The sequence below is a fragment of the Coturnix japonica genome, chromosome 28 (genome assembly GCF_054131305.1).
Source record: "Coturnix japonica strain WE chromosome 28, WE-NBRP24, whole genome shotgun sequence".
NCBI classification, from domain to species: Eukaryota; Metazoa; Chordata; class Aves; order Galliformes; family Phasianidae; genus Coturnix; species Coturnix japonica.
Window position 1 is genome coordinate 6,479,448 of NC_140690.1, and position 68,494 is coordinate 6,547,941.

Sequence of the window (68,494 nt, forward strand, 5' to 3'; positions counted from 1 at the left end):
GCCTGAGACGGGCCATAGGGCACCCACAGCCTCTGGGCAGCCTGGGCCAGGGCCTCACTGCCTCTGGGGGAGGAATTTCCTCTACCCATCTACCTCCATTTCCACTCTTGAAGTTTAAAGCCATTCCCACTCGTATGATCGCTGTCTGCCAATGCCAAGTGACATGCAAGGTCTGGTAGTGGGTCAGGTAATGACACGACAACAGTACACGGACAACTGTAGTATAACTATCAATTTATTGGTAGTGTGGGGCCTGGAAAACTCTGGTTGATGACAGCAGTGGTTCTGTGGATGTCAGATGGTGCCCCAAACCAACCCACTGGGGGTGCTCCCACCTCCTGATGGATGGTGGAGAGGAGCAGGAGGGCAGAGGTGGTGCTGGGGAAGGGCTGGGGGCTGCTGGGCCTGGTCTGTTTCCCCCTGGCAGTGGTTTTCCAGGTGTCTGATGCCCCTAAGCTGACACGGTGGGGGGGGGGGCGCTTCTACCTAATAAAAGATGGTGGAGGGGAGGGGGAGGGTGGCGACGGTGCCAGGGGAGGTGGGGGGCTGCTGGGCTGGTTGTGCTTCCCCCAGGCAGTGGTTGTCTGTCTCTTGGACTGTTTCCCCACCTCTGCACTCTGCGTCCCCTGATGGATGCTGGAGGGGAGGAAGAGGGCAGAGTTGGTGCTGGGGGCTGGGGGCTGCCGGGCCTCTCATGCTTCCCCAAGGCAGCAGTTGTCCGGGTGCTGGGTGATGCTCCGGAGCTGAGGGGACTGCTCCCGCCCCCTGAAGGATGGCGGTGGGGGTGGAGAGGGGCGGCGATGATGCCCGGTGGGGCCGGGGGCTGCTGGGCCTGTCGCTCATCTGCCGGTCAGACGTTGTTTCGGTGCTGGCCGATGACCGCAAGCCTCCACCCCGGGTGGGTTCTTTCTGTCCCCCGAAGGATGGTGGTGGGGGACGGGGGGGCGGCGTTGATGCCCGTCGGGACCGGGGGCTGCTGGGCTTGTCAGACATCCAGTCCAGGTAGGAAGCTTGGCAGTGACCTGTAGATGATGGTATTGTCCTGGGTTTGTTTAGCCCATTTTTTAGCTTCCCAGCGGCGCCTGCAAAGAGAGGAACGTGCTGAGGGCACAGGAGAGCCCCTGCTCTGCTTTCTCACAGCGCATGGCAAAGAGCCACCCTCAGCTCCCAGCCTGTCTCTGGCCCAGCAGTAAGGATGGGCTGAAGCCAATGACAACATCTAACTGCGTCAATCACAGACCGTATGAGCCAACAATTAACTGGTCTCTTTACGCTGCTTTAACTAGAAACGCCTCCTGGCCCACAGCAGCCCTACAGTAAAGAGTTGGGCAGGATGGGGATGGGGGTCAACAACTCACTTTCTGTTCCTGTACCAGTAAATAAGAAGCCAGCACAGAAGCATCCCCAGCAATAGGGAACCCAAGGAAGCTCCAGCAAGTATCAGGTAGAACTTCCAACCAACTTTAACTTGCTCGGCGTTTGCACGTCCTGCACCAGGCACACCTGGAGGAACAACATGGTCATTGCTGTGTCTCGTGCTAAGAGTGACGTGGACAAGAGCCACGGTCGTGTTGTGCAGGGAGTGCTGCCCTGAGCTCTCCCCTCCCACTCAGACCCCACTCCTCGGGGGCAGAGTCAGGGCCCCTCAGCAGCACCTGAACCTGTTTCTCCCCTTTTCCTTCCCCCCGGCATGGGCACAACTTGCACGCTCCTAGTTTTCAGGATGTTTCTCCTGCTTATGAACTCCTGCCAGATCGCTGCTTACCTGGATTCCTCAGAAAACGATAGACCCCGTTGTGGTGGGCTTCCCTGGGATTTGACAGCGCTGTGAAGAAGGAGAGAAAGGCAAAGTCTGGGCATGGTGCAGGCACAGAGGAGGCAGAAGGACAAGGAGGCTCCCTCTATGCCATTGCGCCATCTGTGAGTCAGTGCATCTCTCTGGACCTCAGTTTGCAGGATGGACCCCGCTCCGGGCTGCTGGTGTGTCTGGAGCCTCAAGGGAGGCACAGCAAGCTCAGAATGCAGGGACTGTGTGAGGGAGGTACGCTGAAGGGTCCTATTCCCTCCCATCTCTTCTGAATGTGGCTTTGGTGGCCTTGTTCCCAAAAGGACAAAGTTCCTAAGTCCCTGGGAACTGGGTGCAGTGGGAGGGGAGCAATCTCTAACCATGGCCACGGAGCTCTACCAGCGGCCCTTACCTGCAGTGCCAGCTGCTTGCGAGGCCTCTCTTTCTCCCAGAGGGATGGGCAGTGTGCGACGGATGCCTTGCTGAAATGCATCCATGTGAGCAGGCTCGGCGTCAGTCCCTTTAGAAAGGAGGTAAGAGAGTAGGGCTGTAAGTAACTGCTTCTCATCAGGATGGTATCTTTAGGAGGAAGGTGATGCCGCAAGCCAGTGCAGACACAGGGGCATCACCACAGCAAGGCTCTGATCCGTCCTTTCCTGCTGTGCCGGATGGTTGTTTAACTGGAATGACAGCACTGCTGCACAGCACTCTTCTCTCCCTACTACGCTGTGTGGAACTATCTGGAGAAGAGAAGTGGAAGATCTAAAGGCCCTTTCCTGTGGGATTGCCCTGAGGCTTATGGACCATATGATGCGGAGGCTTTGGCAAGGCACTGCTTATAGGCACAGCGGTAATCACACACCCATTGTGCGTTGTGATCTCTCTCTTCCTTAGGGACCTGCAGTGACTGGAAGGGGCTCAGGTGACGATGTGGCACCCAGAGCTGGGTTGAAAGTTGCAGAGGGGCCAGGTGGGCAATTGGCTGGCACTCAGCAGCTTTGCAGATACTCTCTCCAGGCCACGTGAAACAGTCCTCAGAGACAGCATGGAAGAACATTGGGGTTTTCTTACTAGAACGATCTCCGATGAATGGAGAGAAAGCCAATGGGACAGTGGGTGCACACAGCACCCAAGGAACAGTGACTGCCCAAGCTTCTCATGGACGAGAAACCACCAGGCAGCAAAAAGCTGAACCCTTCCTGAACTTCCACAACCAAATATGAGTAAAGATCATGAGGTGAAGACTGGTGACTTACCTCTGGCATCCACCCCAGGCTCATGGACAGGTCTCCATTCTGGTAATCCACCAAGAGGGCCTGCAGGCACAAGTGTGACCAGACACAGGTGAGGAGAGCTTCCACTGCACACTGGGGCCTGGTTTTTCTGCAGTGACCTGCAAAGACTGGCAGCAGGTCGGGGAATGACATGGCCCAAACAGCAAAGGCATCGGTTCTCTTCTCCAAAGAGTGGCAAGGGCTGCCTTCCCACTGAAATGGGACAACTCTCCAAGTAAAGAACTACTCTCAGCTGATCTGTGTACGGCCTTTAAGGCACAAAGAGACTTGAAAGACCTTTGGAGGTTCTTAAGTACCTGAATAAACTATTACAGCGCTCATTTTTCTGTCTTCCAGGAAACAGACACAACTTACCTCTGGGTTTCCCCTGAGGCACAAAATCAGTATCCACCAAAACATCTGGATAAGGAACTCCAACATCATCATCTAAAATCAAGAACAGATGAGAGATGTTCCCATTGCATGTTGCGCCTTCTCCCTTAGTGACTGGGGACTGGTCAGGTAATGGAATGGGAGACTCAGACCGTGATTGCCAAAGCTAGAGAATAACCGGGGTGACCTGGAGCCTGGCACTCGGCAGCTTTTCAAATGCCCTCTCCAGGCCACTTGTAACACACCTCTGGGACCTCATGGAAGGGTATACAGCCCGTCAGGGCTTTCTTACTGGGAGCTCCTTGCTGGATCTCCCACTAAAGCACCAGAGGAAACAATGCCTGTTCCTTCCTCTGGGCTCCAGCTGGGTGTCTCTGTTGGGAACTGGGATTTGCCTGTGGGGAGCACTGGGAAGCCAGAGCAGAAATGCTCACGCTTTTCCCAGCACGCTTCTTCTGAGCTTTCCCACAGGACACCTCCAGGGTGGGCTCAGCCAGCAGCAGAGCCATAGCCTGGCATAGCTGGAGCCAGCCCTGGTGGAGCGCTGCTTCAGCCCACACCTGGCTCCTGGGGTGCTGCTTGGCCCCCTTCCCAATAAACCCTTGCAGAAAGGCAGCCCCAGGGCAGTGTGGCACAGGGACAACAGCCTGGACCTCTGGCCTGTAGTTACACTTGGTCCCATCTTTGCCCACCCACCTGCTGCTGGAGCTCGCCACGGCACAGCACAAGTCTCCTTGGAACACATGGCCATCAGTAGGAGGAGGAGAGCAAGGCGGGCGGGGGACACGGCCCCCCACACTCGTGCCATGCTGCCACCACCACCGCTGCAGCCACAGCAAGTGCTGGGGCCAGCACGGAACAGCTGGGGTACACACACTGAGCACTGTGACCTCATCGAGCACGGCAGGCATTGTGACCTCACATCCCTTCCAGGATGCAGATCTGTTCTGCTGCCATGGCCGGGTTCCCCCTGGGCTTGTGTGCACTGTGTGGTGGGAGAGGATCGGCACTCATCTGGAGCAGCAGGAGACCACAGCTGAGGTTTCCACATTGACATGATGGAAACAGAATCGTGGAAAGGCTTGGGGAGGGGGGGGGAAGGGATGCTGGAGACACAGGTGCTGTGAAAGGAGAAAGAAAATCACTTTAATGTTGCTTTTATTGCTTCATACAGCTCCGGAGATTTAGTTTTGACTTTCAATGGCACCAAAGAAGCCATTTCTTCATTGACACTATATTTGTTATCACAACCTCTAACAAAAACGGCAAATCGAGCGGTATCTGTAGCACCAACAGTTCCATCGATTGCCAGAGCATTTTGATGGATTGAATGATAGATTTTCCTATTTCTTCAGTCTGCCTGGCTCTAGTTTGTTATAACAGAGCAATTTGAGAAAAATCCATTTGTTTTTTCAGGACAAATGATATCTGCCATGCCAATTTTGGTCAAAATATATCATAAACTCAATTTCAGGGTGTGAGTGTGTCACAATTTCTGTTAGAATATGTCATTAGCTCTATTTTGGAGTGTAAGAACATCATATATTGGGCCATAATAGGGGCAAAACCCAACTTCTGAGGGTGAGAACTTCACAACTCATGTCAAAATATGCAATAAATCCAATTTTGGAGTGTGTGAGGGCCACAATTTGGGTCAAAATATATCATTAATCCTATTTCAGAGAATGAGAACGTCACAGTTACTTTTATTCTCCCCAGGGTCTGCAGGTCTTTTTCCACTTGCACACTGCACTTGCTTGTCCAATGCACGACACAAAGCCCAGGTGAAACACCTGCTTGCAAAATAAGCCTTTGCCAAATCAAGATAAACGCCCAAGGTCAGCTCTCTCTACAAAGCAAGTTCTTTGTGACCACAGCCACAAACAGCAGTTCCATTCAAACGATCAGAATTCTTTCTTCCATCCCAGGACTGTTCCTCAATCACAGACCTTCAGGTCCCCGACAAAACTCCCTGAGAATGTCCTTGGGACAAACCCTGCAGGGACAAGGCTGCTTCTTGCCCGTGCTGCCCTCTGGTGCTCAGTGAAGTTCCCGATGATCAGTGACACCCTCTGATGATCAATAAATCCCTCAGCAAAGCTACACGCTGTGTGTCTGTGTCCTTGTTCTGATGCTCAGCAGGGACTGCTGGGATCTGTTCCTGCCTGGCTGTGGCCACCTCAAAGTGCTGGGAGGCTTCCCCAACTCCATGCCATGCACACCATGTCCTGCACCCCTGTGGGCTTCCCCACCCTCTCATCACCTGCTCCAAAGTCCTAAAGGATGGAGCTCCTCATGCTGCCAAGCAGCCCCAATACCCTCCCTCTGCTCTCTCTCAGCTCCTCCATACAATTCCTCCCGAACCCTACACCCTTTGATCCACCTCTGCATGGACACAGTGTGACCACGTCACCCTCCTTTTAGCCCCTCTTACTGCAGCCACTTGTCTCTCCTTTGGGTCTGCTTTAGGCCTCTTGCATCAGTGCCCCAACCCCACCACCCAGATCAAGGTCTGCATATCCCCTCCCATGGACACCTCCAATCCCCGATGACCAACAAAGCCCTCTGATGACCAGTGACACCCCCTGTTGATCAACGAAGCCTTCTGATGGTCAGTGAACATCTCTGACAATCAGTGGAACCCTCCGAATACCAACAAAGCCTTCAGATGACTGCAGTCACCTCCTCTGGACACACTACAGGGCCGTGATGTCTTCTGTGCAGTGAGGGGCCCAAAAGTGGACACAGCACCAGAGCTGAGAACAGGGGGACAATCACTGCCCCGTTCCTGCTGCCAACGCTGTTTCTGATACAAGGCAGGATGCTGTTGTCCTTCTTGGCCTGCTGGGCACACCGCTGGCTCATGTTCCTCTGAGCATCCACCAGTGCCCCCAGGTCCAGTTCCTCTACGCAGCCTTCCAACCACTCTGCCCCACGCCTGGAGCTTTGCCTGGGGTTGCTGTGGCCAAAGTGCGGGACCCGGCTCTTGGTCTTGTGGAATCTCATCCCACTGGCTTCATCCCAGACATCCAGCCTGTCCAGATCCTGATGTGCTTACCATGGTGGAGGCGACCGCTGGGTGGCTTGAAACATACGCAGTACCCCATTTACCCCATTTACCCTCTAAACACCATATTAGGTCTCAAGAAACAAGTCCTGTGTGACATGGCACTCCAGAAAGGACCGAGTCAGAGAATGGGGCTCATTTCAACACTGTCCTTGTAAATACTCGGGCCAAAGATCATGGCAAGGAGTGGATTTATCGCATCCCCTACCATGCACCAGCTTCTGGTGAAACTGAACGCCAAAATGGGTTGTTAAAAGCCATGTTGAAAGCAATGGGTGGCGGGACATTGAAGCACTGGAAGAAGCATTGGGCAGAAGCCACTTGGTTGGCCAACACCCGAGGATCTATCAGTTGCCGTGGTCCTGCCAGCTCCCTACATACTGTCAAGGGAGAGAAGGTCCCTGCAGTGCATGTAAAGAACATGCTGGGAAAAGCAGTTTGGGTCTTGCCAGCTTCTGGAAGGGCAAACCTCTGCGTGGAACTGCTTTTGCTCAGGGAGCTGGGTGCGCTTGTTGGGTGATTGAGTAAAATGGGGCTGTTCAATGTGCACCAGAAGGGAATTTGATGCTGGGGAAGGGCAGTCAGTAATTCCATGCACACATATAGGTTTGTGTGTGCGTGTGTTTAATGCTTGTGAATGACTGCTTCTTGTTGGTTTGTATTAAACATGCTGCAGTGATGTGGAATAAGGGGTGGAATGTCACTGATGATTTTTGGTTATCGGTATCCCACATCACAGCACCATGTATTGCACTGGGAGTTAAAGAGTTAATCCTCAGGGCACTGCAGAAGAAGAACTCCTGCATTGCCCAGCAGGCTGTTGGCTGTGCTGTTCTCATTGCTGCTTAGGGGCAATAATACATGTAGGGCTTCAGTAGCTCATCTGACATCCCTTTTCCTTCGGCTCTCCTCCCTGCTGCTCCACCTGACGGCGTGTCTCCCCTCGGCGTCACGGTGAGGCCTTTCCACCTTTTGGACACTCTCATTCCATTTGATTGATGAGCTTCAATCTTCATCATATGGTATTACAGCGTGCTACCTTGCATTCCCACACCATGTTGAGTAAATCCCTTTGTTTCTCCTCAGATCGTTGCTGCTGTTTGTCATGGTTTTGGTGTCCCCATTGACAGCTCCCCTCCCATCAGTGGTGAAGATGGCGCTTTGTGGCTTTGTTCCCACCAGGGATGGTTTGTTCTATGATTCTGTGTGTCCCCTTGGGCCAACATTACCCCTTTGGCACTGAAATCCAAGCCCATTCCTCTCCATCTCTATTCCCAAGGGATCCTCCTTCCCCACCCTCTCCCCAGTCCCAGATTTCGTCTCCAACCCCCAAAATTGGCATTTCCAGGTTCCAAATTCATCCACCCTTTCACAGCAACACCATGGAAGGCAGCGCTGGAGCTGGGAACTCCTCCCCAGCCAAGCTGTCATGGATTTGTACCTTTTGCTATGGGTTTCCCACCTCATCACATCCTGTGGAGCTCAGAGAAGAACTACACGTTCCAGAGGCCCTCAGGTTCAATTAGACTGTATTATATTGTGTAATCTTGCATCCCAACATCGTAGTTAGTAAAGTAAGTCTTCCTCCTTAGATCGTTGCCACTGCTCTGTTTGTTTCCTTAGCCCAGCTCCCATCTCCCTACCCCTTTCCCTTCCCATTACTGGGGGCTGGGGAGCCTAAAGGCTAACTAGACCCCTGTTATGGACATAGATTGATCCAGATAACTCCATGACGAGGCTGAGCAGTGATAGGACAAGGGGGAATGGTTTGAAACTGAGACGGGGGAGGTTTAGGATGCATCTTAGGAGGAAGTTCTTCCCCCAGAGGGTGGTGACGCACTGGAACAGGTTGCCCAAGGAAGCTGTGGATGCCCCATCCCTGCAGGCATTAAAGGCCAGGCTGGATGTGGCTCTGGGCTGCCTGGGCTGCTGGTTGGCGACCCTGCACACAGCAGGGGGTTGGAACTGGATGATCATTGTGGTCCTTTTCAACCCAGGCCATTCTATGAGTCTGTGACTCTCACAGCCCCCACCAGAAGCACACGGCCTGTCCGTGCCCAGGACGGGAGCAGCTGTGCAATGGCACAGACATCTTTACCAGGGCATCCAAAGGAGCTCCGAGCGCAGGGTATTCCAGCCTTGGGCTGGGGGCAAACCCACAGGGTCTGTCCCTCCTGGGCACACCCTGTGAGCTCATAGAAGGCGTCACTTGGCCCTCACAGCTGTCAGCCATTATGACATCAGAACCTGCCGTCCTGCTGAGGCACGCTGCAGAGCTGTGCAGCACTGCAGTCCTGTGAGGAGTGCAGAGCAGGCGAGTGGAGAAGAGGTGCTTGTGTCCTGGGAGGAGAGCAAGCCATTCTCTGTGTCTGTGCGAGTGAAGGAGCCAAAATGCCAGCCCAGCTGGGCAGGTGGGTGCAACAGGGCCAGAATGTGGGGAGGGGAAGGCAGAACCGCTGCGTGCTGCTGGGCTTTCTCCAGCCAGGCAGCCCAAACTCCATTTCCGTGGGCACAGCCCTGCTCCTGCTCTGGGGAGAGCCGACTGGGGCAAGGCTGCTGCCCCCCATGGCACAGCACAGCACAGCCCTTCACTCTCACGTGTCCCATGGGTGCTGTGGCACTAAGCAGCTCTTGCTAACGGGCCCTCCCTGGACTCACATCTCTGCTGGGCAGAGGAAGCCATGGCAGCCGTCTGCTCCAAGGATCCCAGCAGACCGTGTGTGTCCCTGCGCTGGGCCGTGATAACCACCATCTGATCTCTCCCTTAGGCAACGCGTCAACCAAGAGGAGGGAAGGAGGACTCCCGTCCTGCCTCTAGTGGTCCTTTCTGGTGAGTGTTCCCCACCCAAAGCCATCCCAGCACAGCCCAGGAGCAGGACCGTCCCACATGGCTGGGTTGGGAGGAGGGAAATGGGCTGCAGGGCTCAGAGCAGTCTGGCAAACTAATGGTCTCTCCCGACCGATGTCCCCCACAGCTGGAGCCATCCTCTGGATATTGGGAGTTTGGAGAGAGAACGCCCTGCAGGTCAGTGCTACGCTGTGCGGCAGAGGCCAAAGCTCTGCCCTTCTGCCTCCGTGGGGACAGTTTGGCCATGGGCTCATCGCTGCTGAGACGGAGCTGGGCTGGGGGTTGCCTTGGCAGCAGGACAGGTTTTGGTGTGGCAGCATCTTCCCAGTGCCCAGCACGGAGCTGAAGGCAACAGCGCGTGGGAAGAAGGAGCCTTTGGCCCATCCGTGGGACTGGGGAGTCTGGAGGGGATGGGAAAGCAAACAGAGAAGCAGCAGATTCTCTGACACCCCAAGAGCCCTATAGACACCCCACAGAGACCCCGTAGAGCCCCATAATGCTCTGTAAGACCCCATAGAGCTGCACAAGAGCTCATAGAGAACCAAAGAGCCTCATGGTGCCCACAGGCTGTGGTCCTCTGCAAAGTGCTGGGAAGCAGCAGGAAATTCTGCCAGCGGCTCCCTGGGAAGCTGCTTTGGAAGCTCTGGCCGTGCTCCTCATGCTTCCTCCCATCAATGCCTTTCTCTTCCAGGTGGTGTCTGCAGGACCTGGGCAAGAGCTCCTGTCTATGGGGTAAGGACACTTCCTTGCCATGCACCTGGCTCTGCAGTGTGGCCTCAGCTGGCTGTGTGCTCTATGTGGCCCTTGGCAAAGCAAAGGAACCAAAGGGGCTGGGGGATAAGGAAGAGCACAACCCCCTGGGATCCTTCACTTCATGGCACTGGAACTCTGACCTGCAGGGTGGACATTGCTGAACAAGACTTGCTTTTCCTTTGCCTTCAGGAACCCATTGGTTCAGCTGTCGGCCAGGAAGGAGCTCATTGTCGAGTCACTCTCTGATGTCCTGGAAGAGAACGGGATCCACGGACTCGAGAGAGAGAAAATTCTGCAGCTGACACGGCACGCAATGGAGGCAGCTGTGGAAAAGAGCAACTGGATGCCCAACTGGGCTCTGAAATCCTTGGGTATGTAGACAGCTCTTCACTACCCTCAGCTTTGCGCTCCCCAAAACCTGCCCAGCTCTGCTTTCCATCACAAATATCTCACAGAGCTTTAGGCTGGCTGAGTTCTGAAGGGACCTTAAGACCATCCTGGCCCAACTCCCTGAAATTGACAGGGCTTTGCATCAAGGTGCTCAGGGCTTCATCCAACCTGGTCTCCAACGCCTCCATGGCTCCTCTGGGCAGCACATTGCAGGGCCTCACTGTCCACTGGGGGTCCAGAATTTCCTCCTCACTTCCCATCTAATCCCCCCATCTCTGAGGCTTTACAAACCCTTCCCCTCTGCTCCCAGGGCTGACCGGCTCCTTTCCCCAATCAGCGCTTCAGGCCGGGACTCAGCAGTTCCCATACACAGCAGGAGGGATTCTGCACCCCAGAGCCCCGCCAAGAGCTTTGGGGATTGAGCATTCCCTCCTTCAGCTCATCTCTGGACCATTCCAGTGCACGTCTGTCCATCTTTATTTCAGGTGCCACTGTTGATGCGGAGAGGACAACCAAGAGTTATGGTGGGAAAGGCCGGCTTTCTCCCCTCTTTTCCTCCGCGAAGTCCCCGGAAACCATCTTGCAGGTATGGCAGGAGAAGTGCTGACTGTGGGCTTCCCCCCCTTGCTTTCGCCCCCCTCCCCCCACAGACACCCCACAGAGCCCCATAAGGGCTCCCCCTCCACCCCTTAGTCCTTTCTTCCCCCGGTCCTTCCCCTTCCATCCTTCCCCCCCATCCTCACCCCATTCTGGCTGCACATCCATTTCCTTTGGCCCAGCTGCTCTGCTCAGCCCACACTCTTCCCCACATCGCTGACACCAGCGTTGGGAGGGTGCTGGGCTGACAGATGCTGGGGAGGGCTGCCCCGCCGGCTCTGTGCAAGCAGAGAAAGGCAATTGACTCCAGAGCTGTTGTCCAAACTTCTGCATATTGCCCTCCCGTCCCTTGAGTAGCATTCCATGATGGGCAGCCCCATAGAAGACAAGGTCTGTGCTCCTTGCCCACCATCCAGCTCTGGCGGCTCTTTGCCTCCCCACTGATGGACGCGTCTTTCTCCTTTCAGCCCGATGTTTCTGCTGGGAGCTGCTGGGCTTTTCAAGGATCTCAGGGCCACGCTGTCATCCAGCTGCCAGAGAACATCTGGCCCACAGCTTTCACCCTATGGCACGTGTCCAAGGCAGTGTCTCCCTCTGGGGAGGTCAGCAGTGCCCCCAGAGACTTTGCCATCTTGGTAAGTCTCTGCCTGCTGCTGCTTCTGGAGGGCCCCGAGGAAAAAGCTTTGCCATAGAGCCCCATAAGAGCCCACTGAACCCCTATAGAGCCCCAGAGACAACCAACACAACACCATAACCGCAACATAAGACCCCATAGACCCCCACAGCCACCCCAAAGAGCCCTGTAGAGCCCCCACAGACACCCCATAGAGCCCTATAATGTTCTGTAAGACCCCATAGAGCTGCACAAGAGCTCATAGAAAACTAAAGAGCCTCATGGTGCCCCATAGACACCCAACAGGGCCTCATAAGGGCCCTACAGACACCCAACAGAGCCCCATAATTGCCACATAGAGCCCTGTAAGACCTCATAGAGCCACACAAGAGCTCATAGAGCACCATAGAGCCACACAGTAGACACCCAACATAGCCCCATATGACCCATACTGTTGGGAGCTCCCAGATTTCAGTGGTGGGCTGCTGCAGAGCATCCTGCCTGAGGGCACCGAATCCCTCGGGTGGTTCCATGTCTCCAAAAGCCTCTAGGGCTCTTTGTGGCCGAGCAGCTGGGAGCAATTGCTCCACGTGCCCTGACTCAGGTTCACCCTCCTTTGTGCTCCAATCCTGCCAGAGCACAGGGAGGGTTGGAAGGGCTCCCACCTTTGGCCTCAGTGTGTTCTTTATGGCACGGCCTGCCTAAGTGTGACCGCCGTCATCTCTTCTCTTTGAGGGAGTGGATGAGGACGAAGAGGAAACTCTCCTGGGGTCATTTGTTTACAACGTGGACGGAGAGATCTCCCAGACCTTCCACGTTCAGGTATGGCAAGTGCAAGGGGGGAGGCCGGGCTGCCTGCAAGGCATGCTAAACAACTATTGAATATGAATCTGAATTCCAGGAAATCACTGACTGTGTATTAGGTTCACCCATATCTATGGGGCGAACCGTGGGATCTGTGGGGCACTATGTGGCACTGGTCCCCCTCCGGCCCATAACGAAGCCTCTCCTCTTTGCATTGGCAGGAGAAGCCCCTTCAGTCGTATCGAAAGTTCAAACTGGATGTGCGGAACAACTGGGGAAACGCGGAATACACCTGCGTGTATAGAGTGGAAATCCACGGAAACCCCTAAAAACCCCTAAAAACCCCTAAAAATCCCTAAAAACCCCTAATAAACCCTAAAAACCCCTAAACTCTGATGTCTACCAGAGGGTTTTAATTAGGGACTGATCATTCACTGAAGAGATGTTGATAACTTTCTGCCCACCTCGAGGCTGGTTGGGGGGAGGGAGGAGCTGCGAGGCTGAGTTGGGTGGGTGTTTGGGGGGGGACCGGAGAGGGGGCCGGGGCGAAGGGAGTGGGGGCTGCGGGCCACTCTGCGTTTGCCCTGTGCTGCCTCTGCGGTGCTCAGGGCTTCTGCTTTCTGGGTGAATACAAACTCCACTTGTTTATTGATGAGCTGCAACCAGACTTGGAGCGCCAAGCTGGGCTGCTGCCACGAAGCCGCTGCCTTCTGACGCTCCTCCACTCAGTCTGTCCATTGCAGCTTCTCCGTCTTCATTGTAGAGGACTGAAAAGAAACAAAGCAAGAATCAAGAGGACACCGCTTCCCTCAGCATTCTACAAGCCCCTTCGTGTCTGACAGACAGGGACCCTGAGAACAAAAAGAGCACGTCTGTGCTCGCCAGGGACTCAGCTCTGCATGGGCAGCGGCAGCTCTCAGAGAAGCCTTCTTCATTTCCTCTCTCCTCTCTTTCTGTTGTCATCATCATCTGGCTGTAGAGCAAGGAAAGAGAAATTCATTTTGTCAACAGAAAAACTGCGGAAACATGGGTACCATGAAAACAGGCCAGGAAGCCTCTCAGGGAAGGGGGTTTCTAGTGGGACGTGGAGTTAATGGGAAAAGAGGGGGCCAGGCATTCTGGCATGGTCCTGGTTAAGGACATGGACTGGGTAGCCTTCAACTCTTTTCTCTGTCCAGAGAAGGAAAAGCAAAGCAAACCCTAAGCATACTCCATGCGCTTGATAAAGGAAGTGCCTCACCATGGCTGCTACGACAGCATCTTCTTACCTCTTGGCTTTGAGGCCCAGGACCGCTCAGTCGGCACTGGGGCAGGCCCAGGATGTGCTGCTGGAGCTGGCACACTGCCTCTGCTCTGATGTGGGCTCTAGGCCTTTGCCACACTGCGCTCCACCTTCGAGTGTTTCTTGGCAGGCCACAGCTCTGCTTTTTGCTCCTCTTCCTCCACTCCCTTGTGCTTTCTTGCAGCCACGGTCCTGCAGAAGGAGTGGTTGTCAACTGTGGAGGAAGGTCGTCCCCCTGTCCTGGGACCTGCTGTTCCAGGAAGCCCTCCAGCCTGGAGAGCAGCTTTCACGTAGATCTTGCCATTTGGCTCAGCACCTCTCCCTGTTAGAACCAAGAAAGGGGAAGCTGCAAGATTTAACGAGTCCAGCACTACCTTCAGGCTGCAAACTGGCACAGAATCACAGAATCAGATGGGTTGGAAGGGACATCCAGAGATCATTGTGACCAACCCCCCAGCTGGGCCATCTCATCTCCAGTGTTGACTGCAATGGATCTTAGGCTCTTGGGTGAACTGTGGGTTTGCATTTCCAGTCCTGGACAGGAAAGGTCACTGTCAACTCCTCCAACTGCAAGACCTCAAGCAACATGCAATGACAACAGTCCCAGGAAAGGACAGACAGCAAGCCTAACTAGAAAGACAGGACCCAGAACCCAGATGCCTGCTGTGTGTCTGTAGCTCTCTTCACAGCTGGGCCACACTCCACACCAGTGCCCTGCCTTCCTGCAAGGCCACGCTTCACTGCAAGCCTGTTTGCTTCAGCTTCTGGCAGAAAGGAAACAAGAAAGACGTGAAGAGCATCTCTTGGCAGGAAGATCTGAGCACAGCCAACCACAAACTTCTGCTCCTCAAGCGTACTTTCTGCCATTTGCCTTCCTGCTGCTACAGCGGAGTGCCATTTCTGCAGCCAGCACACATCTGCAGCGTCCTTCCTTCTCTCCTCCAGCACACACACCCCTTCATGCAGCCCTAGATAGAGGCAGCTACCCACATCTAAGCTCACAACAGCTTCTGACCTGGCGAGGCTTTACATTTCAACCCTTGGCAGCTGCGGCCACCTGGCTGTACTTCAGGGGCTCCACCTTCCTGTGGGATGAAAAATGCCACGGACAGAGTTGATGATATGGTTGCTGTTCCACAGCTGCTTCCCTAGAACTGCTTCTAAGGGACATCAATCAGAACGGCCCCACGTTTGGACGGGCTCCTCCGAGGGGGAGGTCTGCTTCTGAGAAGGGAGGTGGTGGCCCTGTTTGCACCATCCATAAAGGCATCAGAGCTTTAATCCCCCCTCCAACCTGGCAAGGACTCCCTGCGGGACTTGAGGTGGTGCAAAGCTATGAGGTTGCTGGCCAGGTGAAACACTGGCCACTGCTGAGTCACGATCCCATTTGCAGTCCTGATTTCTTTGGAGATGATGTCAAAGGAGCCGAAGGTGGGAATTCAGACTCCCTGCAAGTGAAAGAGAAATGAGGTGTGGAAGGGTTATGGGCTGGCTGGAGGAAGAGCTGGAGTTGATCCAGCGTAGGGACAGAGCTTAGGAGCCCTCTCCCACTGTTCAGAGTCACAAGCCAGGGCACAGGAAAGGCTTTGGGAAGGGGCTGCACAGTCATCTCCTTCTTCTCGCTCTCCCAAATGCAGCACAGCAGGCAGGGCAGAAACAGCCCCATGGGATCCAGAGGCTTCCAGAGACTTGGATGGGCCCTGAGATACAACACCACCAGCACAAGTGATCCTGCATTGACAGGAAGCCCGTGGGATGCCCAGAAGAGAAATGTGGGCTGAGTTTCCTGCTTTCTGTGCAAACACTGGAAGGCCAAAAACCGGCTGTCCGGCCTGGGGATTCCTATGCAGCCTGCCCGGGGCTCAGTGCCAGGCAACAAAATGGCTGCCTGACCTGCTGGGCCTGTGAGGCCAAAAGCCGGCCAGGCAGTCGGGGGGGACCTTGCCAGGCCTGAAGCTGGTCATGCGGTTAGGGGGGCCCTGCCAGGCTAAAAGCCAGCTGTCTGCTCTGGGGGGCACTGCCAGCTCCAATGCCTGCAGGCCGGGGAAGCCCTTCCAGGCCAAAAGCCTGCAGGCCGGGGTCCCTGCCAGGCATGGATTTAGGCCCCGGGGCTGGTGATGGCCTCTCAGGCTGTGGCTTGATGCCTTGGGGCTGGTGCCGGCCTGCCTGGCTGTGCTGGGAATGCAACCTTGGTTCTGCATCACAGTTTGAACAGGGCACTTAGTAGCATGTTTTAGAAATACACAAGGTTCCACCCATGCAGTGGTTATTCCTGTGCCTGTGTTCCAAAGCCCAGGCTCCATGAAGGTCAGCACTGTTTTAGTGTTGACCTTGATTGGAACAGAGTTGGATCATAGGAGGCAGTGTGATCCCACAGAGATGGCACTGAGCAGGAGGAGGAAGAAACCTGTTTGTGAATGGCCAGTTTGAGCCAAACACAGCATGTCGTGTTGTGTTGCAGAAGCACGGAATGGTTGATGTTGGAATGGAGATCTGGGCCCATCTGGTCCAGGCCCTGCTGCAACAGGGCCAGCAGAATTGGTGCCCAGGAACACATCCGATGGGTTTGGAGATCTCCCAGAGGAAACCCCACAGCCTCTCTGGGTCTCTGTGCCAGTGCTGCAGCACTTACACAGTGCAGGAGTGCTCCTGACGTTTGGTGGCAACCTCTGGTCATGGCACTTGGCTCCACTGGATGCTCCTCTCAGCCCCTTCTCTCAGGCTTTTGTCATAGAAGAGTTCTCTTTGGGTCCTGTGGGTTCCTGCCCCTGACAGACTGTGGGAACAGACCACCCCCGTGGCCCCACCCTGGCAATTTGTCACTTGCCAAGGACAGAGGGGACAAAGAGGCAGAGGTAGGGGCAGGTGATAAGGAGGGCAGAAACAGCCCCATCCCTGACCCCTTGTCTGTAGCGGCAAGTGCTGGCCGTGGTGTGTAGAGCCCCAGAGGGAACCTTAGAGGCCATAGCTTGTAGGCAAAGCAGAAGCGTATGGTGCATAGCTTACGGGGCAAAGCTGTGGGGGTTATGGGACAGAGCATCAAGGGCAGTGCTGGTTCTATCGGACACAGCCAAAAAAGGAGGGTTAGAGGCCTTAACAGCCCTGTAGAGCCTAAAGTCCTTGAAGCTTAAGGGTAGGCTTGGAGCCGAGGTACTAAAGGGCTGGACTGGAAGCACTGAGGTTTTGAGGGCCTGATGCACAGAGGGAGGCCAAAAAAGAGACCACGAGTCCATGAGCATTGACGGCACAAAGGAAGGCTTAGAGCTGTAATGGAGAACACACCTGGAGGCACAGATGCCTGCAAGCTGTCCTAGAGGCATAGGGGGAGGCCTAAAGGCTTAGAGGTTGCCCAGGATGCTTAGAGGCCTTAAGGTAAAACAGCCTGGAGGGAGGCCCAGAGCCTGGCCAAGAGGCCTTGCAGCTTAGTAGTCTTGAGGCCAAAGGGAGGCATGGAGGCCAAGCAAGAGAAAGCCTAGAAGAGCAGAGGCCAAGAGGAGCTGGGGGTTGTACTTGTACCTCGAGGTCTGGACACCTACAGCCCAAGAAGCCTGAAGGCCTTGAAGCTGGACTAGAGGTCTTGAGACAGAGAGGCCAAGAGAGCCACAGGGTGGCCCAGGGGCACTCAGGCACCAAAGAAGGTGCAGAGGTGTATGGACTTAGACACCTATGGGAGGGCTTAGAGGCATGGAGGTCCAGAGGAAGGCTGAGATGGCTAGAGGACTAGAGGCCTCTCTCCTGGCCTGCAGGCCACGTCTAGTGCTCTCTCTCATTGGCATTCATGGTCTCTCAGCCTCTTGAAAAGCTTCTTGTTCCATAGGTCTCCTTTAACCCCTTGGTTACTAGGCGTAGGCCCTCAGGGACACCACACAGGCCTGTAGGAATTAGGCCTCAAGGCCGCTGATGATCCACTCCTCTTTGATGGCTGACCAGAGGTGACGGCTGATGAGAGGTTTTGCCCAGGAGAAGGGGGCAGGGCGGCCTATCTGGGCCCAGTGCCCAGCAACAGCCTCCTGCTGCAGTTCCCTGCAGGACGCTGGTGACTGTCACAGGCTCTGCTGCAGAACACAGACATCAGGACGCTAAGTGCTGGCTTCAGTTTCACTCTTTATTTCTCTCTCCCTTTGAGCATCCTCTATGACCATAACTGACCGGTCCAGACTGCACAGCACTTCCCATTCACACACACAACTCCATCAGTAAGAAACAAAACAAGAGAGAAAGTACCAATCTGAACAGCCAGCAGGACCTGGCTAAGCTCTGCTGTGTGATCTACCCCTGGATCTGAGGGGTCACTGTCGGGAAGTGCCCGCTGTGACAGAAGCCAGCCACCAGGGACATCCCTACATCCAGCACATCAGCATCAATGGAGCCAAGGATGGGAGCTGGAGATCCTTCCGCAGAAGGCCACCTGATCCCAGAGCAGCCATTGCAATGTGCTCTGCAGCTCTGTCAAATACAGCCAGTGGAGGTCAACAGACACAACTTGAGCATGGGGCCGGGGGGTTGGGGAACACAAGCAGTGCCCTCCAGGCATGCAGCAGGGCTGCTGGCTGCTCATGGCAGTGCCTTGGGGTTTCCAAAGCAGAGTTTCCACACTTTTCCAGGGTTGGACGGGACTTTCAGTCCATTTCCCCATTGGGATTCTCTCCCTTGCAGGTGATGCTGATGAAGCCCCAGGAGCCCAAGGCGGCACGTGGCTCAAACTAGGAGCTGCAGGTGTTGGCAGCGTGAGCTACGACTTCTTCCTGCTTGGGGTGCAAGGCCAAGAAGGCGTGGAGGGCTGCAGGCCAGCCAGGAGATGTCACAGCACGGATGGAATCATCCGGAGCCTGTGTGCTGTCACAATGCGCTGCCATGACATTGCCGGGCCCTCCCCAAGGACAGCCGGCCACTGGTTCCAGGAGCATCATTTGTGAGCTGTGCAGCCCGCAGCCGCTCGCCGTGCCCTGTGCCTGAGAGCAGCCCCAGCAGCAGACCAGCTCAGCCTCATCGCGCTCATCCTCCAAGGCTCAGAGAGGTGAGGGAGAGCTCCTGCACACTTCAGGCTGCAGAGCCCAGCTTGGCTCTGCTGTGTGTGAGGGGCATGTAGCACGAGACTGGCAGGAATGGCAGTGAGCAGGAGAAATTGCTGCCGGCCCTTCCAGCTCAGGAACTCCCGTCAGTAACTGCTCTGCTCTTCCCTTTAGGTTTGGAGCACATGTCTAACAACATGGACGGAGCCTGGGTGGGGACCTGGAGACCCCATCGGCCACGTGGCCTCATCTCGGCCCAGTTCCCCAGCCCCGGGCCCAAATACTCCATCCCGGGGACAACAGGTACAGCGACCATCCCCAGGGCTTGAGGCACATTGGGGACATCACGGGGCAGAGCAGCTCCCCAGCCTTGCCCCGTTCTGGCAGAGCCTCCTGGCTCTCTGGCACAGCTGCAAGCCAGGCCTGGCCGAGGAAGGCCAATGCTGCTGGCGCTGCTCCTTGTGACCCAAGGGGCCAAAGGAGCTGGAAACATGCAGCTGCACAGGGGTGTGCTCTCTTCTGCTTTTCCTCCTAGGTTACGTGGGCCACAGCCCCACTAAAAACCGTGCCCCCGCTTACACCTTTAGAGGGACCAAACGGCCTGCGGCAGGGAGCTGCGGGCCAGGTCCCTGCTACTTTGTGGAGCCGGCCATCACCAGGAATGGCAAGCACGTGGTTCCAGGCGCCCACCTCCAAGGACGACCCACCACCAAGACCACCGTCACCCCCGGACCGAGTGAGTACCACTGCTGCAGTGTCCCCACGTGCTGCAGTGTCCCCGCGTGCTGCCTGTGTCCCCCAGCAATTGTGCAGCTCTTCAGAGGACTCTTTCTGGCTGCAGAAGGAGACCAGCCCTTCACAGCTTTCTTCCTCTTCTCCTCCGCCCCAGGTGACTACTGCACCGAAGCAGCCAACAAGCACGTCTTCAAGTGCCCACCGGTGCAGTCCATGGCCTTCCGGCGGGAGCCCCTCCGCACAGACCGCCCTCCAGGTACGTGACCCTGGCAAAGGCAGAGCCTTCAGCCTGAGCATCCTCCAGGGACGGGCTGCTGCTCAGAGGGGCAACACGTCCCTCCTGCTCCCACCAGCGGGCTGTGCAGGCTGCCCCTCGCTGCTGCTTCCATCTCCTCCATCCCCTCACGCACACACTCTCTGCTGCTCCTCCTGTAGGTCCTGGCACTTACACACTGCCCAGGCTGATGGGGCCCAACACAGCCTACACATCGGCCAGCCCCTGCTACTCCATCAGGGGAAGGAGCCAGCGCGGTCGCTTTGACGAGGACCTTGCCAAGGTGAGCTCTGCTGCTCCTGTCTTCCATGTTAGCGTCCAAAACCAGGCTCCTCTCCCTGTGCCACAGGGGCTTCCAGCCCTGCTGCAGCTTTGCTTAATGCAGCCTTCCAGGGAAAGAGAGAGCTTTGAATGTGACTCCAGCCTCGTGTGGCCATGACTCTCTTGCAGACTCCAGGTCCTGCGGCGCTCCCCAGTGTGGCCGTGGATGTGTACAAGAAAAGGGCGCCCGCATACACCATGGCAGCCCGACCAAAACATGGAGAGGGCAAAGCAGTGAAGCCCGGGCCGGCAGACTACAACGTAGGCCAGGTAAGGCAGCTGCTCAGCTCTTCCCCTCTGCTTCACAAGCACAGCCTTCACGCCTCTCCCCCCTCCCCTGAGGCTTCCCCACATCTCCCTTGCAGAGAGCGAGGGCAGCAAAGAAGGGCCCTTGCTGATCTGCCTTTCCTTTCTGCCCTTCCAGGTGATGCTGATCAAGCCCCAGGCGCCTGCCTCCACTTTTGGGATCCGGCATTCCCTCTACACAACCCCCCTCATCGTGGAATAAGACAGCACAGTCTGGAAGGCCGTTGGGGGGGAGAAGAGAGTAGCCAACATCCAGTCTCCTTCTGATCCCATTTCCCTTCATCCAGTTGGGCTTTTGCCCGTTATACTATTAGATGTTAGTGTTAGGAGTAAGTCATTAATAAATTAATTAAAAACCTTATGTAGGCCTTCTTGTTACTCCTTTTTCCTCACCGCTACACACAGGAATGCGCTGCGGCTCCCTGAAGCCTTTCTAACATCAGCGCATAGGAAAACGCTGATGCTTTATCAGTCATTTGCATTACTGAGGGATTCTGTGTGGTCACTGGGGATCTCTGGGATCCCTATGTGTCTCTATGGGGTCCTTATCGGTCTCTATCAGGTCCCTAGCGTGGCTCTGTGTGGTGATATGGGGTCCCAATGGGCCTCTTTGTGTTGATATGGGTTCTCTAAGGGTATCTTTGGGTTCCATAAGGGTCTCTATGGGGTGATATGGGAACCCTATGGGTCATTATGGGGTTCCTAAGGGGCAATATGGGGTCCCTGTGGAGTCAAACGGGGTTCTATGGGGCTCTATGGGGTCAAGGAAGGCCTTCATGGGTCCCTAAGGGGCTCTTTGGGGTAATATAGTGCTCTACGGAGCTCACTGGGGTCCCTGAGGGGCTCTCTGGAGTCCCTGTGGGTCTCTTTGGAGTGTGCTTGGGGCTCTATGGGATGATATGGGGTGATACGAGGTCCCTATGGGGCTCTTTGTGGTTTCTGAGGGGCTCTTTGGGGATTGTTGGCACCCTATGGGGGTCTGCAAAGTGAGTAAACGCTGATGCTTTATCAGTCATTTGCATTACTGAGGTCTGCCACGTGCTGAAGTAAGGAATGAAGGGAGCAAACAGCAAAGGGAGGCGGCCGTGGGCAATGCAGCCCTTCCAGCACCATCAGGTAGATGTGAGTGAGTTGCCTGGGGCTGAGCAACTTAAAAACCTGCTGGTGATCATCTGCCAGCTTACAGGATGGCCAGCAGCATTTCCTGTACTGTGACAGCTCCTGGCTTGGCCATAAAGACATTCCTGGAACAAAGGTTGAAGGGAAAATAATGAAACACGGAGGCAAAAAGAGAATAAAAAGCAAAGGATGGCTACAAAGATAGAGAAAGCAATGTTTGAGTTGGAAGAGATCTGGAAGATCACACGGTTCCAACCCCCCTGCAGTAGGCAGGGACACCTCCCTCTGCAGCAGGGTGCTCCAAGTCCCACCCAGCCCAGCTTTGTGCACATAAAGACAAGCCATGTCTGCCCCCTGAAACCTGTAACAGCCACTCAAGGGGACACACAGCACCTCTCATCATTTCATTACTCTGCAGACAAGGTTTAACAGCAGAGCACTGACCCGTAACCAGCAAAGTATCTTCCAGGTCTCCAGACCTCCCAGATTTAATGCTGTCTGTTATGTCCTTGATAGAAATGCCTCTGTACACATCCAAAACTAGGAGGAAGAGTCCACGGTAGAGAGTCAGAGAGATCCAAAGGGCCATTGGGCAAGAACAAGCTCCTCACATGCTGCAAGAACATTCTATCGTTCCTGCAGCACTGCCAGATATATCAGGACCGTCCCACTAAAATAATTCATTTCCATTGCTAACAGTCCTGCTAATTGGCCTACCACAGCTGTTACCATTTTCAAGACCTTCTACTTCATGCTGGCAGATGAATTTCTCAGCTCCTCTCCCCCCTGTCCCAATGGTGGTCACACTCCACGATCTCTGCTTTCCATGCTAGAGCAGCAGCAAATTGTACTTAGGTTTCTGAAGTCCCTTCCAGTCTCAGAAGGGAATGAAACAGACCGAAGGGAATGGATTCAATGGGGCTCTTTCTAAGACACCTGTTGACCCAGAAGGGCTTGCACTTACTCAGCACCCATGAAGCTCCTATAAAAGCATCACACACAAATAAGGAAGTGAAGAAAAACCCAGGACGCTGTGGAGGGGTCCTACCTCTGAGCAGGTGATGCCTGTTCCATGTACAGAGGACGGACATAAATTGTACCTCATCTATTCCCCACTTCCTCTCCCCTGCTTCGTACAGGCACTTACAGACATTATGGATGGCAAAGTAAGGCTCGTGGAGAAGCCTGGGTATACACAAGGTCTTTAATTCATTGGTGGTAGAGAACTGCTGGCCTGTACGTGTCCAGATCATGGATATTTTCCAACAAGCACCTTTCAGGCATGGCAACTCACAGCTGAAATGTCATTGCCCCTGCCAAGTAACTTGCCTGCCTAGAGACGTCTCACTAGAGACTCGCAAACAAGAGCAGAACCCATTTATTCCCATTTCACAGGTTGGCTTCTCTTCACCACACATCACATGCACAAGAACACATTGCTCTTGCAAGGAAGCACGTTCCTACACACCACAGCATCCTGCTGAGCAAGGGCATCATCCACATACATTCCCTCATCTCTGTTACCCTGCAAAGGTTCAAGGACACAAGACACCGCTCAGCCCAGCATCTACTGGAAGCAACCCTTGAGAATTCCCCACTCAGAAACAGCTGCTGGAGATGGCTATTGGAGTCCTTCAAAGGGAATACTAGCTCACAAACACAGTGACGCATCTCAAATGTGCTTTGGGCTTCCTTCGGAAATTAGCAGCAACCCACTTTACTGGGACATTGAGAAAAGAGCCCATGGCATTCATGCACACCCAGAGTCAGAATCCCCTCCCTGCAGAAGATGGGTTTGAGGAGCAGGCCATGAGACACATCGGGTGAGAAAAAGCCAGCCTGGAGCTCCTCACCGCTGAGCACAGAGCTGCACCCACAAGAAGATTCAACCCCTTCTCCCCTCGCCTTGGCTCACTTGGCCAGAACTTCAGCAATTACAAAAGGAAGATTTGCAAACCTTCACAGCCCTCCTCACTTTGTGCACATCAGACATGGCGGTGGGAGTCATCATCCCCACCGTCACCCTCTCAAAATTCCCACTCAGCAACGTCAAGTCACCAATCAAATCCTAGAAAGCCAAGAGAGGAGGAAGGAGGTGGCAGAAGGTGCAGCCTTCCAGGACAGACAGAACTGAGCTGTTCCCCACTTCTCTTTAGGCTCTAGCCCTCCTTGCATCAACAACTGCTCTGAACTGAACAAGAACAAAACAACCTTGGTCAAGGAAATTCTCCTCTGACCTTTCTCTCACGGAGATTGGGTCCTTTTTCACTTTTCACCCCAGTGACACAACCGCCTTCACACATCTCTGTAGACCTTTTAGGTGATCGGAACTTGCTGACGTTGGGAAGCATTTAGTTTGGTCAAGATGTCAATGATGATCTCTTCATCCGTGTCTGCAAGAAACAAATGGAAGCCAGTCAGGCTGCTTGCACAAGAATCAGAAGTGCCCTCTGGTCTTGTGCCGCCTCCAGTCCCCTGCACAGCCAGTTCTCAACAGCCCCAGGACTACATCCATGCACACAAAGCTGCCATGACACACTCCACCAGAGGAGCTGTATTTCAGGACATAGGAAAGGCAGTTGTCTTCCCACTTCCCAACTATTTTAGGGCAGCTGTGCAGCAGAGCAATGCAAGCAGCTGCGCTTCCCTGGAACGAACCACCAGAGCAGCCATTCCCAGTGCTGGGGAAAAAAACAAGAAATAAAGTTGACCCGTAGAGGGAGATCAACTTAGCAGAGCCCTTCATGGCCTTCCTGAGTGCTGTGCTTCTTGCTCAGCGCTGAAGCTCGAGATCCCCTTGATTGTTGCCTAAGGCCACAAGAAAAGGATTTAGCAAAGGCAGACTTGCGCCCATGCACACAGAGAGTTGAATTGAAACAAAACAAAGCACATAACAGATGTAGAATGTAGAAATCCATAGTTTACGTGGATAAAACCTCAGGATAACATCCATTTACTTACACGCTACTATTGTTAAATAATCCAAATCAAGTCTACTTTGCAAGGAAGTGTGCAACAAGCAGAACATCACGTTGAGTTCACATTCCTCAAGGTGCAAATCGCAGCTATTCCTGCCCAAAACCTTCTGTTTCTTCAATTGCAAATAACAGCTTTTCCTTCAGCTGCTCATAATTCTTATAGGGTGGGAGGTCCAAGCGACTGAAACTGAAAACAAAGAGAAACCTTCAGTATTGAACAACAGTTTAAACCACCAAAAAATCCATTAGGAACACAGGCATATAAACTGTCCTGTTCAGAGGGATAACTGCATTTGTGCAACTGGATTTGTCTAAAACAGCTGTATCTTGACGTGCATTTATCTGTGAAAGTGAGAGTTAAAGCACAACAAGCACCCGAGCAGCGATAACTTTCCAGAACTGGCAGCGTATTTAGTAACAAGTCTCACCTTATCTCTTCTGTATCTGAGAGTTAAAATCTGAGCATCTTCACAAAGCACCAGCATAACTGAGAAACTGAGCAGAAGCTACATTTTAACCAGCCAAGAGGGTGCGTGAATGTGGCTATTTATTTGCATTGCCAAGATCGGGTGTGGTGATAATGAAAGATCAATCCCAAAGTCTTTAGAAAAAAGTACTGTTTATTACTTCATGTTTTAGTGGTGTGCAAATCCATGGCATTTACAATGGAATCAGCTCCACAACAAAACTGCTTTTCAGAAGTTCAGCTATTACTCAGCAGAGCTTACTGCCATAACCCAGTGCTTTGCTTTCACACAGTCTCAGACACTTCCATATCACACCCACTTCCTAAAACCTCAAAGTAGATTGCCATCCGTAAGAACAGAACCACAGCAGAGTTTGATCCTTCGTACTTACCAGGTGGGACTTCCAGGTAACCAGTTTTCCTTTCCAACTTTCTCAATGCAAAATTTCTGGGGTCCGTTGCTCCCTGTACAAAAATCAAACAAGGAATTCTTAGGTCTAACTGCCCGTGTAGACCAGTAGGTAATAGATGACAACAGAGCGTGAAAGGCTTGAAGAGAAAACAAGACTATAACTACTTGCAGAGCACAGAGACATCTGTCTCTCACTACATCCCTCTGAAGAAATCCACGTAGTGAAATGCATAAATATGAAGCGGTTTTCAAAGAAATTCAACCACTGAATGACATCGTTGGTTTGGTACTGGAAGGAATCTCTGGAGTTTACCTAGTCCTGCCACTCTGATCAAGCAGGGATACCCAGAGCAGGCTGCCCTGCCTGTTAAAGCAAGGCTCCGGGATGGAGGCTTCAATGAAACGCCACGTGCTCCTGACTGCCCGCACTGTTCAAAGCTCCCTCCCTCTCCCTCCGCCCTATTGTTACAGTGTGCTTTAAATAATAGGAGCAGTAGTCATGCTAAGGCTCGTAGTTAGGCCTAGTCTGTGTTTCTCACGTATCTAGGAATGCAAGTTGTGTTTCTTATGAACCCGAGCATGGATCTAAGTAATAAATCTTGCTTAGGAACAAAGCACAGTGTATGTAAAAATCAGGTTTAGATTTATGGTGTGATGGTAGAGCGGTAAAGCGTTTTAGAGAAAATGAATAGTAAACAGAAAGGGGACCTCCGCACCGAGGCCCGACCCCGTTGGCAGCACAGAGCCCGCTCCTCCCGGCCCCGCTCACCGGCCCCGCTCATGGCCGCCATGGCCCGGAACTGCTCAGGCCGGGCTGGGGCCTGTTGGGGGGGAGCTGAGGTGAAGTGGGCGGGCGCAGCCGTGAGGGAGCAGAAGCCGCGATGGCGGCGGTGGTGGGAGGAGCGCGGCGCTGCCGGGCGCTGCAAGGCCGCTAGAGGGGAAACAAATCCCTTCCGGGGGGGGCAGCAGCCTTCAGGAGGGGCCGGCACTGCGGCCTTTCCCTGTCACAGCAGCCTGCGCCCATCCTGCCGCCCCTCCCCTCCTCTTCCCGGCTTCTGCCCTCCCGGCCCGGCTCGCCCTTTCCTGTCCCCCCCCATGAGGGGAAATCGCTGCTGGGTGACCCGGCCAGAGCCGGGCAGAAGACAAAGGGAGGCTCGTCCTGTTCCAGGAGGGGCCGTGGGGAGCGCTGAGCTGCGTGTGGGGCACGGCACGGTAAGGGGTGGGGATGGGGGGTAACGGGGGCCTATGGGGTGTATAGGGGGTGAGGTGTGGGGCGGGGGGCGGGTAATGGGGTCCTATGGGGTGAATAGGGGGTGAGACGTGGGGCTGGGGGGGCAACGAGGTCCTATGGGGCGAATAGGGGGCAAGGTGTAGGGCTGGGGTGGGTAATGGGGTCCTATGGGGTGAATAGGGGGCGAGACATGGGGCTGGAGGGGGTAACGTGGTCCTATGCGTTGAATAGGGGCAAGGTGTGGGGCTGGGGGGGGGCAACGTGATCCTATGGGGTGAATAGGGGGCGAGGTGTGGGGCGGGGGGAGGTAATGGGGTCCTATGGGGTGAATAGGGGTCGAGGTGTGGAGCTGAGGGGTGTAATATGGTCCTGTGGGGTGAATAGGGGGCGAGGTGTGCGGCTGGGAGTGGTAATATGGTCATATGGGGTTCAATAGGGGGCAAGGTGTGGGGCTGGGTGGGGTAATGGTGTCCTATGGGGTGAATAGGGGGCGAGGTGTTGGGTGGGGTGGGGGGAGTAATGGGGTCCTATGGGGTGAATAGGGGGCAAGACGTGGGGCTGGGGTGGTAACGTGGTCCTATGGGGTGAATAGGGGGCAGGGTGTGGGGCGGGGGGGGGGTAATGGGGTCCTATGAGTTGAATAGGGGGCGAGGTGTGGAGCTGGGGGTGGTAATATGGTCCTATGGGGTGAATAGGGGGTGAGATGTGGGTCTGCGGGGGATAACGTGGTCCTATGGGGTGAATAGGGGGCAAGGTGTGGAGCTGGGAGTGGTAATATGGTCCTATGGGGTGAATAGGGGGCAAGGTGTGGGGCGGGGGGAGGTAATGGTGTCCTGTGGGTTGAATAGGGGGCAAGGTGTGGAGCTGGGGGGTGTAATATGGTCCTATGGGGTGAATAGGGGGCGAGGTGTGGGGCTGGGTGGGGTAATGGGGTCCTATGGGGTGAATAGGGGGCGAGACGTGGAGCTGGAGGGGGTAACGTGGTCCTATGCGTTGAATAGGGGCAAGGTGTGGGGCTGGGGGGGGGCAACGTGGTCCTATGGGGTGAATAGGGGGCGAGGTGTGGGGCGGGGGGAGGTAATGGGGTTCTATGGGGTGAATAGGGGTCGAGGTGTGGAGCTGGGGTGTGTAATATGGTCCTATGGGGTGAATAGAGGGTGAGATGTGGGGCTGGGTGGGGTAATGAGGTCCTATGGGTTGAACAGGGGACGAGGTGTGGAGCTGGGGGGTGTAATATGGTCCTATGGGGGTTGGAACTACATGATCCTTGAGGTCCCTTCCAACCCGGGTAATTCTGTGATTCTGTGAATAGGGGGCGAGGTGTGGGGCGGGGGGGAGTAATGGGGTCCTATGCGGTGAATAGGGGGTGAGGTGTGGGGCTGGGGGTGGTAATATGGTCCTATGGGGTGAATACGGTCTAGGTGTGGGGCTGGGGGGGGGCAACGTGGTCCTATGGGGTGAATAGGGGGCAAGGTGTGGGGCTAGGTGGGGTAATGGGGTCCTATGGGGTGAATATGGTGCGAGGTGTGGGGCGGGGGTGGGGTAATGTGGTCCTATGGGTTGAATAGGGGTCGAGGTGTGGAGCTGGGGGCTGTAATATGGTCCTATGGGGTGAATAGGGGGCGAGGTGTGGGGCTGGGGGGGGCAACGTGGTCCTATGGGGTGAATAGGGGGCAAGGTGTGGGGCTAGGTGGGGTAATGGGGTCCTATGGGGTGAATATGGTGCGAGGTGTGGGGCGGGGGTGGGGTAATGTGGTCCTATGGGTTGAATAGGGGTCGAGGTGTGGAGCTGAGGGGTGTAATATGGTCCTGTGGGGTGAATAGGGGGCGAGGTGTGCGGCTGGGAGTGGTAATATGGTCATATGGGGTTCAATAGGGGGCAAGGTGTGGGGCTGGGTGGGGTAATGGGGTCCTATGGGGTGAATAGGGGGCGAGGTGTTGGGTGGGGTGGGGGAGTAATGGGGTCCTATGGGGTGAATAGGGGGCGAGACGTGGGGCTGGGGTGGTAACGTGGTCCTATGGGGTGAATAGGGGGCAGGGTGTGGGGCGGGGGGGGGTAATGGGGTCCTATGAGTTGAATAGGGGGCGAGGTGTGGAGCTGGGGGTGGTAATATGGTCCTATGGGGTGAATAGGGGGTGAGATGTGGGTCTGCGGGGGATAACGTGGTCCTATGGGGTGAATAGGGGGCAAGGTGTGGAGCTGGGAGTGGTAATATGGTCCTATGGGGTGAATAGGGGGCAAGGTGTGGGGCGGGGGGAGGTAATGGTGTCCTGTGGGTTGAATAGGGGGCAAGGTGTGGAGCTGGGGGGTGTAATATGGTCCTATGGGGTGAATAGGGGGCGAGGTGTGGGGCTGGGTGGGGTAATGGGGTTATAAGGGGTGAATAGGGGGTGGAACGTGGGGCTGGGGGGGTAACGTGATCCTATGGGGTGAATAGGGGACAAGGTGTGGGGCATGGAGAGGTAATGGGGTCCTGTGGGTTGAACAGGGGGCGAGGTGTGGGGCTGGGTGGGGTAATGGGGTCCTATGGGGTGAATAGAGGGTGAGGTTAGGGGCTGGGTGGGGTAATGGGGTCCTGTGGGGTGAATAGGGGGCGAGACGTGGAGCTGGGGGGGTAGTGTGGTCCCTATGGGGTGGGTGATGAAGGTGATGTGACCCTATGGGGTAGTTTGGGATGGTAATGTGACCCTATGGGGGTAGGTTGAGAAGGTCTCGTGACCATGTGGGGTAGATTGGGATGGTCACTTGACCCTTTGGAGGTAGGTTGGGGTGGTCATGTGACCCCATAGGGGTAGGTTGGGGAGGTCACATGACCCTGTGGGGTAGGTTGAGAAGGTCATGTGACCCTATTGGGGTAGATTGGGTAGGTCATGTGAGTGTATGGGGTGAGCTATGAAGGTCATGTGACCATATGGGGGGTGGGGGTGGGGTAGGTTGGGGTGGTCACGTGACCCTGTGGGGTAGGTTGGGGTTGTCACGTGACCCTGTGTGGTGCATTGTGGCCCTGTGTCTGAGCTGTGGGTGCCACGTGATCCCACCCGGTGCCCCCATGTCCCCCATCTCCCCCTGCTGCAGCCGCCATGTTTGCGGAGGAGCGCAAGGAAGGCAGCCCCCGCTTTGCCAAGCTGCACTTCCCGGTGGGGCTGTGGGTCAACAACCTCCGCAAGCTCCTGGCCCAGATCCGGCACCGCTGGCCCAGCGCCGCCTCGGTGCTGCTCCAACTGCGCCAACACGGCAAGGCCCAAGCGGGCCAGCACAAGCGCCTCTCCAGCCTCTTCCACCGCAACTACGGCGCCCCAATCAGAAACGTCACTGCTGCCCCACATGGGAACGCTGCTGCTGCTGCCCCACATGGTGCTGGACAGCACTGGGTGAGTGCGGGGAAATGGGGCACCATAGAGCCTGTCAGCAACACATAGAGACCCAGAGACCATAGAGCCCCGTCAGTACCCCATCATCACCCCATAGACCATAGGTGCCCATCAGCACCCCATGGAGCCCCATAACCCATAGAGCCCCATCATTGCCCCATGGAGCCCCACAGACGGTAGGTTCCCATCATCACCCCACAGAGCCCCCCCATGGACACTCATGTTGTGCCTCCCCACAGAGCCCCACAACCACCCCACAGAGCCCCATCATCACCTCATATAGCCCCATAACCCCATGGCACCCCATAACCTCCCCATTGACCCCCATGTTGTCCCTCCCCCCAGAGCCCGATCATCACCCCCCAGGCCCCCATAACCCCCATATTATCCCTCCCTGCAGACCCCTGCTGGCGCCTCGAGCTCAGCCAGGTGCTGGGTGAGCAAGAAGAAGCTGTGCTCACCAGCAGAGGCCTCTGCACCAGTACATGCACCAGGGTGTATGTGCATCACTCATTACAGAATCACAGAATTATCAAGGTTGGAAAAGACCTAGAAGATCATCTAGTCCAACCATTCCCAATACTTCCCGGCTAAATCATATTCATCAACACAACATCCAGACGTTTCTTGAACACTCCCATGGTCAGTGACTCCACCACCTCCCTGGGCAGTGCATTCCAATGCCTAACTACCCTTTCTAAGAAGTAATACTTCCTAATGTTCAGCCTGAATCTCGCCTGGAGCAGCATAAAACCATTCCCTCTAGTTCTATAATCGATTACATGAGAGAATAGGCCAACCCCCAGCTCACTACAACCTCCCTTCAGGAAGTTATAGAGAGCAGTAATGTCTCCCCTGAGCCTCCTCTTCTCTAGGCTGAAGCATCCCCCAAATGCAGCACAGCAGGCAGGGCAGAAACAGCCCCATGGGATCCGGAGGCTTCCAGAGACTTGGATGGGCCCTGAGATACGACACCACCAGCACAAGTGATCCTGCATTGTCAGGAAGCCCGTGGGATGCCCAGAAGAGAAATGTGGGCTGAGTTTCCTGCTTTCTGTGCAAACACTGGAAGGCCAAAAACCGGCTGTCCGGCCTGGGGATTCCTATGCAGCCTGCCCGGGGCTCAGTGCCAGGCAACAAAATGGCTGCCTGACCTGCTGGGCCTGTGAGGCCAAAAGCCGGCCAGGCAGTCGGGGGGGACCTTGCCAGGCCTGAAGCTGGTCATGTGGTTAGGGGGGCCCTGCCAGGCTAAAAGCCAGCTGTCTGCTCTGGGGGGCACTGCCAGCTCCAATGCCTGCAGGCCGGGGAAGCCCTTCCAGGCCAAAAGCCTGCAGGCCGGGGTCCCTGCCAGGCATGGATTTAGGCCCCGGGGCTGGTGATGGCCTCTCAGGCTGTGGCTTGATGCCTTGGGGCTGGTGCCGGCCTGCCTGGCTGTGCTGGGAATGCAACCTTGGTTCTGCATCACAGTTTGAACAGGGCAGTTAGGAGCATGTTTTAGAAATACACAAGGTTACACCCATGCAGTGCTTATTCCTGTGCCTGTGTTCCAAAGCCCAGGCTCCATGAAGGTCAGCACTGTTTTGGTGTTGACCTTGATTGGAACAGAGTTGGATCATAGGAGGCAGTGTGATCCCACAGAGATGGCACTGAGCAGGAGGAGGAAGAAAACTGTTTGTGAATGGCCAGTTTGAGCCAAACACAGCATGTCGTGTTGTGTTGCAGAAGCACGGAATGGCTGATGTTGGAATGGAGATCTGGGCCCATCTGGTCCAGGCCCTGCTGCAACAGGGCCAGCAGAATTGGTGCCCAGGAACACATCCGATGGGTTTGGAGATCTCCCAGAGGAAACCCCACAGCCTCTCTGGGTCTCTGTGCCAGTGCTGCAGCACTTACACAGTGCAGGAGTGCTCCTGATGTTTGGTGGCAACCTCTGGTCATGGCACTTGGCTCCACTGGATGCTCCTCTCAGCCCCTTCTCTCAGGCTTTTGTCATAGAAGAGTTCTCTTTGGGTCCTGTGGGTTCCTGCCCCTGACAGACTGTGGGAACAGACCACCCCCGTGGCCCCACCCTGGCAATTTGTCACTTGCCAAGGACAGAGGGGACAAAGAGGCAGAGGTAGGGGCAGGTGATAAGGAGGGCAGAAACAGCCCCATCCTTGTCCCCTTGTCTGTAGCGGGAAGTGCTGGCCGTGGTGTGTAGAGCCCCAGAGGGAATCTTAGAGGCCATAGCTTGTAGGCAAAGCAGAAGCGTATGGTGCATAGCTTACGGGGCAAAGCTGTGGGGGTTATGGGACAGAGCATCAAGGGCAGTGGTGGTTCTAACGGACACAGCCAAAAAAGGAGGCTTAGAGGCCTTAAGGTAAAACAGCCTGGAGGGAGGCCCAGAGCCTGGCCAAGAGGCCTTGCAGCTTAGTAGTCTTGAGGCCAAAGGGAGGCATGGAGGCCAAGCAAGAGAAAGCCTAGAAGAGCAGAGGCCAAGAGGAGCTGGGGGTTGTACTTGTACCTCGAGGTCTGGACACCTACAGCCCAAGAAGCCTAAAGGCCTTGAAGCTGGACTAGAGGTCTTGAGACAGAGAGGCCAAGAGAGCCACAGGGTGGCCCAGGGGCACTCAGGCACCAAAGAAGGTGCAGAGGTGTATGGACTTAGACAACTATGGGAGGGCTTAGAGACATGGAGGTCCAGAGGAAGGCTGAGATGGCTAGAGGACTAGAGGCCTCTCTCCTGGCCTGCAGGCCAGGTCTAGTGCTCTCTCTCATTGGCATTCACGGTCTCTCAGCCCCTTGAAAAGCTTCTTGTTCCATAGGTCTCCTTTAACCCCTTGGTTACTAGGCGTAGGCCCTCAGGGCCACCACACAGGCCTGTAGGAATTAGGCCTCAAGGCCGCTGATGATCCACTCCTCTTTGATGGCTGACCAGAGGTGACGGCTGATGAGAGGTTTTGCCCAGGAGAAGGGAGCAGGGCAGCCTATCTGGGCCCAGTGCCCAGCAACAGCCTCCTGCTGCAGTTCCCTGCAGGACGCTGGTGACTGTCACAGGCTCTGCTGCAGAACACAGACATCAGGACGCTAAGTGCTGGCTTCAGTTTAACTCTTTATTTCCTCTCTCCCTTTGAGCATCCTCTATGACCATAACTGACCGGTCCTGACTGCACAGCACTTCCCATTCACACACACAACTCCATCAGTAAGAAACAAAACAAGAGAGAAAGTACCAATCTGAACAGCCAGCAGGACCTGGCTAAGCTCTGCTGTGTGATCTACCCCTGGATCTGAGGGGTCACTGTCGGGAAGTGCCCGCTGTGACAGAAGCCAGCCACCAGGGACATCCCTACATCCAGCACATCAGCATCAATGGAGCCAAGGATGGGAGCTGGAGATGCTTCCGCAGAAGGCCACCTGATCCCAGAGCAGCCATTGCAATGTGCTCTGCAGCTCTGTCAAATACAGCCAGTGGAGGTCAACAGACACAACTTGAGCATGGGGCCGGGGAGTTGGGGAACACAAACAGTGCCCTCCAGGCATGCAGCAGGGCTGCTGGCTGCTCATGGCAGTGCAATGGGGTTTCCAAAGCACAGTTTCCACACTTTTACATGGTTGGACGGGACTTTCAGTCCATTTCCCCATTGGGATTCTCTCCCTTGCAGGTGATGCTGATGAAGCCCCAGGAGCCCCGGGCGGCACGTGGCTCAGACCAAGAGCTGCAGGTGTCGGCAGCGTGAGCTACGACTTCTTCCTGCTTGGGGTGCAAGGCCAAGAAGGCGTGGAGGGCTGCAGGCCAGCCAGGAGATGTCACAGCACGGATGGAATCATCCAGAGCCTGTGTGCTGTCACAATGCGCTGCCATGACATCGCCGGGCCCTCCCCAAGGACAGCCGGCCACTGGTTCCAGGAGCATCATTTGTGAGCTGTGCAGCCCGCAGCCGCTCGCCGTGCCCTGTGCCTGAGAGCAGCCCCAGCAGCAGACCAGCTCAGTCTCATCGCGCTCGTCCTCCAAGGCTCAGAGAGGTGAGGGAGAGCTCCTGCACACTTCAGGCTGCAGAGCCCAGCTTGGCTCTGCTGTGTGTGAGGGGCATGTAGCACGAGACTGGCAGGACTGGCAGTGAGCAGGAGAAATTGCTGCCGGCCCTTCCAGCTCAGGAACTCCCGTCAGTAACTGCTCTGCTCTTGCCTTTAGGTTTGGAGACACATGTCTAACAGCATGGACGGAGCCTGGGTGGGGACCTGGAGACCCCATCGGCCACGTGGCCTCATCTCGGCCCAGTTCCCCAGCCCTGGGCCCAAATACTCCATCCCAGGGACAACAGGTACAGCGACCATCCCCAGGGCTTGAGGCACATTGGGGACATCACGGGGCAGAGCAGCTCCCCAGCCTTGCCCCGTTCTGGCAGAGCCTCCTGGCTCTCTGGCACAGCTGCAAGCCAGGCCTGGCTGAGGAAGGCCAATGCTGCTGGCGCTGCTCCTTGTGACCCAAGGGGCCAAAGGAGCTGGAAACATGCAGCTGCACAGGGGTGTGCTCTCTTCTGCTTTTCCTCCTAGGTTACGTGGGCCACAGCCCCACTAAAAACCGTGCCCCCGCTTACACCTTTAGAGGGACCAAACGGCCTGCAGCAGGGAGCTGCGGGCCAGGTCCCTGCTACTTTGTGGAGCCGGCCATCACCAGGAATGGCAAGCACGTGGTTCCAGGCGCCCACCTCCAAGGACGACCCACCACCAAGACCACCGTCACCCCCGGACCGAGTGAGTACCACTGCTGCAGTGTCCCCACGTGCTGCAGTGTCCCCGCGTGCTGCCTGTGTCCCCCAGCAATTGTGCAGCTCTTCAGAGGACTCTTTCTGGCTGCAGAAGGAGACCAGCCCTTCACAGCTTTCTTCCTCTTCTCCTCCGCCCCAGGTGACTACCGCACCGAAGCAGCCAACAAGCACGTCTTCAAGTGCCCACCGGTGCAGTCCATGGCCTTCCGGCGGGAGCCCCTCCGCACAGACCGCCCTCCAGGTACGTGACCCTGGCAAAGGCAGAGCCTTCAGCCTGAGCATCCTCCAGGGACGGGCTGCTGCTCAGAGGGGCAACACGTCCCTCCTGCTCCCACCAGCGGGCTGTGCAGGCTGCCCCTCGCTGCTGCTTCCATCTCCTCCATCCCCTCACGCACACACTCTCTGCTGCTCCTCCTGCAGGTCCTGGCACTTACACACTGCCCAGGCTGATGGGGCCCAACACAGCCTACACATCGGCCAGCCCCTGCTACTCCATCAGGGGAAGGAGCCAGCGCGGTCGCTTTGACGAGGACCTTGCCAAGGTGAGCTCTGCTGCTCCTCTCTTCCATGTTAGCGGCCAAAACCAGGCTCCTCTCCCTGTGCCACAGGGGCTTCCAGCCCTGCTGCAGCTTTGCTTAATGCAGCCTTCCAGGGAAAGAGAGAGCCTTGAATGTGACCCCAGCCCCGTGTGGCCATGACTCTCTTGCAGACTCCAGGTCCTGCAGCGCTCCCCAGAGTGGCCGTGGATGTGTACAAGAAAAGGGCGCCCGCATACACCATGGCAGCCCGACCAAAACATGGAGAGGGCAAAGCAGTGAAGCCCGGGCCGGCAGACTACAACGTAGGCCAAGTAAGGCAGCTGCTCAGCTCTTCCCCTCTGCTTCACAAGCACAGCCTTCACGCCTCTCCCCCCTCCCCTGAGGCTACCCCACATCTCCCTTGCAGGGAGCGAGGGCAGCAAAGAAGGGCCCTTGCTGATCTGCCTTTCCTTTCTGCCCTTCCAGGTGACGCTGATCAAGCCCCAGGCGCCTGCCTCCACTTTTGGGATCCGGCATTCCCTCTACACAACCCCCCTCATTGTGGAATAAGACAGCACAGTCTGGAAGGTTGTGGGGAGGGAAAAGGGAGAGTAACCAACATCTGGCTGTCTTCTGTTTCCATTTCCCTTCATCCAGTTGGGCTTTGGCCCGTTATACTATTAGATGTTAGTGTTAGGATAAGTCATTAATAAATTAATTAAAAACCTTATGTAGACCTTCTTGTTACTCCTTTTTCCTCACCGCTACACACAGGAATGCGCTGCCGCTCCCTGAAGCCTTTCTAACATCAGCGCATAGGAAAACGCTGGTGCTTTATCAGTCATTTGCATTACTGGGGGGTTCTGTGTGGTCACTGTGGATCTCTGGGATCCCTATGCGTCTCTATGGGGTCCTTATCGGTCTCTATCAGGTCCCTAGCGTGGCTCTGTGTGGTGATATGGGGCCCCTTTGGGTTGATATGGGTTCTCTAAGGGTATCTTTGGGTTCCATAAGGGTCTCTATGGGGTGATATGGGAACCCTATGTGTCATTATAAGGTTTTTAACGGGCAATATGGGGTCCCTGTGGGGTCACTGGGGATCTATGGGGCTCTATGGGGTCACAAGAGGTCTTCATGGGTCCCTAAGGGGCTCTTTGGGGTAATATAGTGCTCTACGGAGCTCACTGGTGTCCCTGAGGGGCTCTCTGGAGTCCCTGTGGGCCTCTTTGGAGTCTGCTTGGGGCTCTATGGGATGATACGGGGTGATAAGAGGTCCCTATGGGGCTCTTTGCGGTTTCTGAGGGGCATTCCTTGAACAAAGGTTGAAGGGAAAATAATGAAACACGGAGGCAAAAAGAGAATAAAAAGCAAAGGATGGCTACAAAGATAGAGAAAGCAATGTTTGGGTTGGAAGAGATCTGGAAGATCACACGGTTCCAACCCCCCTGCAGTAGGCAGGGACACCTCCCTCTGCAGCAGGGTGCTCCAAGTCCCACCCAGCCCAGCTTTGTGCACATAAAGACAAACCATGTCTGCCCCCTGAAACCTGTAACAGCTACTCAAGGGGACACACAGCACCTCTCATCATTTCATTACTCTGCAGACAAGGTTTAACAGCAGAGCACTGACCCGTAACCAGCAAAGCATCTTCCAGGTCTCCAGACCTCCCAGATTTAATGCTGTCTGTTATGTCCTTGATAGAAATGGCCCTGTACACATCAAAAACTAGGAGGAAGAGTCCACGGTAGAGAGTCAGAGAGATCCAAAGGGCCATTGGGCAAGAACAAGCTCCTCACATGCTGCAAGAACATTCTATCATTCCTGCAGCACTGCCAGATATATCAGGACCGTCCCACTAAAATAATTCATTTCCATTGCTAACAGTCCTGCTAATTGGCCTACCACAGCTGTTACCATTTTCAAGACCTTCTACTTCATGCTGGCAGGTGAATTTCTCAGCTCCTCTCCCCCCTGTCCCAATGGTGGTCACACTCCACGATCTCTGCTTTCCATGCTAGAGCAGCAGCAAATTGTACTTAGGTTTCTGAAGTCCCTTCCAGTCTCAGAAGGGAATGAAACAGACCGAAGGGAATGGATTCAATGGGGCTCTCGCTAAGACACCTGCTGACCCAGAAGAGCTTGCACTTACTCAGCACCTATAAAGCTCCTATAAAAGCATCACACACAAATAAGGAAGGGAAGAAAAACCCAGGACGCTGTGGAGGGGTCCAGCCTCTGAGCAGGTGATGCCTGTTCCATGTACAGAGGATGGACATAAATTGTACCTCATCTATTCCCCACTTCCTCTCCCCCGCTTCGTACAGGCACTTATAGACATTATGGATGGCAAAGTAAGGCTTGTGGAGAAGCCTGGGTATACACAAGATCTTTAATTCATTGGTGGTAGAGAACTGCTGGCCTGTACGTGTCCAGATCATGGATATTTTCCAACAAGCACCATCCAGGCATGGCAACTCACAGCTGAAATGTCATTGCCCCTGCCAAGTAACTTGCCTGCCTAGAGACGTCTCATTAGAGACTCGCAAACAAGAGCAGAACCCATTTATTCCCATTTCACAGGTTGGCTTCTCTTCACCACACATCACATGCACAAGAACACATTGCTCTTGCAAGGAAGCACGTTCCTACACACCACAGCATCCTGCTGAGCAAGGGCATCATCCACATACATTCCCTCATCTCTGTTACCCTGCAAAGGTTCAAGGACAGAAGACACAGCTCAGCACAGCATCTCCTGGAAGCAACCCTTGAGAATTCCCCACTCAGAAACAGCTGCTGGAGATGGCTATTGGAGTCCTTCAAAGGGAATACTAGCTCACAAACACAGTGACGCATCTCAAATGTGCTTTGGGCTTCCTTCGGAAATTAGCAGCAACCCACTTTACTGGGACATTGAGAAAAGAGCCCATGGCATTCATGCACACCCAGAGTCAGAATCCCCTCCCTGCACAAGATGGGTTTGAGGAGCAGGCCATGAGACACATCGGGTGAGAAAAAGCCAGCCTGGAGCTCCTCACCGCTGAGCACAGAGCTGCACCCACAAGAAGATTCAACCCCTTCTCCCCTCGCCTTGGCTCACTTGGCCAGAACTTCAGCAATTACAAAAGGAAGATTTGCAAACCTTCACAGCCCTCCTCACTTTGTGCACATCAGACATGGCGGTGGGAGTCATCATCCCCACCGTCACCCTCTCAAAATTCCCACTCAGCAGCGTCAAGTCACCAATCAAATCCTAGAAAGCCAAGAGAGGAGGAAGGAGGTGGCAGAAGGTGCAGCCTTCCAGGACAGACAGAACTGAGCTGTTCCCCACTTCTCTTTAGGCTCTAGCCCTCCTTGCATCAACAACTGCTCTGAACTGAACAAGAACAAAACAACCTTGGTCAAGGAAATTCTCCTCTGACCTTTCTCTCACGGAGATTGGGTCCTTTTTCACTTTTCACCCCAGTGACACAACCGCCTTCACACATCTCTGTAGACCTTTTAGGTGATCGGAACTTGCTGACGTTGGGAAGCATTTAGTTTGGTCAAGATGTCAATGATGATCTCTTCATCCGTGCCTGCAAGAAACAAATGGAAGCCAGTCAGGCTGCTTGCACAAGAATCAGAAGTGCCCTCTGGTCTTGTGCCGCCTCCAGTCCCCTGCACAGCCAGTTCTCAACAGCCCCAGGACTACATCCATGCACACAAAGCTGCCAGGACACACTCCACCAGAGGAGCTGTATTTCAGGACATAGGAAAGGCAGTTGTCTTCCCACTTCCCAACTATTTTTAGGGCAGCTGTGCAGCAGAGCAATGCAAGCAGCTGCGCTTCCCTGGAACGAACCACCAGAGCAGCCATTCCCAGTGCTGGGGAAAAAAACAAGAAATAAAGTTGACCCGTAGAGGGAGATCAACTTAGCAGAGCCCTTCATGGCCTTCCTGAGTGCTGTGCTTCTTGCTCAGCGCTGAAGCTCGAGATCCCCTTGATTGTTGCCTAAGGCCACAAGAAAAGGATTTAGCAAAGGCAGACTTGCGCCCATGCACACAGAGAGTTGAATTGAAACAAAACAAAGCACATAATAGACGTGAACACGGAGATAGTAAAACTCCACCCACACAAGTGATGTTGTATCAGACTTCTGTCTCACGCTTCAGTCTATTCTAAGGGGACTTCCCAGGCACATCAGAAAGAAGCCACAGGGGCACAACTATATCGAGTACATAACTCCATGCAGCTGTCCACAGAGTCTGCAGTGAAACAAAAGCTGGACCACCTTGCATCTGTGTTCAGTCCCACCAGGCCTTCTTCCTAGCAGATCTCCGTGTCAGCCATAAAGCAGTGTGCTCCCATCACAGCCCTAGCTCCTTCTCTTGGAGCAGGTAAGGACCATTACTCAGCACCATTCCTTTTGCTCTACTCGGCACTGGTGAGGCTGCACCTGGAGAACAGTGTCCGGGTCTGGGCTCCCAGTACAAGAGACAGCTGGACACACTAAAAAGAGTCCAATGGAGGGCTACCATGATGGTGAAGGGACGGAACACCTCTTCTGTGACAACAGCCTGAGAGAAGTGACTGCTCAGCCTGGACAAGGGGAGCTCAAGAGGATTCCACCCATGGCCATCAATCCCTGCAGGGAGGAACGTTGCGGCAGCATTGCAGCTACTAATGAACTTCCCAGTACATCAGTAGCAAAATATGCTACTAAAAAGGAAAGACAAAACTATTGTAAAAAATCTCTTAGTCGTTAAGGACACATTCTAAGTAATGAAAGGAAAAACAAAGCAGAGCCCAAAGCTGTATTAAATCTCTACTCGGGTCAGAATTCTCCTGAATTCTGCCTGACAAGTGCCACTTCCTGCCCCACAAGTTCAACCTCCTGCCCCACAATTGCCACCTCCCGCCCAACAAGTGCCACCTCCCGCACCACAAGTGCCACCTCCTGCCCCACAAGTGCCCACTCCTACCCACATGTGCCACCTCCTGCCCCACAAGTGCAACTTCCCGCCCCACAAGTACGACCTACTGCCCTACAAGTTCCACCTCCCACCCCACAATTTTCACCACCTGCCCCACAAGTGCCACGTCCTGCACCACAAGTGCCACCTCCTGCCCTACAACTTCCACCTCCTACCCCACAGCTTCCACCTCCTGCCCCATAGGTGCCACCTCCTGCCACAGAATTGCCACCTCCCGACCCACAAGTACCACCTCCTGCCCCACAATTGCCAGCTTTTGCCTCACAATTTCCACCTCCAGTCCCACAAGTGCCACCTCCCGCCCCACAACTTCCACCTCCTTCCCTACAACTTCCACCTCCCTCCCCACAAGTGCCAGCTCCTGCCTCACAAGTTCCACATCCCACCCAACAAGGTCATTGAGGGGAAATGGGTGACTTCGGGGGGCTATGGAGGCCTCCAATGGCCAATGGAGTGAGATGGGGTCAATGGGTGGCAATGAGGGGCAATGGGGGGTACTGGGTGAAATAGGGGGCAATGGGGGCAATGGGGGGCAATGGGGACAATGAGGGGCAATGAGGTGCAATGGGGGGCAATAACGGGCTGTAAGGGGGGCAATGGGAGGGAATGGGGGGCAATGGTGGGTAATGGGGGGCAATAAGGTGTAATAGAAAGCACCAGGGGGGCTGCAAAGGCCAACATGTATGAATGGGGGTCAATGCGGGGCTGTAATGTCCAATGGGGGGGCAATAGGGCAATGGGGAGCTGGCAGAGGGTCATTGAGGGGCAATGGGGGGGCAATGAGATACAATGGAGGGCATGGGGGGCTGGTAGGGGGGTAATGGGGGGTAATGAGGGGGTAATAAGGGGCATTGAGGGGCAATGGGGGCAATGAGGGGCAACACAGGGACACAGGGGGGAGTCAGGGGAGCAATGGGGGGTAATGGGAAGGAATGGGGAGCAATAGGGGGCAGGCAGGGGGGAAATAAGGGGCAATGGGGTGCAATGGGGGGCAATAAGGGGCTGTAAGGGGAGCAATGAAGGGCAATGGGGGGCAATAAGTGGCTGTTGGGGGGCAATAAGGGGCTCTTATGGGGCATTAAGGGGCTTTTTGGGGGCAATGAGGGGCAATGGTGAGCAATGGGAAGGAATGGAGAGCAATGGGGGCAATGGGGGGTAATGGGGGGCAATAAGGGGTTGTTGGGGGGCAATGAGGCGCAGTAGTGGGGAATGGGATGTAATGGGGGGTAATGAGGGGCAATGAGATACAGTGGGGGGCAATATGGGGCAATGTGGGGTAATAAGGGGCTGTAAGGGGGGCAATAACGGGTTGTTAGGGGGTAATGGGAGGCAACAAGGGGCAATAAGGGGCTGTAAGGGGGGCAGTGAGGGGCAGGGGGGTGCAATGGGAGGGAATGGGGGGCAATATGGGGCAATGGGGGGCAATGGGAGGGAATGGGGGGCAAGAAGGAGCTATGGGGGGGATGAGGGGCAATGGGGGTCAATGGGTGGTAATGGGGGGCAATATGGGGCAATGGGGGGCAATGGGAGGGAATGGGGGGCAAGAAGGAGCTATGGGGGGGATGAGGGGCAATGGGGGCCAATGGGTGGTAATGGGGGGCAATGAGATACAATGGGGGGCAATAAGGGGCTGTTAGGGGGGCAATGAGGGGCAATGGAGGGCAATGGGAGAGAATGGTGGGTAATGGGGGGCAATATGGGGCAATGAGGGGCAATGGGGGGCAATGGGGGGCTAAGGGGCGCCTCCAGTGGCCAATGGGGGGGAGATGGGGGGCAGTGGGATGGAATGGGGGCAATGAGGGGTAACGGGGGGCAATGGGTTGCAATAAGGAGCAGTAAAGGGTGCAATAAGGGGCTATGGGGGGGATGAGCCGTAATGGGGGATACTGGGGGTCAATGGGGGGCTGTTATGAGACAATAGGGGCAATGGGAGGGAATGGGGGGCAATGGGGGGTAATAAGGGGTTGTTATGGGGTAATGGGGGGCAATGGGGGGTAATGGGGGGATGTGGGGGGCAATAAGGGGTTGTTGGGGGGCAATGAGGGGCAGTGGTGGGGAATGGGGTGTAATGGGGGGTAATGAGGGGCAATGAGATACAATGGGGGGCAATATGGGGCAATGGAGGGCAATGGGAGGGAATGGGGGGCAATAGGGGGCAAGAAGGGGCTATGGGGGGGATGAGGGGCAATGGGGGGCAATGGGGGGCGATGGGGGGCAATGAGATACAATGGGGGGCAATATGGGGCAATGGAGGGCAATGGGAGGGAATGGGGGGCAATAGGGGGCAAGAAGGGGCTATGGGGGGGATGAGGGGCAATGGGGGGCAATGGGGGGCGATGGGGGGCAATGAGATACAATGGGGGGCTATGGAGGGGAATGGGGGGGTAATGGTGGGCAATGAGATACAGTGGAAGCAGTGGGGGACAATGTGGGGCAATGGGGGGTAATAAGGGGCTGTAAGGGGGGCAATGAGGGGCAATGGGAGGGAATGGGGGGTAATGGGGGGCTATATGGGGCAATGGGGGGCAATGGGGGGCAATGGGAGGGAATGGGGGGGTAATGGGGAGCAATATGGGGCAATGGGGGTCAATGGGGGGCAATAAGGAGTTGTTGGGGGGCAATGAGGGGCAGTGGTGGGGAATGGGATGGAATGGGGGGTAATGAGGGGCAATGAGATACAATGGGGGGCAATATGAGGCAATGGGAGGGAATGGGGGCAATGGGGGCAAGAAGGGGCTTTGGGGGGGATGAGGGGCAATGGGGGGCAATGGGGGGTAGTGGTGGGGTAATGGGGAGCAATGAGATACAATGACGGGGCTATGAGGGGGAGTGGGGCTCTGTTAGGGGGCAATGGAAAGGAATGGGGGGCTGGTAAGGGGCTGGTAAGGGACTGTAAAGGGGCAATAAGGGGCTGTAAGGAGGGCAATGAGGGGCAATGGGAGGGAATGGGGGGTAATGGGGGGCAATATGGGGTAATGTTGGGATGTGGGGGGCAATAAGGAGTTGTTGAGGGGCAATGAGGGGCAGTGGTGGGGAACGGGGTATAATGGGGGATAATGAGAAGCAATGAGATACAATATGGGGCAATGGGGGGGAATGGGGGGCAATGGGGGTAATAAGGGGCTGTAAGGGGAGCAATAACGGGTTGTTAGGGGGTAATGGGGGGCAACAAGGGGCAATAAGGGGCTGTAAGGGGGGCAATAAGGGGCAATGGGGGGCAATGGGAGGGAATGGGGGGTAATAGGGGGCAATATGGGGCAATGGGGGGTAATGGGGGGCAATAAGGTGTTGTTGGGGGGCAATGAGGGGCAGTAGTGGGGAATGGGATGTAATGGGGGGTAATGAGGGGCAATGAGATCCAATGGGGGGCAATATGGGGCAATGGAGGGCAATGGGAGGGAATGGGGGGCAATGGGGGGCAAGAAGGGGCTATGGGGGGGATGAGGGGCAATGGGGGGCAATGGGGGGTAATGGGGGGCAATGGGAGGGTAATGGTGGGCAATGAGATACAATGGGGGGCTATGGGGGGGATTGGGGGGGGTAATGGGGGGCAATGAGATATAATGGGGGGCTATGGGAGGGAATGGGGTTCTGTTAGGGGGCAAGGAAAGGGAATGGGGGGCTGTTAAGGGGATGATAATGGGCAATAAGGGGCTGTTGGGTGGCATTGGGGGGCAATGGGAGGGAATAGGGAGCAATAAGGGGCTGTAAGGGGGGCAATGGGGGGCAATGGGAGGGTAATAAGGGGTAATGGGGAGAAATAAGGGGCTGTTAGGGGGCAATAAGGGGTTGTAAGGGGAGCAATGTGGGGCAATGGGAGGCAATGGGGGGACAGTGGGGGCAATAAGGGGCTCTTGGGGGGCGACAGAGGGACACAGGGTGGCGTCAGGGGGGCAATGGGGGTATTAGGGGGTAATAAGGGGCTATGGGGGGGGATGAGGGGTAATGGGGGGCAATGGGGACCTCCAATGGCCGATGGGGGGCTGGCAGGGGGGCAATGGGGGGCTGGTAGGGAGGGACAGAGGGACAGGGGGAGTCAGGGGGGCAATGGGGGGGAATGGGGGGTAATGGGGGGAATGAGGGGGAATGCGGGGGATGGGGGGTAATGGGGGGCAGTGGGGGCAAGGTGGGGGACACGGGGGTCTCTGACACACCTGGGGCAGCAATGGGACTGCAGTGCTGCTGGAGATGGAGCTCTGGTTACTGCACGGTGTGGCAGAGCAGCCCCAGCCCAGCCCTGGGGGGTGGGCACACAGTGCTGGGGAGCCCCCCGTGGTGATAGACTCCAACCAAGCCTTGTTCAACACAGGCAGCAGCATCACATGGAGCTGGAGGTGGAGCGTGAGCCTGGGGCTGTGCTGCCGGAGCTGGTGGAGGCACAGCTGGTAAGGGGCAGAACACACAGCACCCTCACCCCATCCAACAGGGGTCTCCCCATCCAACACTGGTCTCCCCATGCAATGGGGTCTCCTTGAGGACAGGGCTCCTTCCAGCACTGTTGTGCTGCTGGGCTCCCGAGTCCTGCATGATCCCCCTGCTGTGCAGCAGACCCTGACCTCCATCTCTGCCCCATCTTCACCTACAGGAGAAGAAGGAGCGGGCGAGGAGACGTGGCTTCTCCTTCTGGATGCAGTGAGTATCCCCTCATTGCTCTTTGCCAACAGCAGCCGGGTTCCCATCAATGTGCTGATGGCCTGGACCCCTCTGCAGCCCCTTTGGCACCGTATGGGGCTGTGCTGCCATGGGGCACAGACGCCTCATTCCCGACCCTCTTGCACTCCACAGGACCATCTGCCTCATCTTCGTCTGCCTCCAGCTGCTGCTCATTGCTGTGCTGGGCTCTGCCCTATTTTACGCCCAGCACTATGACCAGGAGCTGCTCTATCGGCTCCTGCTGCGGGTGCTGCCCCAGCCAATGTACGCTTCCGTGGCGTACTTTGCAAGCAGGACCCTGCGTGTGGTCTGTGATGGGCTGCTGCCCATCTGACCACCCAGCTCAGTAACCCCTCCCAGCTCGGGGCTGCGTGCTGGGGCACGGGACAGGACTCTGTCCCCACGGAAGGGGCCTCTCCTGTGCTCCTGCCCCCAGGCACAGCAGTGGGGCAGTGCTGGCAGGCGGCTGAGTGCCACCACGTTGGACTTGTTGGAAATCAGTCTGGACTGTCATCGGGAGTCGCTGTCAAACAACAAACCTCTGATGGCCCATCAGACTGAAGATCCGCACCCAGCAGCAGAACGTGAATGGATCTACCAGCGCTGAACCGCCTCGCTTTGCTGCCTCTCTGTCCCTCCTTCCCTTTCTTCTGTCTTTACTCTTGGTCGTCTTTCATTCTATGGCTCATCAGAGCAGCCATGGCCTATAAGAACGGCCTCTAATTGTAATTAGCCCATATTAACCCATTAGCCAATGTTACCCCCAATTGGTTGTTGTTAGTTGTTAAGAAAGCCCTCAATAAAATCCATATCTATTATTCCCCCCACTTTGGAGTTTGGGACCCTTTGCATTGGAGATGGGGAAAGATTCCCCCCTTGAAAAGCACAGAGTGAGAGCAGACGTAGATAGGAAGAGAGATGGGATGGGCAGCATCCATTCTGCACTCAGATGCTGCTTGGTCTGCATGCTTCTCTTCTGCTTTTATATGAAGTTCATACATGAAATTTATATATGAAGGCTGCAGCAAAGTGTCTCTGCTATGGAGCCCTGGAGGGGCATAGAGATGGAAAACGGGAGAGAAAGGGCAACTAAAAGCAGAACCGTGATGCCAAATGGGTCAGAAAAGTGTATAACCCCAAGGAATCAAAGGGTGAACCCCTCTCAAAGGCCTGAACCCAAGAACCAAAAATTGAAGCCCTTTTAGATGCACTCCAATGCCCAATGATGCATCCCTGTCACCAAACCCTGAGCCCCAGGGCTGGTCGTTGTGGCTTTAAGGCTCCTTCCAGCAGTGTATGGGGAGAGCAGCTTCAGGGAAGCGAAGGCTGCAGTGGGTAAGGGATGTGAAGGGAAAATGGGGGACAAAAAGGCTCTTGATGGGTTCTCTGCTCTCTGACTTGGTTGTCTGGGATGGGGAGCAGAGCAAACCCCCACGATTCAAGAGGAAACAGAGTCCTGCTGTTCCACCTGGAGCACCACGAGTCCATGGGGCCGGATGGGATCCATCCATGAGTGCTGGGGGAGGTGACAGCTGAGGCTGTTGGTGTCTGTTGGTCTGCACTGACTTCAGCAAAACTTCCACACCATCCGCCATGGGTTTCTCCTGCGGAAGCTGCAGCCCATTTGGGGGCACTTACGGGATCATTTTAGGGTCACTTCGGGGGATTTCGGGTCATTTGGGGTCATTTGGGGGCACTTCTGGGGTCATTGGCATGCATTGGTGCACTCTGTGCTGGGTGAGGAACTGACTGGAGGATGGGTCCAGACAGTGGTGGTTGAATGGAGCAACAGCCCGCCAGCAAACAGCCATCAGATAACACCAAGTGGGGGCATGGATTGATCTGCTATGGGGTAGTGAGGGTCTTATTGCTCCCTATAACCCCCAAAGGGAGGCTGTGGTGAGCTGGGGGTTGGTCATTGGGAGGACACTGGGGTGATGTCGGGAGTGATGCTGTTGGGGTGACATTGGGGTGACATTGGGGTGGTATTGGGGCTGTGTTGGGGTGACGTGGTGACATTGGGGCTGTGTTGGGGTGACGCTGGGGTGATGGTGTTGGGGTGACATTGGGGTGACACTGGTGTGATGCTGTTGGTATAACGTTGGAGTAATGTTGGGGAGCGATGTTAGGAGTGATGTTGGGGTATCACTGGGGTTGCTATCAGGGAGGGAGGGATGTTTTTGTTGCTGAGAGGCGACGCTGGGGGGTCATGTTGGGGTTATGTTGGAGTTATGTTGGGGTATCCCTTCGGGGGCGACATCGCTGGGGTGGCGATGGGAGGGTCAGTTTGGGGTGACACCAGGGTGCAGTTCCACGCTTTGGCCACGCGGTGGCAGCAGAGAGCTCTCCGCTCTCTTTACGACAACGAAACGAAGTCGGGTCAGCAGAACCGGACCGGAATCGCGCATCCGAATCCTCACGGAACACAAAACTCATCACTCCAATCTGCATCGTTCCCATTTACAGAGAAAACCTTATGAGAAACACCCCTACTTTCCCACCCCCCAGAACCAACCCAGACCCATAGATACCTTCCCGAACCACCCGTGTGCTGCCCTCAAGCCTCCCCCTTCAATAGGCGACCCAAAGGGACCAGAGCCCCCCAGCGCTGACACCGCACGTCCACTCTCCCCTCCCTCCCCCAGATTAGGGCCAGACCGCGGGGGGGCAACGAGGCGGCCGCCACCCACCCCCATCTCCATCCCCTTCATCCAACACGAAGGGGGTGACGGCGGCGGGGGTCGAGCCCCTTTCCACACCAACTGGCTTTCAGGTCCCCCCCCCAGCGTTTCCCACATGGCGTCGAACATGCAGCGTCACCTGGAGGCGTCCCAAGGGGGGGGGATGGCTGACGGTCGCAATTGAGCCGCTACGGGTAAAGGAAGGGGGAGCAAAGAGGAGGCGGAGACACCCCCCCCCCCCGAGGAGCTGAATACGGCATTGACCGGGAGGGGAGGGGGGTGAGCGAGAGGGGCGCAGGGTGAGCCTTAATTCTTCTCCCCTCGATCCCAACCGCACCAAGCGGTCCTGAGCCTTAAGTTGTGCATGATTCACAACCCTAACCCTGACCCAAATGCCATCCCAACTGCTACATCAAACCCGAACCCTAATCCAATGCCGAAGCCAAACCCAAACCCAACCCTAACCCTAATCCAGAGCCAAAGCCTAACCATAAACCAACATAGACACAAACCCAAACCCAACATAGACACAAACCCAAACCCCAAAGCTAAAACCAACCCTACCCTAAACCCAAACCCCAAACCTAAAACCAACTGTGCCCCAAACCCAACATAGACACAAAACCAAACCCCAAAGCTAAAACCAACCCTACCTCAAACCCAAACACCAAACCTAAAACCAACCCTACCCCAAACCCAAACCCCAATCCTAAAACCAACACTACCCTAAACCCAAACCAAACACAGACACAAACCCAAACCCCAAAGCTAAAACCAACCCTACCCCAAACCCAGACCCAACTGAGACTCAAACCCAAACCCCAAAGCTATAACCAACCCTACCCTAACACAAACCACAAACCTAAAACCAACCATACACCAAACTCAAACCTCAAAGCTAAAACCACCCCTAGCCCAAACCCAGTCCCCAAAGCTAAAACCAACCCTACTCCAAACCCAAACCCCAAACCTAAAACCCCCCACAAACCCTTCTGTACTTCTATCATCATTAAGGAACACCCAAACCTTCCAGGACCCTTCCAACACAAGCCGATCCACGGTTCTTTGATCATCAAGGAGCCTCCCAAGGAGATCATGCCATCCCAAACCATTCCCTGGTTCTTAATGACCTTCAAGGACTATTGATGAGAGGTTGACCTCTCGTCTTTGACCCAGCTCCTTCACTTAGTCTGGTCAAAACCAGTTTCTTTGGCTACTCTTCCCTTATGTATACCCAGCTGTATTCTCTTAACTATAGACCCAGCTGTATTGTAACTATAGCAATGTCTACATGTCCCACTGATCCTTTTCTTCTGACATTCCCCAAAGCCAAGGATACTTCATCTTCAAAGAAGAGCCCTATTTTCCTGATTCCTACTTTCATACTGATTAAGGGTCAAGGAAATAAAGTGGATGTCACTGTGGGAGTCTACTAGAAGCCACTCAGCCTGGACAACAATACAAATTATTCTTAATTCTTTAAAGGAGTATCTCAAGAAGAGCCTCACTTGTCCTAATGTTTCACTGGCTTCCTAGAAGCTGACATGGTGTAGCACATAGCCAGTGGGCTCCATGGTTTTCATGGCCAACTGCCTGTATATGAAAAACTGCAAAATGAGAATTTATTTCAGGAGAGTCTGGTGTCCCTAATTACCCTCCATCAATAGTGGCAGTAGAAAGAGCGAAAGTCTGACAGTAACAAACTTCTCTTTGTGCTTTGCCAACTGAGAAGAGAGAATAGCCAATACCATCTGAGTCAAACCAGGTGTGATTGTCAGGCTACCATCTCTTGGTGTTGTGCTCATCGTCTGGAACTGAAGTTTGTAGCCCACTTTGCCATAGTAGTGGTGCTAAGCAAAAAGATGAAGGCCTGCCTGTAATGACAGCCTCCAGTTATCTGCTCAAACACAGCTGTGGGGAGACTTTGTTGGCAATGGCCCCACAGGGACCAATTACAGGTCCAACTTTCTTGAACATTTCTGGACAGCATTTTGTCTGTACCTCCATCGTTTGCTTACAGCAGTCTTCTCTCAGTCCCCAAAGTTCATGTACACCACATACGCTGTGGGGCTCATTACAGTGCAGAAAGACCTAACAAGCCATTTCCCTCAAGTCTTCAAGGCCTGAACTGCTCCTTAGGGAGGTCTCAGTGTTGTAGATGAAGGTTTCAAGGATCACTGCCCAAAAAAGGTGATGTCCTATTTAAGGGTATTTTGTCTTACAGCAGGCACCGAGGTTTCACCGAGTGCACCACAATCTGTGTGACACAGATGGCAGAATCACCAGGGAGAGGGAGGTACAGCCAGCATGGGGGTAGCATTGGGATCCAAGAGGGAAATGTAGTCAGTGAGAGCTGATATCTGGAGTGTGACTGCAACAGGCAAAGATGGGAATGAATGGCGATGGAGGAGAAAGAAGGATGTGCAAGAGGAGGGATGCAGGGGGCCAGATGCTTGTGGCCAGATGTGTGGTCAGTGCTGGTCCGGCTGGGTGTGTGGGAGGCATGGGAGGGAGCTGAGTCCCCTCCAGGAGCCAGGACTACAACCTCAGGATAAGATGCCTGAATGGATTCAGTTGAATCCCGTCCCTATGGAAGTGTAAATGTGTCCTGCAGAGCCAAAATCCCTGCATCCCAAGGCACTGTGCTGGGGCAGGGACTCAGCTGCCCGCCAGGCTCAGCACTCAGCCTGCCCGAGGAGCTGAACAGGTATCTGCAGGGAGACGTGGGGGGGGGGAAGGAGACCTCCAGCAGCACTGGGGCCTTTTGCTGCTCGGGGTGCTGCATGAGGCTGGAGGCTCACAGCTGCACTGCGTGCTCGGGGCATTGCAGAAGGGACTTAAAAAAAAAAAAAAAAAAGAGGACCAAACATGGGAATTCCTGCCTTTTGTTCATTTTCCTACCGTTAGGGTAGGGATGACCGGAGAAATGAGAGACAAGCTGTATATATTAACACAGCACTGAGACTGCTGTGCTGTAGCTTTGGAGATGAGTGGGTTTGTGAGCAGCATCCTCGTGCTCCATCAGCCTTTTCTGGCTCGATGGACACAATGAGCATCAGCTTTGAACCGCCTCCTCAGCAGCCAGAGCTCCAGCAGAGCAGAGCTTCATCTCTCCAGGCGTGAGTGCATTTCTTACTCCAGCACATGGGCTGAGAGCAGCTGCTCAGGGCTGTGGAGAACACATTCTGTGCAGCTGGGAAACAAGCTGTATTTCTTTTAATGAGACTCCATCATTAGGACACTTGGTTCTCTCTATAAGACAGAGGTCCTTCCAAGCTGTGAACTGCCCTGGAGGATGCAAGTATTTGCCTTAGCATCTCTCTGTTACCAGAAAGCCCAGGGAGATTATGTGGAGAGATGCTAAGAAAGACGTCACATTCTACAAGTAAAACTGAGCACTCCTGTCACTTTCCAGTGTACCAGTCTGGGTGGTTCAGGGTCGCCTCCTCCAGAGCTGACCAGCAGAGGCCTCTTCTCCTCTCCTCCTCCATCCACATTCCAACACATGTCAACAATCTTAGGCCGTGGATCTGAACCAACATTTCCATCGGAAAATGAAAAAGGATTGGATGATACAGCAGGAGGAAGGTCACCAAGGAACAGTACAGGTTTGTGCCAAGAGAAATCTCATCTAACTTTCTTTTATTTTCTTCTGGGATGATTCCCCATGTCCAGGAACAGCAGATGCCCAACAGCAGCTCTATCAGTGAGTTCCTCCTGCTGCCGTTGGCAGACACGCGGCAGCTGCAGCTCCTGCACTTCTGGCTCTTCCTGGGCATCTACCTGGCTGCCCTCCTGGGCAACGGCCTCATCAGCACAGCCGTAGCCTGCGACCGCCGCCTGCACACCCCCATGTACTTCTTCCTCCTCAACCTGGCCCTCCTCGACCTGGGCAGCATCTCCACCACTCTCCCCAAAGCCATGGCCAATGTCCTCTGGGACACCAGGGCCATCTCCTACACAGGATGTGCTGCACAGCTCTTTTTCTTTTCCTTCTTCATGTCAGCAGAGTGTTCCCTTCTCACCATCATGTCCTATGACCGCTACGTTGCCATCTGCAAGCCCCTGCACTACGGGACCCTCCTGGACAGCAGAGCTTGTGCCACCATGGCAGCAGCTGCCTGGGGCTCTGGGGTTCTCAATTCCCTGCTGCACACTGCCAGTACGTTTTCACTGCCTCTCTGCCAAGGCAATGTTGTCAACCAGTTTTTCTGTGAAATCCCCCAGATCCTCAAGCTCTCCTGCTCAGAATCAAATCTCAGGGAAGTTGTGTTTATCTTTTTAGGTGTCAGTTTAGTATTTGGGTGCTTTGTTTTCATTGTTGTGTCCTATGTGCAGATCTTCCTTGCTGTGCTGAGGATGCCCTCTGAGCAGGGACGGCACAAAGCCTTCTCCACGTGCCTCCCTCACCTGGCTGTGATCTCCCTATTTGTCAGCACTGCCATTTTTGCCTACCTGAAGCCCCCCTCCATTTCCTCCCCACTCCTGGATCTGACAATGGCACTTCTGTACTCAGTGGTTCCTCCAACACTGAACCCTATTATCTACAGCATGAGGAACAGGGAGATCAAGCACGCTCTCAGGAAGGTGTTGCAATACGCACTATTCCAGCTTCCATAAAATGCACAACTTCCTCATAGGATTCCCAGTGATGGTTCTTCATCCTTTATGCATCTTTGATTGTTTGATTATGTGAGATATAGCAACGTGCAAATATATATATATTATTGAACTTATAAATAAAAATGTATTACACTTTTTTCCTACCTAATTTCCTTTTTTTCACTCCAAGAGCTCATGTAAACATGTATCCAGATTCCCTGAATATGTTAAAAGATACCTAAAAATGTTTCAAAATAGACTTTTACTTAGCTTTTCTTTTTTCCTACTTTGTCTGGATTTGGGGAGGTACAGCCACGGACAGCAGCTCAACATGCTCTTCACTTCTGATCTCTTTACACCACCACAGTGCTCTCAAGTCCTCTCATTTGTGCAGTCCTGAAGGTCTTGTGTGTCTCACGACCATCCTGTTGTCTCTACAGCAGCAATCCAGGGCTGCAGACAGTAGCCAGCAATATGAACAGGTCTGTCAGAGCTGGTCTCCTTGCTGGCACTGCCATAACAAGAGGGCCCCTTTAGAGCAGGACCAGAGAACTGGAGGGAGGCCTCTTCCAAAGCTGGTGTAAGGAATATACCTCAGGAGCTGCTCCCTGAGAAAACCTTGAGATCTTCAGGTGCTCTTCACTGTGTGACCAGATCAGATTGAATAGTCCCAAGGAGATCCGTAAGCATCTCAAGGCAGTGCTGTGGTTTAAGGTTTATGGGTTGAGACAAAGAGAAAAAGAAAAGGATAATAATTATGACAAATGTATTTATACATATATAATATATTTAGTGTATTTTCACACATATACAACATATGCAGTTGGAGAGGAAAAGGCCTAAAAGATCATCCAGTCCAACCGTTCACCTATTACCTATAGCTCCCACTAAACCATGTCCCTCAACACAATATCCAGTACACCCCCGGACTCACAGAGGCGACAATGTAAATTGTGTAATTCCTAATCATATGGACAATATTACTTCCAAAACCCAAAGATGACCGCAGAGCTGAATGTGCACAAAACTTCACTTTGTCAGCTGCCAATTTTATCGTGGTACAAACTGAGGTCAAACAGCAGAGCAAAATAAATACCCTAATGCAGCATCCAAGCACCAAGTAAGGAGCTGTGCAGTGAAGCTTCATGAGAAGACTCAACAAGCTCCACACATAGGGAGCACATCCACACATATCAGCACCATGGCCTGCACTTCTCCAGCTCCCACAAAGCCCTGAGTTATCTCGCTCTGGACAGATGTGCTGCTATCTCAATCCTTGGAGTCTCACATCAGGCACCAAAATGATGGTGGTTGTTGAACCCAACGTTTGGCTCAGCAGCTCACAGTGCTTTGTGCACTGCCCAATTCCCAGTGGGATGGGGATGAGAACTGGGAAAAAAAGTACAACTTCTGGGTTGTAACAAAGCAGTTTACTAAGAGAGATAAAAGAAGAGGAGTAATAGTTATCACTATATATCCGTTGATATGGAATTGTATGTAACAACTGATGCACAAGCACTTGCTCAGCACCACCAGACTGATGCTCAGCTGGACCCTGGGCAGTGAAGAGATTGAGATGAACTCCCACCCCTTTCAATACAATTTCTGCTTGCTGTCAGCTGATAGAGAACGTCCCTTTGGCCACTATCAGTCAGCTGTCCTCACTCTGTTCCCTCCCAGCTCCATGTGCCTTCCACTGACCATGGCCTTGGCTCTGTACAACACTGCTTAGCAGCAGCTGTAAACATCAGAGTGTTATCAATGATTTTCTCCTAGAACCAAAACACTGCACCATAGATGGCAGTCTGAAGAAAAAAAATTCATCTGAGCTGTAACTCAGATTCCTGCCTGTCCCCTCTTCTTGTTCTTCCTGATCAGGAAGCAAGGAACAGAATCTGCTGCTCTCCTCTCTGAGCCCTTCCCATCAGTTCTCAGCTGGCTCCTCTGCCATCCCCAGGCAGAGCTCAGTGCACTCTCACAGATGGCAGCAGCCTTTCTTCATCTTCATTGCCTTATCGTAATGAAGAGTCTGTACCTACGTTGCTACAGTTCAGAGGTGGGAACCATCCCACCATGTCTCTGTGAGACAAACAAGACCCTAGGCCTGCAAAGGCACAGAGATTTGGAGTTCGCTGAGTGAATGTTTGTGGTCCTCTCATTAGTGTAAGGATTCTTCAGAAAGCATCCCCTTCCAGAAGCATGTTTTGATTTAGCCTGTCTGGGTCTTGCATCTACACTGTGGTACTGATGTTCAGGGCCTTGCTCAGAAGCAGCAGCCTGCATGAAAGGAAATGCTCTGTGGTTTTCTCTTGATTTGTCCCGTTTATTTCCCATGCTACCCGCACTGGTCTACAGGCACTTTAGGGCAGCAGTAGGTTGGGGTTACCCCCAGAGGGTTCACAATAAGATTTAGGACGGGGTATTGGCAACAAGACTTTCTCTGAGCAATCCTCACACAATCCTATAGAACAACTCAGAGGCTTTCCATTCAATCTCCAACAGCAACAACATCCCTCAGCCCATCTCTGTCACATCCAATTCCCCACCCTTCCCCATTTGGACCTGGTTTAAAGCCCTTTAATCAATCAGTGCAGGAGCATTTCAGATGGGGTCATGGAGGAGGCAGACTGCCATTCTTGGGGTGGCCATTTTCCCAGGAGGGCATGGTGGGAGGGCTTTGTCCCATCGGTTCAACCAACACTTGTATCCACCCAGCAGAAGGCTGTGCCCTCTGTGTCCCACTTGAACTCTGCATGGAGCTTACAGTTGGCAGTGACATGGCTGAGAAGCTCTGGGCATGGATTAAGCGACAGGGAAGTAATGTGCCTTCCTAACTTCCTCCCTGCATGCCTTAGCAACTTCCTTGTAATCTCCCCAAGTACCCAGCCCCTTCTTCCAGAGGACGGAGATTCTCTTTTTCTTCCTGAGTCTCAATAGTTTTTCCCAGTTCATCTGCACTGGTCTTCTTCCCCTATGGCTCACCTTATGGCATTCAGGGACAGCCTGATCTCGTGCCTTTAAGATTTCCATCTTGAGGAGTGTCCAGGCTTCCTGGACCCCTTTACCCATAAGGAGCGACTCCCAAGGGACCTGTGCTACAAGTGTCCTGAACAGGTCAAAGTCCGCCCTCTAGAAGTTCAGGATAGTAGTTTTGCTAGTCACCCTTCTGACATCTCCAAGAATAGAGAATTCTACCATTTCATGGTTGCTCTGCCCAAGACAGTCCCCAACCTTCTCAACTCCTACCAGTCCTTCACTGTTAGTGAAGAGCAGGTCTAGCAAGGAACCACCCCTGGTAGGCCTTCATACCAGCTGCGTAAGGAAGCTGTCTTGCATGCAATCTATAAACTTCTTGGACTGATTCCTCTGCTATTTATTATATTCCCAGCATATATCAGAGAAGTTGTAGTCTCCCAAGAAAATGTGTGCTGGCAATCTTGCGACTTCAGTAAGCTGCTCATAGAATGCCTCACCCATCAATTCATCTTCTTTAGTCAGTCTATAATAGACCATTAGCAAGATGTCACACCTACAGGCCTTTCCCCTGATCCTTACCCACATGCACTTGTCTCGATGGTTCTGAATCCCAAGCTCTTCAACATCAAAACTCTCTTTAATATAAGGGGCCACACCACCACCCTTCCTTCCTCATCTATCCCTTCTGAAGAGCTTGTAACCATCCATCACAGCACTCCAGTCATGGCAGTGGTCCCACCATGGGTTGGTAATAGCAACTAGGTCATGGTTTGTCAGATGCACAGTTGATTCCAGCTCCTCCTGCTTGTTGACCAAGCTGTGTGTGTTGGTGTAGATGCACTTCAGCTGAGGCATCTGCCTCTCTCCCAACTCAAGCAGCATTTCCGTAGGTTCATCTCTGGTGAGCCTTGTTTTGTCCCCTCCCCCATCGTAGCTAGTTTAAAGCTCTTTCCATAAGCCCCACTACCTTCTGTGGTAGGATTCATTTCCCTCATTGAGACAGTTGGGTTCCATTCATGGATAACAGACCATGGGCCAGGTAAACTGCCCTGTGATCAAAGAAACCAAAGTTTCTGGCTCAATACCAGTCTCTGAGACAACTGTTCATTGCTTTGCTTTCCAAGCCTGCTCCGTGTCCCTCACTGCCCCTGAAGGTATAGAACAAAAAATCACTTGATCTCCCACTCTGTGAACTAAATGGCCTAAAGTCCTGAAATCTCTTTTCATAGTTTGTAGTCTTATCTAAGAAATTTCATTACTGCCCACATAAACTATGAGTAGTGGAAAATAATCAGTGGACCTAACCAGCATGGGGAGTTTCCTCGTAATGTCCCTGACCTGAAACCAAGAAGGTTTACTGACAACTGGGGTCCAGTCTGCAAATGGGGCCCTCTATTCCTCTGAGAAGGGAGTCACCCACCACGGCCACCCTTCTTTCTTTCATGGCAGAGAAAGTCACAAGGCTTGGTAGTGACTGCCTTGCATTAGGCTCCCTCCTAGGCAGATCATCCATTGACTCCCCATTCTTATCTCCTTCAGATTTCAGAGTGTCAAACCTGTAGCTTAGAGGGAGCAGGGGTTGAGGGCTAGGCAGGCATGGGGGGGCTCCTGTGACGTTGAGTTGGGACTCTCTTCCAACCCTCCTCATCAGTCAGGTCTGTCCGACTGTGACAGGGCAGGGAGTCAACCACTTTTCTGGGGGTATCTGCCTGGCAGCCTTCCCTCGGGGATGCCAGCAAGTCACTCCACCAGCCCATCTCCCGATCACACACCCTGATGGTAAATTGTGAGTAAAACCTTGAGTAAAGTGAGAGTTCACCGAGACAAAAGTATGAGTAGAAACATGGACTGACGTGAGGGTAAACCCAGAGTAAACCCAGGATCCCATCCATTGGGCATGCACAGCCTCTGAGGGCAACTTTTTCCAGTGTTGCTGTGTAAAAAAATAGGTTCCTCACATCTAACCTATGTCTCCCCTTTTTAATTTAAATCCGTTTCCATTTGTCCTGTTATCATCAGACCATCCCATCCTTATTCTAGTGTTAGGCATCTCATCCTCAGATGGAAACCCTGGGGCTGAATTGGGATCAGTTTTTCAAAGAACCACGGGGGCTGCAAGTTCACCTAGCTGAGTTCAGATGTGCACAGTGAGGTGTCTGTGTGTGAGTCCCTCATCTGAATCCTTGGTTTTTATTCCACAGTGACTGCACTGCTTATACACAGACTCTCAGTGATGCCCAAGGTGCCTTGGGTGATCCTAGTTTTGTGCTAGTGCTTGTAAACTGTGACGGAAAATCTATGAGATAGACACCTCCTTCTGGAGCATCAGCTGAGGGCCAGAATGGAGGAATTCTTGGCCATCCTAAATACCACCTCTGCCACATGCTTAGGGCACCCATTGTGTCTTTTGCACCTGTCCCCATGGAGTATGTAGTGATATTCAGCTTACTGAAAGGATGAGCTCACAACAGAAGAGGCAGATCTTCCTCTCTGCTCCATCTGTGGCATAGTCTGGATTTCAAGGCATTGCAAAGCTATGGCACATCTACGTTCTTGCACTGATGACACTTTAGCATGCTCTGGGCTCGCATTTCAATGGCATCTCATAAATCTAGGGTCATACCAGTTGACAGGAAGCTGGCAAATGTTGTCTTATCGTAAGGAAGAGCAAGAAAGATTACAAGGGGTACTATGGACCTCTCAGTCTCACTCCAGTGCTTGATAAAATTACGGAGAAAATGATGGTGGGAGTTATGGAAAAACACCTGAAGTACAATTACAGAATCAGAATCACAGAATCACAGAATTACCCGGGTTGGAAGGGACCTCAAGGATCATGTAGTTCCAATCCCCCTGCCTAGCAGGGCCACCAAACATACACATTTACTAGATCAGGTTGCCCAGGGCCCCGTCCAACCTGGTCTTGAACACCTCCAAGGACGGGGCATCCACAACCTCACTGGGCAGCCTATTCCAGGACCTAACCACCCTTCTAGTAAAAAACTTTCCCTTAACATCCAACCTAAATCTTCCCTCCTTCAACTTAAAACCATTTCCCCTAGTCCTGCTATTATCAACCCTTTCGAAGAGTTTACTCCCCTCCTGGGAGTAAGTTCCCTTCAGGTACTGAAAGGCTGCAATGAGGTCACCCCGCAACCTTCTCTTCTCCAGGCTGAACAAACCCAACTCCCTCAGCCTGTCCTCATAGGGGAGGTGCTCCAGCCCCCTGATCATCTTTGTGGCCCTCCTCTGGACCCTTTCCAAAATCTCCATATCTTTTTTGTACTGAGGGCTCCACACCTGGACACAGTACAACAGGTGGGGCCTCACAAGAGCAGAGTAGAGAGGGACGATCACCTCCCTATCCCTGCTGACCACCCCTCTCCTGATGGAGCCCAGGATCCCATTTGCTTTCCGGGCTGCCAGAGCGCACTGCTGGCTCATGTTAAGTTTCTCATCTATCAGGACCCCTAGGTCTTTTTCTGCCGAGCTGCTCTCAAGGACCACTCCTCCCAGCCTGTACAGGTGCCTGGGGTTCTTCCGGCCCAAGTGCAAAACCTTGCACTTTGCTGTGTTGAACCTCATTAGGTTCACCCAAGCCCAGCTTTCCAGCCTGTCAAGGTCCCTCTGAATGGCATCCGTTCCCTCCACCGTATCGACCACACCACTCAGCTTGGTGTCATCAGCAAACTTGCTGAGGGTGCACTCCATTCCCTCATCGATGTCATTAATAAAGATGTTAAAGAGCACCGGTCCCAAGACAGACCCTTGAGGGACACCGCTCGTTACCGGCCTCCACCTGGACATAGAGCCATTGACCACCACCCTCTGTCTGCGGCCTTTCAACCAATTGCTTATCCATCTAGTTGTCCACCCATCAAATCCACCTCCCTCCAATTTGGAGATGAGGATGTGATGGGGGACCATGTCAAAGGCCTTGCTCAGGTCCAGGTAAATGACATTGGTCGTCTTCCCTTCTTCCAATTCTGTGATTGGTCACCGACAACACAGTATCCCGAGGGGATGGTCCTATTTAATTTCAAGTCTTTTTATGACACCTTTATCCATTGAGCTGAACAAGGGAAGGCAGTTGATGCAATCCTTGAGGATTTCAGTAGAGCTTTTGATACTATTTCTTCAGCACCCTTCTGAACAGAAATTCCTGCATACAGCTAGACAGAAACAGAACGTGGTGTGTTGTAATACAAGAAGAATTTTACAGAGCAGCAGCCATGGATTGAGATAAGGAGTTCACAGAGCAGCAGCTGCGGAGCAGGATAAACAGCATGAGAACAAAGGACATCTCTAGGAAAAGAATGAATGGCTCGTGGCTTTGAAGGGGGGTTATAGGGTTGTTATTGCAGTAGCTTTCCTCCAATTAGCGTGTGTGATTTTTGGACGCCCTTGTCTGTCTCCTATAAAATCATGGCTTTTCGGGCAATAAATTGACGCAGCTATATGTAACCATATTGGTGTTTCTCTGTTTGACCCAGCACGCTGACATTTTGCCTTTCAGGTTCACCAGCAGTGGTGGGTGAGCAGTTGGCCAGCAGTTCTGTCCCAAAGGATTATAGTCAGTGGGTTCCATTGGGCTGGTAGATGGTCACTGTCAGAGTTCCCCAGGGTTCCATTTTAGGGCCACTTTCCTTTCATGTTTATGCAGATGACTTGCATGCAGGACTAGAAGATGTTCTGAGCAAGTTTGCTGATGAGACCAGATGAGGAGGTGTTGTTGCCTCCACTGAGGGTGGAGAGGACTTGCAGAGAGATGTGGACAAGTCAGAGAATTGGGTACCAGTTGGTACTAAGCACCAAGTGCATAAAGTATAACAAGAACAAGTGCCTGATTGTGCACCTGGGTATGGGCAACCCTGGACATAAACACTGTCTGTATATTGGACACACGAGAGACGTCTGACTGAAAAGGATTGGGGGTCCTGCTCAACATAAAATTTTAAGTGAGTCAGCAGTGTGCCCAGCCAGCCAAGAAGGCCAACAGTCCCCTAAAGTGCATCAAGCAATTTATTGCCAGCTGTGTGGGAGAAAGGTTTGTCCCTCTTTGCTCTGCATTGCTGCAGCCTCACCTGGAGCACTGGGTGCACTTCTGGGCAATGCAGAACATAAAGAACATCAAACTATGGGAGAGTGTGCACAGGAGGGCACTGGAACTGAGAGATCTGAAGTTCAGAGTTTCACTGGGATTGACTGCTTGTTCAGACTGGGCCCTTCTCACACCCCACATCCTGTGATGAGACACAGGGCACATGTGGGATATGAACTTTAACAGCATCCTTGCACCACATGCAAATGCTTTTCCCAGTGCTTCAGTGTTCCACCACCCATTGCTTTCAACATAGTTTTCAACACCCCATTGTATCTTTTAATTTTACCAGAAGCTGGTGCATGGTAGGGGATATGATAAATCCACTCAATGCCATGAACTTTGCCCCAAGTATTTATTAAGGGAATTTTTGAAATGTGTCCCATTATGAGACTCAGTTCTTTCTGAGGTGTCATGTCTCTATAGGACTTGTTTCTAACAACCCAATATTGTGTTTCTGGCAGTAGCATGGGGTACTGTGTATGTTTCAAGCCACCCAGTGGTTGCTTCCACCATGGTAAGCACAAAACGCTTATCATTATGAGATCCTGGCAAGGTGACATCATTCACCTGTCACTCCTCCCCATATTTATACTTTTGCCTTGGCCTTCCCCCCAGAGAGGCTTCATATTCTTGGCTTGTTTAATTATGGCACATGATTCACAGTCATGAATAACCAGTGCAATAGCATCCATAGTTAAGTCCACCCCTCAGTCTCTAGCCCAATTATATGTTATGTCCATTCCTTGATGGCCTGAGGCCTCATGGAACCATCAAGCTTGAAATAATTCACTCTTGTTCTGCCAGTCCAAGTCTATTTGAGCCACCTCAATTCTGGCAGCTCGACCTACCTGATGGTTGTTTTGTTGTTCTGCAATAGCCCAACTCTTGGGCAAGTGTGCATCCACGTGACACACCTTTACAATCATATCTTTTTTTTGAGCAGTTATGTTTTTCTACAGTTCAGCAGCCCAAATAGGTTTACACCTCCATTGCCAGTTATTTTGTTCCCACTGCTGTAACAACCCCCATAAGGCATTTGCCACCATCCATGAGTCAGTATAAAGATACAGCATTGGCCACCTCTCCCATTCAGCCACATCTAAGGTCAGCTGGACAGCTTTTACCTCTGCAAACTGACTTGATTCTCCTTTACCTTCAGTGGCCTCTGCGACCTGTTGTGTGGGGCTCCAAACAGCAGCTTTCCATCTCTGATGCTTCCCTACAATATGAAATGATCCATCAGTGAAAAGAGCATATTTCTTTTCATTTTCTGGTAGTTCAATGTATGGTGGGGCCGCTTTAGCACATGACACCTCTTCTCCTGGTGATGTTCCAAACTTTTTATCTTCAGGCCAGTTCATGATCACTTCTAAAATTCCTGGATGATTGAGGTTCCCCATCCGCGCTTGTTGTCTAATCAGTGCAATCCACTTGCTCCAGGTGGCATCGGTAGCATGATGAGTGGAGGGAACCTCCCCTTTCAACATCCGGTTCATCATTGACAGTCGAGGTGCCAGAAAGAGCTGCATTTCAGTACCAGCTACTTCGGAAGCAGCCCGAGCCCCCTCATACGCGGCTAAGATCTCCTTCTCAGTTGGAGTGTAGCACTCTTCAGACCCCTTGTACGCTCAGCTCCAGAATCCCAGGGGTCGGCCTTGGGCCCCTCCTGAGGCTCTTTGCCACAAACTCCAAGTGGGACCTTTCTCTCCAGCAGCAGTATAGAGGATGTTCTTTACATCCTGTCCAGTCCGTACTGGCCCCAGGTCCACGGCACAGGCTATCTCCTGTTTAATCTGTTCACAAGACTGCTGCTGCTCTGGGCCCTATGCAAAAACATTCTTCTTCTGCATCACCTGATAAAGGGGGCTTACAATGAGGCTGTAGTTTGGAATGTGCATCCTCCAAAAGCCCACTGCACCCAGGAAAGATTGTGTCTCTTTCTTGCTAGTTGGTGGAGACATGGCAGTGATTTTGTCAATCACTGTTGGGATGTGATGGCGCAGTGGTTAAAGACGCCGCCTTGCAACACTGGGGCCCGGAGTTCGAATCCCCCCTGTGGCGCAAGTGGTAGAAGTGCCGCTCTGCTACACAGAGGCTCGAATCCCGGGGGCTGGACTCGATGATCTCTAAGGTCCCTTCCAACCCGCACGAAACTATGAAACTATGAAACTTTATACCTAAGAACTGAATTTCCTGGGCAGGCCCTTTTACTTTGCTTCACTTAATAGCAAAACTGGCTCATAGAAGAATTTGAATTATTTGCTCTCCAGCACAGCAGCACTCAGTGGGGGTGTGACCTCATTCAGGCCACGGTAGTCTACTGTCAGCCTCCATTCTCCACTGGCCTTACGCACTGGCCATATGGGACTGTTAAAAGGTGAGTGAGTTTTACTGATCACTCCCTGATTCTCCAACTGGCGAATCAAATCATGAATGGGGAGCAAGGAATCCCTGTTGGTGCGATACTGCCGTCTGTGCACTGTCTTTGTAGCAACCGGTACCTGCTGCTCTTTTATTTTTACTCGTAGCAGCCTCACAACAGACGGGTCCTCTGACAGGCCAGGTAAAACAGACAGCTGCTTAATGTTGTCCATATCTACAGCAGCGATTCCAAAGGCCCAGTGATACCCCTTAGTATCCTTGAAATGCCCTCTTCTGAGGTAATCAATACCAAGTATGAACGGAAACCCTGGACCACTCACATAGGATGTTTTTTCCAGTCTTTACCAGTGAGGCTTATTTCAGCCTCCAACACAGTCAATTCTTGAGAGATATCCAGAAATATGGATTGATTCTGTCCCTTCATGACTGGAGGGCATTAGGGTGCACTGTGCACCAGTATCCACCAGTGCCTTATATTTCTGTGGTTCTGATGTGCCAGGCCATCAAATCCACACAGTCCAATAAACTCTATTATCCCTTCCACTCCCTTGTCTGAGGGCAGGGCCCCTCTATTGGTTACCTGTGATAACTGGAGCAGCTGTACTCGTGGTTGATCTGTTTTGTAGTTCTCTCACCCGTGCTCATAGTACAGGAGTAGGCTGGTCATGCCACTTCCTCGTGTCTTCTCTGTGGTCACGTAGGTAACACCACAAGGAAACACGCAGTGCAATTTACTGTTGTTCCTTGCTCGATCTGGAAAGCGCTTGTGTCTAATAGCTGAGATTTTTAATGATACACATGAAGGCTTTATGGTCGTTAATTTCTTTATGATCTCTCGCCTTCAACTGAAGCAGCAGCTAGGCCAATTACCAAGTGACACCAAGGAGATGAAGTGGCAAAATGGCGATTTATTGAAACAGACACATCCTTATATAACCTACGCCTTTTTGTCTACACCCAGTGTATTACACTAAGATTCTTCCAGAATATGGGGAAGGGCTTGTCACATCACAACAAGCTACCGTCCCAGCTGTCCCAACAGCGAAGCAACCAGGTAACAAGAGATTCATTCTGGTGCCGTGTGTACTCCTTTCTTACGCCTTCGATTTCAGTCATCTTCAGGGGTCGACAAACAGTAACAGAGATTTCCTCCTCGTCACTCTCTTCTTCATGCCACTTTTCCTTTTTCCTTTCTCGGTGCTGATCCAAACCTGTCACCTGGATCTTCTGTTGACTCCTCCTCCACTTCTTTTTTCCGTTCTAGACGTGCGGACATCCATTTCCATTTCTTGCCTTCCACAAGGGCAACTGATATTGTTACTGGTGCCTCCTGTGACTGATCAAAATTGACTTGGGGATTTCCCTTTTTGGCTTGAACCTCAGCTCGGAAACTCTCTCTTTTCAGAACAGTGTTCTATAGAGCACGGTAAGCACAAGCCAAGCCCCAAATAAGTCGTACCCCCTTAGATCTATCTAGGCTGCACCATCCCTGACTCAAATACTGGCTTAGTTTCTCGGGATCCCACAGGTGTTCAAGAGTTAAATCCCATGACATTGCGGGCCCCCATGTGTTGGTAAACCTGAAGGCAAAAGTCAGCGTTCTAGGGCAAACAACCACACACCAATATAGTTAATTATAGCTGTGTCCATCTATTGCCTGAAAAGCCGTACTTTTATAGCAAACAAACAAGGGTGTTCAAAAATCACACGTACTAATTGGAAGAAAGCTTCTGCAATAAGAACCCTAAAACCCCACTTCAAAGCCACGAGCCTTTCACTCTTTTGCTAGAGGTGTCCTTGGTTCTCATGCTGTTTATCCTGCTCCGCAGCTGCTGCTCTGTAAAGTGCTTATCTTGATCCATGGCTGCTGCTCTGTAAAATTCTTCTTGTATTACAACAGAATGGCAGTTCCCTGGGGTCTCCAACACACCTCCAGCCAGCTGGCAAATGCTGCTGAGGACCTTCAGGAAAGAAATGCCCTGGGTAGTGACAATGTCCACTGGACAACTGTGAGCCCCACAATGGGTCTCGTACCTTGTGCCATCTTCTGAACACCAGTAGCACGGTGTAGATGCAAGGCCCAGCCAGGCAAAATCAAAACATGCTTCTGGAAGGGGATGCTTTCTGAAGAGTCGTTACACTAATGAGAGGACCACAAACATTCACTCAGCTAACTCCAAATCTCTGTGCCTTTGCAGGCCTAGGGTCTTGTTTGGTTCACAGAGACATGGTGGGTAGATTCTCAGCTCTGTACTGTAGCAAATGGGGTACAGATTCTGCATGACGGATGGGCAAGGAAGAAGAAGAAAGGCTGCTGCCATCCATGAGAGGGCACTGAGCTCTGCCTGGGGATGGCAGAGGAGCCAGCTGAGAACTGATGGAAAGGGCTCAGAAAGGAGAGCAGCAGATTCTGTTTGCTTCCTGATCAGGAAGAACAAGAAGAGGGGACAGGCAGGAATCTGAGTTACAGCTGGGATGGAATTGTTTTCTTCAGACTGCCTGATATGGTGCAGTGTTTTGGTTCTAGGAGAAAACCACTGATAACACTCTGATGTTTACAGCTGCTGCTAAGCAGTGTTGTACAGAGCCAAGGCCATGGTCAGTGGAGGGCACATGGAGCTGGGAGGGAACAGAGTGAGGACAGCTGACTGAAAGTGGCCAAAGGGACGTTCTCTATCAGCTGACAGCAAGCAGAAATTGTATTGAAAGGGGTGGGAGTTCATCTCAGTCTCTTGACTGCCCAGGGCCCAGCTGAGCATCAGTCTGGTGGTGCTGAGCAAGTGCTTGTGCATCAGTTGTTACATACAATTCCATATCAACGGATATATAGTGATAACTATTACTCCTCTCCTTTTATCTCTCTTAGTAAACTGCTTTGTTACAACCCAGAAGTTGTACTTTTTTTCCCAGTTCTCATCCCCATCCCACTGGGAATTGGGCAGTGCACAAAGCACTGTGTGCTGCTGAGCCACATGTTGGGTTCAACAACCACCATCATTTTGGTGCCTGATGTGAGGCTCCAAGGGTTGAGATAGCAGCACATCTGTCCAGAGTGAGATAACTCAGGGCTTTGTGGGAGCTGGAGAAGTGCAGGCCATGGTGCTGATATGTGTGGATGTGCTTCCTATCTGTGGAGCTTGTTGAGTCTTCTCATGAAGCTTCACTTCACAGCTCCTTACTTGGTGCTTGGATGCTTGATTAGGGTATTTATTTTGCTCTGCTGTTTGACCTCAGTTTGTACCACGATAAAATTGGCAGCTGACAAAGTGAAGTTTTGTGCACATTCAGCTCTGCGGTCATCTTTGGGTTTTGGAAGTAATATTGTCCATATGATTAGGAATTACACAATTTACATTGTCGCCTCTGTGAGTCCGGGGGTGTACTGGATACTGTGTTGAGGGACATGGTTTAGTGGGAGCTATTGGTAATAGGTGAACGGTTGGACTGGATGATCTTTTAGGCCTTTTCCAACCTTGGTGATTCTATGAATCTATGATTGAGGTTAAACAATTATTCAGGAATATCAGTGAGAGATCTGCCCCAAGGTGAGAAGGCTCTGCATGGCAGAGGGTGTGGAACAGTCTGGGCAGCTGCCTGGAGTGGTGGGCACCCCCTGGGCTTTGGAAGTTCGTCTCTGAGCAACTGCAGGATCCTGAGAAACTGGTAGAATATTGGGGGCAGGTCTGCTGTGGCACTGGTAACCCCCAAGAGGCACAAATGACTGCAGTGTGCCAGATCCAGAGAGCTGGATCTGCTGACAGTGCTGCAGCCTCTGCAACTCCTGGCACAGACCATGCAGCAGCTCCAAGGTTTTGCTACACATCCTGCAGTTTCTCCAAGCTCTGGGACAGATCCCACTGTCACTCCATCCCTCATAATGAGCTCTGCAGTTACTTGTGCTACGGGTCCTGTAGCTGTTCCAAGTATGGAAATAAGAAAATGGTACAAATTCCTCCCAAGGGAGGAAGTACAGCCCTGCGGTGGCTCCAACCCCTCCAATGAGCCCAGTGGCTGCTCCAACATAGTCACAGGTCCTGTGGTGGTTCCAGCTCTGGCAATGAACTCTGAGGTCACTTCAACTCCTGCAACAGCCCAACAGCCACTTCAGCTCCTACAGTGAACCCTGTGGCTGTTAAAACCCCTGCAACTAATCCTGGATTTGCAAACAGATGCACATAGGGATTAGTTCATATATGTTTGCAACTGCATATGTTGTATATGTGTAAAAATACACTAAATATATTATATATGTATAAATACATTTGTCATAATTATTATCCTTTTCTTTTTCTCTTTGTCTCAACCCATAAACCTTAAACCACAGCACTGCCTTGAGATGCTTACGGATCTCCTTGGGACTATTCAATCTGATCTGGTCACACAGTGAAGAGCACCTGAAGATCTCAAGGTTTTCTCAGGGAGCAGCTCCTGAGGTATATTCCTTACACCAGCTTTGGAAGAGGCCTCCCTCCAGTTCTCTGGTTCTGCCCTAAAGGAGCCCTCTTGTTATGGCAGTGCCAGCAAGGAGACCAGCTCTGACAGACCTGTTCATATTGCCGGCTACTGACTGCAGCACTGGATTGCTGCTGTAGAGGCAACAGGACTGTTGTGAGACACACAAGACCTTCAGGACTGCACAAATGAGAGGACTCAAGAGCACTGCAGCACTGGTAAGAGCACATGAATGAAAAGAGCACGTTGAGCTGCTGTCTGTGGCTGTACCTCCCCAAATCCAGGCAAAGTAGGAAGAAAGAAAATCTAAATAAGTCTATTTTGAAAGCTTTTTAGGTATCTTATAACATATTCAGGGAATCTGGTTCCATGTTTACATGAGTTCTTGGAGTGAGAAAATGGAAATTAGGTAGGAAAGAATTTAAATACATTTTTATTTATAAGTTCAATAACATTTTTTTTTTGCACATTCCTATATCTCACATAATCAAACAGACAAAGATGCATAAAACATAAAGAACCACCACTGGGAATCCTATTGAGAAAGTTGTGCATTTTATTGTAGCTGGAATAGTGCTTATTGCAACACCTTCCTGAAAGCGTGCTTGATCTCCCTGTTCCTCATGCTGTAGATAATAGGGTTTAGTGTTGGAGGAACCACTGCATACAGAAGTGCCACTGTCAGATCCAGGAGTGGGGAGGAAATGGACGGGGGCTTCAGGTAGGCAAAAGCACCAGTGCTGAGAAACAGGGAGACCACGGCCAGGTGAGGGAGGCACGTGGAGAAGGCTTTGTGCCGTCCCTGCTCAGAGGGCATCCTCAGCACAGCCATGAAGATGTGCACATAGGACACAACTATGAAAACAAAGCAACCAAAGCCTAAACTGACACCAAAAAAGAGAAATACAAATTCCATGAGGTAGGAGCCAGAGCAGGAGAGCTTGAGGATCTGTGGGATTTCACAGAAAAACTGGTTGACAACATTGCCTTGGCAGAGAGGCAGTGAAAACGTACTGGCAGTGTGCAGCAGGGAATAGAGAACCCCAGTGCCCCAGGCAGCTGCTGCCATGGTGGCACAAGCTCTGCTGTCCATCAAGGTCCCGTAGTGCAGGGGCTTGCAGATGGCAACATAGCGGTCATAGGACATGATGGTGAGAAGGGACAACTCTGCTGACATGAAGAAGGTAAAGAAAAAGATCTGTGCAGCACATCCTGTGTAGGAGATGGCCCTGGTGTCCCAGAGGGCGTTGGCCATGGCTTTGGGGAGAGTGGTGGAGATGCAGCCCAGGTCGAGGAGGGCCAGGTTGAGGAGGAAGAAGTACATGGGGGTGTGCAGGCGGCGGTCGCAGGCTATGGCTGTGCTGA

General features: G+C 53.2%; 3 protein-coding genes and 2 long non-coding RNA genes across 22 annotated transcripts; 2 read left to right on the forward strand and 3 right to left on the reverse strand.

The window, feature by feature from the left end:
• Positions 1-217: 217 nt before the first annotated feature.
• Positions 218-2,302, reverse strand: LOC146756204 (uncharacterized). The gene is made up of 3 exons (XR_014937630.1): positions 2,199-2,302; positions 1,766-1,825; positions 218-1,503 (listed from the first exon to the last, which is right to left on the reverse strand). It is a non-coding gene; the product is annotated as an uncharacterized LOC146756204 (long non-coding RNA).
• Positions 2,303-8,330: 6,028 nt separating this feature from the next.
• Positions 8,331-12,915, forward strand: LOC107306785 (SUN domain-containing protein 2-like). Of its 2 annotated transcripts, XM_085524944.1 has the most exons (9): positions 8,331-8,931; positions 9,289-9,350; positions 9,496-9,545; positions 10,060-10,100; positions 10,311-10,492; positions 10,997-11,097; positions 11,576-11,743; positions 12,457-12,543; positions 12,747-12,915. In XM_085524944.1, the coding sequence occupies exons 1-9, from the start codon at positions 8,912-8,914 to the stop codon at positions 12,852-12,854; spliced, it is 819 nt and encodes a 272-aa protein (XP_085381070.1). In that variant the 5' UTR covers positions 8,331-8,911; the 3' UTR covers positions 12,855-12,915. The 2 variants fall into 2 exon arrangements, with proteins under 2 accessions (XP_085381070.1, XP_085381069.1); XM_085524943.1 differs by lacking the exon at positions 8,331-8,931 and having other exon boundaries at positions 9,308-9,545.
• Positions 12,916-13,150: 235 nt separating this feature from the next.
• LOC146756205 (uncharacterized) lies at positions 13,151-26,311 on the reverse strand. Of its 15 annotated transcripts, none has more exons than XR_014937635.1 (7): positions 26,139-26,244; positions 25,411-25,483; positions 24,536-24,739; positions 23,812-24,382; positions 14,823-21,699; positions 13,794-14,129; positions 13,151-13,498 (listed from the first exon to the last, which is right to left on the reverse strand). It is a non-coding gene; the product is annotated as an uncharacterized LOC146756205 (long non-coding RNA). The 15 variants fall into 15 exon arrangements; XR_014937633.1 differs by having other exon boundaries at positions 14,823-23,099; XR_014937644.1 differs by lacking the exon at positions 14,823-21,699 and having other exon boundaries at positions 23,812-23,967; positions 26,200-26,311.
• LOC107321528 (ciliary microtubule associated protein 1A-like) lies at positions 26,211-36,032 on the forward strand. Of its 3 annotated transcripts, XM_085524946.1 has the most exons (8): positions 26,503-26,642; positions 29,738-30,033; positions 33,678-34,337; positions 34,570-34,770; positions 34,924-35,025; positions 35,205-35,326; positions 35,494-35,634; positions 35,789-36,032. In XM_085524946.1, exons 3-8 carry the CDS (start codon positions 34,220-34,222, stop codon positions 35,870-35,872), a joined length of 768 nt encoding a protein of 255 aa, XP_085381072.1. In that variant the 5' UTR covers positions 26,503-26,642; positions 29,738-30,033; positions 33,678-34,219; the 3' UTR covers positions 35,873-36,032. The 3 variants fall into 3 exon arrangements, 2 of the variants coding, with proteins under 2 accessions (XP_085381071.1, XP_085381072.1); XR_014937629.1 differs by lacking the exons at positions 34,924-35,025; positions 35,205-35,326; positions 35,494-35,634; positions 35,789-36,032 and having other exon boundaries at positions 26,211-26,642; positions 33,678-34,038; positions 34,208-34,659; XM_085524945.1 differs by lacking the exons at positions 33,678-34,337; positions 34,570-34,770; positions 34,924-35,025; ... (1 more) ...; positions 35,494-35,634; positions 35,789-36,032 and adding an exon at positions 30,434-32,916 and having other exon boundaries at positions 26,211-26,642.
• Positions 36,033-36,857: 825 nt separating this feature from the next.
• Positions 36,858-38,838, reverse strand: LOC146756206 (annexin A4-like). Its single transcript, XM_085524828.1, has 6 exons — positions 38,725-38,838; positions 38,463-38,555; positions 37,993-38,012; positions 37,588-37,672; positions 37,217-37,316; positions 36,858-37,027 (listed from the first exon to the last, which is right to left on the reverse strand). Exons 1-6 carry the CDS (start codon positions 38,836-38,838, stop codon positions 36,858-36,860), a joined length of 582 nt encoding a protein of 193 aa, XP_085380954.1.
• Between the last annotated feature and the right edge of the window lie 29,656 nt (positions 38,839-68,494).

Bases quoted from the DNA above. Each gene is read 5' to 3' on its own strand.
- LOC146756206 (XM_085524828.1), bottom strand. From the start codon at position 38,838: ATGCTTCCCAACGTCAGCAAGTTCCGATCACCTAAAAGGTCTACAGAG. The intron at 37,673-37,992 runs GTATGTGGATGA...GTGTATACCCAG, and splicing joins GGTAACAGAGATGAGGGAAT to GCTTCTCCACAAGCCTTACT. The intron at 37,028-37,216 runs GTAACAGCTGTG...TCTTCCTCCTAG, and splicing joins AGTAGAAGGTCTTGAAAATG to TTTTTGATGTGTACAGGGCC.
- LOC107306785 (XM_085524943.1), top strand. From the start codon at position 9,408: ATGGCTGGGTTGGGAGGAGGGAAATGGGCTGCAGGGCTCAGAGCAGTC. The intron at 11,744-12,456 runs GTAAGTCTCTGC...CTTCTCTTTGAG, and splicing joins CCAGAGACTTTGCCATCTTG to GGAGTGGATGAGGACGAAGA. The intron at 12,544-12,746 runs GTATGGCAAGTG...TTGCATTGGCAG, and splicing joins CCCAGACCTTCCACGTTCAG to GAGAAGCCCCTTCAGTCGTA.
- LOC107321528 (XM_085524945.1), top strand. From the start codon at position 26,211: ATGGCCGCCATGGCCCGGAACTGCTCAGGCCGGGCTGGGGCCTGTTGG. The intron at 26,643-29,737 runs GTAAGGGGTGGG...CCCCTGCTGCAG, and splicing joins TGCGTGTGGGGCACGGCACG to CCGCCATGTTTGCGGAGGAG. The intron at 30,034-30,433 runs GTGAGTGCGGGG...CCCTCCCTGCAG, and splicing joins ATGGTGCTGGACAGCACTGG to ACCCCTGCTGGCGCCTCGAG.